Here is a 72,089-nt window from a genome sequence, read left to right as displayed (position 1 = left end):
CAAGCTAACACCCACCTTAGTTTACAATTGTTTTGCAGAATATGCTCCAGGATATAGCTCCAGGATGTGTACTCAGGATAACTCAGAAGATTAGAGGATTGGCCCCCTCTCTCACGTTTAAGGGATACTGATCCCTTCACAGGTTTAAAGGTATTCACCTTTCTCCCGAATTGGGTTTAAACACCCCGCCTGGAGCGCAAGTTATTCAGGGATAGTTCAAGGTGGCGGGACCAGTCCATGTAAAAGTGGCTGACAATTTCGTTACTGTTGGCTATATCCTGAATTCTAAAGGTATATGAGGATTGATCACCCTCTCTCACGAAAGGGTATTTTCATACTCTCTAAGGTTTAAAGGTTTTCACCTTTCTAAGTCTTGGAGTTTATACACTCCCGCCTGTAGCGCATGAAACTCAGGGTTTATCCCCAGTATACTAAGGGTTCATTTCAGGATATCAAGAGTTTTGCCCTGAGGTATGTGGAATTCATTCGAGTCAAGAATATGAATACATTTGTGTTTCTATGTTAAGTACAGGGGACATACGTCATACTATTCTGAAGATGGATTCGAGTTTATAAGTGTGCACTGGGGACAAGCCTATAATGAGGAATTGAAATTGATTCACTAAGAATCTCTGGTATGATCTTTCCTTTTTACTTAGACAATTAATAGGTTGTATTTTGATATCTTTATCAGCATATCTTTCAGGATATCTACCAGGATATATCTGTAATATGTTCCCAAAAATGTTTGAACAAAACAATTTTCACAAGAGAAATTTATAACAATAATAATAAAGTCTAAGGAAGAGTTATATTATTAACATACCAAAAGATGTGCTCTTAGTTTCACCTAATAACAAGGCCCATCCACTAAGAGCACTAATAGTTCATTACCATATTTACCCAACAGTTGAAGGCTTCATCTCAAACCGAGACCCATCCACCTCCAACTGTTGTATTGTTCAAAATAAACCATACTAACTGATGACCAAGGGCATCGTCCTGAAACTCAGGATCCCTCCACCTTTGGCCATCATATTGTCTACGTGCAGGAAATTAAAATTGTTCAATAGACAAGAAAAGTAAATTGTTCAAGACGTCAACCATTAAACCTAAAAAAGTGGGCTCCGGCCTAGGCATCAATATCCATCATCGCCCACTCAGCTGCCCTCACACAGCGGCATCCTCTCCTGCTTTCCCCGGCTTCTCAGCACCGGCATCCTCTCCAGCATCCTGTCCAGCATCCTCACCAGCATCCGCTCCAGCATCCTTTTTGTCTCCAGCCTAATCCGCCACCCCTGCTGACTTGGAAGATTCACTGGCTTCAGATGGGAGTGGCACAGCTTTGCCTCCGAGCTCCTTCAGCTTGGCTACCCAGGATTCAATTGGCCAGGATGGGCAAACAAGACCTGTCTCCTTGGCCTCATAGGCCATCTTGATGCGTGCTTGTAACAGGGAGACAATAGCGGAAGTCTTGATTCCTTCCCGGAAATTGATCATGGCCTGATCGTGATCCATTTGCATGGTGGCCAATTTGAGCTCAGCATCCTGGGTGACCTTTTTCAGCTTATCCTCATAGTGCCGGCTCTTTGCCTCGGCGATGGCACCTTGGTCGGCAACAGTGGTTTCGAGCTGCTTAATCCTGACTTCATGGAGGGCGACAGTACCACATGCATCGTTGTACAAGTGGAGCAAATGCTGGAGGCCCTGTGCATCAATAACAGGTACGAGTTAGAATCTATATATCTATAATGATCAAGATATCCTATCAGGATATCCTGTTAGGATATCCAGGCAGGATATGTGTGCAGGATATATATACAGGGTATGCGTCAGGATATTACCTTGTTAAGGAAGGATGTCATCGGCTCTAAGGAATCGGTAAAGCTGAGCTCGTCATAGGAGAACCCTTCTGAGCTTGGAGCGCTAACTTCAAGGCCTTTCCTCTTTTTCGCCGTGGAAGCACGAGTCCTTGGGTTGGCCTTGGGAGCTGGGAGTGGCTTGGAGCTAGTAGCAGCATGAGCCTCCTTCTTGACTATAGAGGGAGTTGGATAGCTGTCAAGTTCGTCAAGGTCTAGATAGACTGGGACTTTGCTGGAATCTGCACAGGGAGTAAAATTCTAAACCTTTCCTAAAGATATCAAATAAAAAACATGTGTCTACAGGATATCTTGTAGGATCCTTACCAGACATGGTTGCGCTTGAAAGAGGGCTTGGAGTTACTGGAGATGGGTTGAAACTTCTCTCTGCTTCTGGAAGGAGCCTGATGGCGTCTATTCTTTTCTGAGAATCTGCAAGAGGAGGTGCTAGCTTCCTAAAATCAGCTGTACAGGAAAACGACAAAGTCGGTTTAGGATATAAAGCAGGATAACAGGCAGGATCATCTTTAAACCCTAAATCCTACCCTTCTTCAACCAATGCACCGGATAATCCGCTCCACCAGGGATTGAATCTCTTTTTACGAAAAAGAATTTGGATTTCCATTCCTCTTCATTCCTGGTGGCTCGGAGGATTAGTGGGTCACTGGAAGTAGAATAAAACAAGAATCGACAAGAACCGTGGCACCTAAGTCGGTATGCTAAAGGGAGATCATGAACAGAAAGGTCAGGGATATGGTTGTTCTTGATTTGATCAAGAACGGACAAGACTCGCCAAAGCATTGGCATTGTTTGACTGAAGCAAATTTTTGTGACATCAAAAAACTCGGTGATAAATTCAGAAAAAGGAAATTGCAGCCCTAGAGTAAAGGGGAAAGCATTGAAACACAGCCACTCGTCGGAAACCATATCCGATCGGATTTCCCGATCAAATGGCCGGAACACCGTCCCTTTTGGGAGGATGCCGGAGGATTTGAGGGCCAACAAGTGGGCACTGTCGAAGGAGCATATTTCCTTCTCCGGATCTTGGAGAATATTCTGGTGAATGAATGTGGGGGCGGAATCGCCAGAGCTGGATCTTGTCTGCCTTGTCATGTTGCCGGAATATTGAAGAGGGTGAAAAAGGAAGATGAAGTTGAGAGAAAGTGTTTACCTTTTTTCTCTTCGGAGATAGTTAAATGAAGATAAGGATGAAAAAGATATAGGGTGTGATGAGTAATTATAGGCCGGGTGGTTGAAAGCTATCACATCAATGGTCTTATCTCTTCATTGCCTCGTTCTTCGGGAAAAAATATAACCGTTAGTGACCAGGATACTTAACGGTAACATTTTTTGGGGACAATTGTTATGGGTGAAATTCTGAGCCTATATCCTGGAAAATATCTTGATATATATCTTGTTTATTGTATCTGTTTACATCCGGGATGCTGACTCAGGATATTGGTAACCTCCTGAATGGTATCCTCAGGATCACTAACGGATTGAATGCAGGTACGTGGGTTAGAAGCTAGCAACGTTCATGAAGACCTTTTCTACTGAAGACTCGGTCCAAGTCGTTCACAATAAGCCATTGAAGCCGCATTACTCGGTCTACAACGTTCACATTGGAATATTCGGGGCATCCCATGTTTATAGGAATTTTAGTTTGTAATTCGTTACTATAAATAGTGGGTATATCAGATCAACTAGGACATCACAATCACACTCTCTACACTCTCAACACTTGCTCTCTCGCAACTTTCACAAAATTCATTGTAACACTTAGCGATCTGATCTATATCCTGCACTGTATCCTGAAGTTTAAAGCAATAAGAAGAACTAGGCAGCTGCGATTGTCAGCTCCCGAGGTTTTATGCCAGCGATCTAGATTGATCAAGGGCTTTCCTCGTACATCTCGTGTCATTTACTTTACTTTATTGCTCATTGTTTGATCGTAGATACAGCTCAATATCCTGAGCCGTATACTGAACACTGTTTTTCCAACAAACCTAACAAGCATATTTTCAACATACTTTTTAGCACACTACCTCACTCAAATAATTTGATCACTTAATTGCTTCGGTAATTTTTGACCAAAACAAGTAGTACTAGTGTTTAGTACTCTAAGCCTTGTATGTACCTGTTTTATCAATAAATACGACACCAAATAATACCAAACATCCTAGATTACCAAGTTCAACATCCAAACCATCAAGTTAAAATCAAAAGCAAAAATAAAAAGAAGTTAGGGAAAGTAAATTTTTTAACACTCGGCACGCAGGCCGGAAATTGTTCGATAGAAAAGGGGGGTTTAACCTGTGGGATCACCAACCAGCCGCTCCTACTCCTACTCCACCCGCCTAGTCCATGTCATCGTCACTGCCCTCCTCATCACCTCCTCCTCCATTCCCCGCCATGTACTCCCGGATGCTTCCGATGTCATCTTGGATATCGGAGATGTTCCTTTCAATGGCTCCGACCCAGTTGTATGTGTTGTTGGTGAGGTTGTAGGTGTTCCTGGTGCACATAAGGTTTTCATGCAAAAGATCATGCAAACTCTGAAAGTTAGGAAAACCACCTCCTTGTGAGGAGGATGGGCCCGGTTCACTGTGAGGTTGGTACTGGTAATGGGGAGGTGGAGCGTGAAGGACTAGCGCCTCTTGTGGGTTCCATGCATGGCCTTGCATCCTCTGAAAGCTGACCGACCCATCTTCCGCCTCATAGATTAGGTTCATGGAGCGACAGATGTGTACATCGACCCGTCCCGACCATGGGCTCCTTTCGAAAGACCTAGGTATGTTCACGAAGTGCTTGAAGAGGCGGTACACCCATCCCACGAAGAAAATAGGGGTTGGTGCATGAGCTAGCCAGTTCAGATGCATGTTTCAGAGTAGGAGAAACGGAACATCGAGGTGTCTTCGGCTATGAATGCAATGAAGAACCACCAAATCTCTCAACCCAACAACGCCGCTGCTTTCATGCCTTTGACTAAGAGAGTAAGCGAGGAGCCTATGAATGTAGCGGTAAAGCGGATCCCTCAGCTTAGTGCTCTTAGTGCTGCGCGGATTGTAGTACCCTTCACCAATCTGAGCCCATGCGGCTTGGCGTTCGTTTTCATCCAACTCTCGCATTCCTGCGGTGTTCTCTTCATTCCCCGAATCTTCTTCCGCGTACAGCCCTACTATTGCCCCGAATTGTGCCATTGAAATCGAGTACCTTGTTCCACCGCATCGGAATTCCACCCCATTATTGTCGAAAGGGTCGCACCTTGAATTGAAAGTGAAGGTGCTATAGAACTTCATAGTGCACTCATGGACGGAACGAAGTCTAGTGGTTAGGGCGATCCTTAGTGGGCCGGTAACGAGGTTGTTAAACCGGTCAAGTTGGTTCACCATTGCTAAGAGGTCCGTGCATGCTTGTCTTGGGTATTCTTCGGGTCTTGTTTGAAGTATGTCATATCTGGCCCTGGCATCAAGCTTATTTGCATTGAATCTTGTGAACTTCTTCGACATATAAAAGAATACACCAAAAGTTAGCACGAAACAATGAGATTTTCGGAGAAAACTGTAAACAGCAGGCTGGACACGGCCCCGTGCTCAGCGGGCACGACCCCATGTCCAGTCGTCTGTTACTAAAAAAATTCCATTTTTCGACCCGGTCCCGAAAATCTGAAAATTTTTGGCCAAGTAGGTTCGGTTTCCCCCGAACATGAAACCCCAAGTGCCGTTTTCCCAAAATAAACCGTTTACCCTTTCGATTTTATCTTTTTCGGTTAAAAAACAAGGGTTTGGGGTTTTTGTGAGAAATCGGGCAAATCTATCAACAATACAAGTGGGTTTACTTTCCATAACACCAATCTAAACTAATGCTAACAGATTTATGCAAAAATTTGAGGTTTGATCCGGATGAACTTCAAGAACCCTAGATTTTTCCCCAAATTTTTGATGTTTTAACTACATGCAAGTAACTAATCTAACTACTAATGATGATAGAATCATACCCTGATGTTGTTAGAATGAGAGGAGACGTCGAAAATCTGTGGAAAATCGCCTGGACCAGAGCGTTTTTCAGGGAAACGGGGTGTGTGGAATGAGATAACTGTTATGAAAAAGGGGTTTTATCCCGACAGTTGCGCGGACACGGCCCCGTGTCCAACGGACACGGCCCCGTGCCGAGCAAAGTTTTTGAAATTTTTTTTTTCGTGCTCATGTGAGTGCCCTGTTTTCCCAAAAACTTGGTTAGAAGACTTACCTGTTTCGATGTTTATCCGCTTGTTCGTAACTTACCAGGTATGATGTTGATGCCTTTACTCGTCGACCGTTTGAAGCGAGATTTCTTCCTCCTCATCCTCAATGAATCCTTGATAGAGTTTTAGCCGTTGGCCATTGACTTTGAATGGAATACAATTCCGAGATTTAATTTCTACTGCACCGTGAGGAAAAATATGGGTGATGGTAAAAGGTCCTGACCACCCAGATTTTAGTTTACCCGGAAATAATTGAAGTCGTGAATTAAACAATAGAACTTGATCCCCCACTCAAAATTCATTAGGTTTAATGTGTTTGTCGTGTAAATTTTTCATTCTTTCCTTATAAATTTCAGAGTTAGAGTATGCATAATTCCTTAATTCGTCTAATTCATTTAATTGACAATCGATTTTTACCTGCAATTTCTAAATCCAAGTTTACATTTTTTATTGCCCAGTAGGCCTTGTGAGCATTTTCTACTGGCAAGTGACAACTTTTTCCATAGACGAGCTTATATGGGGTTGTGCCTATGGTTGTTTTATAGGCAGTTCAAAAAGCCCATAAAGCATCATCAAATTTATCGGTCCATTCCTTTTTATTTAATCCTACGGTTTTTTCAAGTATTCGTTTTAAACCTCTATTAGTCACTTCGGCTTGTCCGTTTGTTTGAGGGTGATATGCTGCTGAGACCCGGTGATAGACCCCATATCTTGTTAAGATTTTTTCAAGTTGATGATTACAAAAATGGGTACCTCTATCACTTATTAATGCTTTAGGTGTTCCAAAACGAGAGAATAATTTTTTCAGAAATCTTACCATGACTCTTCCATCATTTGTTGGAAGTGCCTCGGCCTCGGCCCATTTAGACAGGTAATCTACTGCCACAAGTATATATTTGTTTCCTTTTGACGGTGGGAAAGGTCCCATAAAGTCGAGTCCCCACACATCAAAAATTTCACAAACGAGGATGCCATTTTGCGGCATTTCGTTTTTGGAAGAAATATTACCTGATCTTTGGCAAGCATCACATGTCTTAACTAGACTTTGCGCATCTTTGTAAATGGTCGGCCAATAAAATCCTGAATCAAATACCTTTCGTGCGGTACTAGCGGCACCATGATGTCCTCCGTATGGACCTTCATGACAATGGCGGAGAATTCTTCTAGCTTCACTACCATGTACGCACCTTCGATGAGTTGGTCGGCACACATTTTGAAAAGATAAGGATCTTCCCAAAAGTAATGCTTCACATTAGCAAAGAATTTTTTTCTTTGGTGATGTGGCCATCCTTTGGTGACTATACCGCTAGCTAAGTAGTTAGCATAGTCGGCATACCATGGTTCTTCCTTGTATTCCACTATTTCTAGGGACTCCGTTGGAAATTTTTCGTTGATTTGCTCGTCCCTAGTTGCCTCCAAAGCTGGGTCTTCTAAGCGCGAAAGATGATCTGCAGCGGTGTTTTCTGCTCATCTTTTGTCTTTGATTTCAATATCAAATTCTTGGAGGAGTAGAATCCACCTGATCAAACGGGGTTTTGCGTCTTGTTTCTTGAAAAGGTATCGAATGGCTGCATGATCTGTATAGACTATTGTTTTAGAAAGAACAAGATAAGAACGAAATTTATCAAAAGCAAATACCACAGCTAGTAATTCTTTTTCAGTTGTTGTGTAATTTTCTTGTGCATCGTTAAGTGTTTTACTAGCATAATAGATTGGGTGAAAATGCTTCTCTTTTCTTTGTCCCAAGACTGATCCAACGGCAAAGTCACTTGCATCACACATGATTTCAAAAGGAAATTTCCAATCAGGCGCTATCATGATAGGTGCATTGACTAGCATTTCCTTGAGGGTTAGAAATGCCTGATTGCAATCCTTGTCAAAGATGAGAGGCACATCTTTTTCAAGTAATTTTGTTAGAGGTCTTGAAATTTTAGAAAAGTCCTTGATAAACCGCCTATAAAATCCGGCATGCCCTAAGAAACTTCTGATTGCTCTAACGGAGGATGGTGGAGGCAATCGAGAAATAGTGTCTATTTTTGCTCAATCAACTTCCATTCCTTCGCTAGAGATCTTGTGACCGAGCACTATTCCCTCTGTTACCATGAAATGGCATTTTTCCCAGTTAAGGGCAAGGTTAGTTTCCTCACATCGGGGTAGCATTCGTTCAAGGTTATCGAGGCATTGGTCGTATAAATCTCCAAAGATAGAAAAGTCGTCCATGAAGACTTCCATTGTCTTTTCTATCATGTCATGGAAGATGGCCACCATGCAACATTGGAATGTTGCGGGGGCATTACATAGACCAAATGGCATGCGTCGATAAGCAAAAGTTCCATAGGGACATGTGAAAGTTGTCTTTTCTTGGTCTTCGGGTGCTATCGGGATTTGAAAGTTACCTGAAAAACCATCCAAGAAACAATAAAATTTATGACCGGATAATCTTTCTAACATTTGATTAATGAAGGGCAAAGGGAAGTGATCTTTCCTTGTTGCTTCATTTAATCATCTATAGTCTATACATACTCTCCATCCTGTGACGGTTCTCGTTGGTAATAATTCATTCTTTTCATTAGTTATTACCGTCATACCTCCTTTCTTTGGAACTACTTGGACGGGACTTACCCAGGGACTATCTGAGATAGGGTAGATAAGTCCAGCGTCAAGTAATTTGATGACTTCGTTTTTAACCACTTCTTGCACATTTGGATTTACTCTACGTTGTGGTTGTATTACCGACTTGTAGTCATCATTCATTAAAATTTTGTGCGTGCACATGGAAGGACTTATTCCTTTAATATCTACAAGCTTCCAAGCAATCGCATTTTTATGTTTTTTCAAAAGTTTAATTAATTTTTCTTTCTCTAAACTACTTAATTTAGATGAAATAATTACAGGTGATTTACCATCTTTGTCTAGAAAAGCATATTCCAAACCTTTTGGAAGTTCTTTGAGCTTAAGGGGTGGGTCTTTAGGAGACTCCTTATTTTGTTGCTCATTTTGATCAAGAACTTTAAAAGTTTGTTCTATGGCGACCTCTCCTTCAACAAAGTGGTCAATCTTTTCACTTGTATCGGGTGGCTCATCTTCATCTTCAATTAGGGGGTCATTGTTGCCAAAAGGATATTTCATTGAGTGCTCAAGATCTATGCTCTTTTTGAATGCCCCTAGTTGAAGAGGTAGATTGTTGAACTTCCGGTTTTTCAAAGCTTCATGAGTTTTTACAAAAGGTCGTCTCAACACTAGAGGAGCGTCATCGAGGATGACAAAGTCGGTTGGGATTACCGTTTGATTTGTTTGAACCAAGACATCCTCAACTACACCGATTGATTTTATTACTTTCCGATCGGATAGAAAAATGGGTATTTGAAGTGGAGAAAAATCACTAATACTTAATTTTTCGAAAATGTAGTTAGGCATTATGTTAACACAAAGATCTTTATCAATGGTGATATTACTAATAAAGGAATTTTGAAAGAAACATGGAACCGGTATAATGTTAATTTCAAAAGGGTCTTCTTTTATTAGCAAAGTTTGATCATTAATTAACTTAACACTTACCATTTCTTCAATTTTAGTGTTAATGTTTAACTCTTTTAAAAACTTAGCATGAGTGGGTACTAAACAATGATTTTCAAAAGAAGGTGACAAGAGATTAATTTCTTCAAAATTAGACCCTTCTTGAATTTTAACACTATTGTCCTCACCTTTTTCGTTGTTTAACTCATGTGTTGGTTTTTCACTTATTTGTTCTTCCATTTTTAACTCTTCAACTATCGTTTTTTTATTTAATTCTTCTCTTGCGCGGGACTCCTCTTCCCTTGCGCGAGATTCTTTTACGTATCGCTCGATATTTTTAAGTTTTTCTATTATCCTATCGGCCACTTCGGTGATAGAGAAAGGATCGGGATCCTCAAAGCTTGAATCTGGTTGTTCGATCCTTGGTTCCTCATAGTACTCATATGAAGTAGATTGTTCATACCATTGTTCCTCATTGTAAGTATATGATGGATAAGGGTCGTAATTTTGTTCTTCATAGTACTCATATGAGGTGGGTTGTTCATGCCATGGTTCCTCATAATAAGTATATGAAGGTGGTGGCTCATATCTTGATTCTTCAAAGTATGAGTTTGAAGGCTCATACCTTGGTTCATCAAAATATGAGTATGAGGGAGAAGGTTCATACCTTTGGTCTTCATAGGATGTGTATGAAGTCGATGGCTCGTACATGGGCTCCTCATAATAGTTGTATGAAGTGGATGGTTGAAATAAGTTACAATATTGTACCGAGTGTGGGTTTCCACAATTAGTGCAATAATCTCCCCTATAATCATCCTCCTCATAGGTGTAGTTGTAGCCTCCTGAGTATTGATCCATAAGAATCACTCAACAGACCACAACAGAGTCTCGGGACCAGAAAATAAAAATAAAGACGGAAACAGAAGCTGGACACGGCCCCGTATTCAGTGGACACGGCCCCATGTTCAGGGTCTGTATCTAGGCGTTTTATTAAAGGTTACTGGTCTTGTTGAGCACGGGGGCGTGTTCAGTGAGCACGACCCCGTGTTCAGACTCTGTATCTGGGTGTTTTATGAAAAATATGCAGCACGGCCCCGTGTTCAGTGAACACGGCCCCGTGTTCAGGCTACTGTAAATGCAAACTAAACTAAAATGCAGAAAAAATGTGTGCACATTTTGAAAAGGTTTTGTAAAACTGATTAGGCCGTCGATTTTAAGCTTTCTTAAAATCCTTGTGTCCCCGACAGCGGCGCCAAAAACTTGATGTGTGTCAGTGTGTATATAATTTAGGTATATATTTTAAGCCATTTTTACACTTTTTAGCCAAGTTTTAAATTTATAAACATGATATTCACTAACACTAAACACACATATGGGCAAGTGCACCCATTAAAGACGTAGTATAGTGTTGGTAAGATACCAAGGTCGTCCAAGGACACAAGAGCTTTTAGTACCGGTTTATCCTCAACGTCTAATCAAATCAAAATGTTATAAAAAGGTTTTTAAACTAGAAAAATAAAACTAACTAAAATGCTGAAAATAAAATAAAAGTAAAAACAGATAGACAAGATGAATCACTTGGATCCGACTCGTGTGTAGTGTAACCTTTGATTATTTTCGCACTTTTACACTTGTTTAAGAGATTATCTTAGTTATTGTAGTAGGCCCCTCTTTTGAAGGTGACGTTACCCTCAACCCAGTAGTTTGAGTAAGCAAAGATACAATCCTAAAGGGTCGGATTATTGAAAGATAATTAATTAAGTTATTAATGTATAATGTGGTAGGCCCCTCTTTTGAAGGCGACGTTACCCTCGGCTAAGTAGTCTGAGTCAGCAGGGATACAGTCCTAAGTAGCCGGGTTAAAGTTTTAATAGTAGTTTAACTTATGAGGGTATCAAAGAGTTTGGACCCCCGCCATCCAATACCGTTGGGCATTGAAGGAGGTCCTACTAAATTTGACTCAGGTCCTTTGCAGGATCTATACACTGAACAATGGCAAGACTCTTACCAAACCGTTCCCTTAACCCCCGACCAGGTAACCAACATACCTCCATATAGACCGTGGAGATATGAATGGTGAAAATCTTTTATTTTATATAGACAGTAAAATAATGCCAAGACACCACGGACAAACGATAGGGAAGAATCACCTTCAACATAAGAAACTAGTAATTAAAGTCATTAATACAAAACCAATTAAAAAGTGCAAAAGATTAAAAATAAAAAGTATTCCACTAAACACTTGTCTTCACCAAGTGATGTAAGAGACTTAGGCAAACATGGCCTTTGATTGTCAAGAACTCTTACGATCAATCTTGGATCCCGAGACGACTCAAACACTCTATGATGGACAATGGATGATGGTGGTGGATGATGGTGTTGTGATGGTGGTGGGTGGTGGGTGAAGTGTGAGAGAGGTGGTGTGCCAAGCGATGAGTTGCAAGAGCTCCAAGTACTCCTGTTTATAGGCTGAACAGAAGCCTGGGCACGACCCCGTGTCCATCCGAGTCTCTCTCTCTTCATTAATTGCAATTCGCAATTTCATTAAATACGTCTGCAACAGTTGACCACGCCCCCCGTGTCCGCTGAGCACGGCCCCGTGGTGGGCAGTAGAAGCTTCTATCACTTTGTCTTTTCTGCTGACACTTGGGCACGCCCCCATGCTCACTGAGCACGGGGCGTGTTCAGTCTTCTGTCTTCTTGTTTTGCTTTGGGAAGATGCTGTCGGGAGGTCGGGCATGCTACGTTTGTTCCTTTTCTTGTATTTATGTTAGATTTAGCTGTATTTTTGCTTCTTTTGTTCATTTGAGCTCATTTAATCCTGAAAATACAAAAGGAAGACAAAAGCACACTTTTTCCAACATTAGTACTAAAAAAAGGGTTAGTTTTATGCCACTATTGATGTAATTTATATGTTGCATTTTGTGCACATCAGTCCCACACCCCTCTATTTATACTTCTGATTGTTCTGAAATTTTTAGGGTTTATGCAGGATTACTTGGGGGTCTCAATTAAGGTTTCTTATTGAACAAAATATAATAATAAATAATAATTTTGATGAAAGTTGTTACATCCTCCCCACCTTAATAAACATCTCGTCCTCGAGATCTACTGGAATAGATGAGGATATTTCCTCTTCATTTCTGATTCTAGTTCCCAAGTGTATTCTGGTCCTCTCTTTGAATCCCACTTGACTTTGACTAGTACTAGTCGCTTGTGCTTGAGAAACTTGACTTTTCTGTCCTCTATCTGTAGTGGTTTCTCTACAAATTTTAGCTTTTCATTTACCTCCACATCTTGAAGAGGTACTACCAGGGATTCGTCAGATAAACATTTCTTAAGGCTGGATACGTGAAACACATCATGTACCCCAGCTAACTCTTCTGGTAATTGTAGGCGATAGGCGACTGGTCCTATTCGCTGGATTACTGGGAATTGTCCGTCTGTTTGAGGATGATATGCAGTGCTTAGTTTTAGTCGGGTTCCCATTGCTTCCTGAAACTTGTCCAAAAATGGGAAGTGAAACGACTATCCCTATCTGATACAATGGAGAGTGGAACTCCTTGTAAAGATACTACTTCATCTACATACAACTTGGCTAACCTTTCCATGCTAAGGGTTTCTTTTATAGGTAGAAAGTGAGCTGATTTGGTTAATCGGTCTACAATTACCCAAATCGCATCATTACCTTTTCTGGTTTTGGGTAACTTAGTAACAAAATCCATTGTTATGAGTTCCCATTTCCATACAGGCATTTCCAATTGTTGTAGTAGACCTGATGGTTTCTGGTGTTCTGCCTTAACTTGTGAACAAGTAAGACATTTAGAAACATATCTAGCTATATCCTTTTTCATTCCTATCCACCAGAAATTATTCCTTAAATCTTGGTACATTTTATTGTTACCAGGATGCATGGTATACCTAGATTTATGGGCTTCTTCTAAAATTTTATTTCTTAATTCTCCTTGTCTAGGTACCCAAATTCTTTTCTTGTGGAATCTCCAAATTCCATCACTTCCTTGTTCTAATTCTTTTATTCTTCCTTTCATTCCTTTAGCATCGTCTTCGATTGTTGTTTCTTGAACTTTCTTTAATTGTTCCATTAAATATAATTGCAGATTTACTCTAAGAGCACGAACTCGTCGTTGCTTTTCATGATACTTACGACTTAAGGCATCTGCGACTACATTTGCTTTTCTTTCGTGATATTGAATATCACAGTCGTAGTCACTTAGGATTTCCATCCATCTTCTTTGCCTCATGTTTAATTCTTTTTGCCCAAATATGTACCTTAAACTTTTATGATCCGTATAGACAGTAAACTTACTTTCATACAGGTAATGTCTCCAAATCTTAAGGGCAAAAATTATGGCTCCTAATTCTAAGTCATGAGTCGTATAGTTTTCCTCGTGCTTTTTCAATTGCCTTGAGGCATACGCAATTACCTTCTTGCGTTGCATTAGTACACATCCTAATCCTAGCTTTGAAGCATCACAATATACTTCAAAATCTTTAGTCCCTTCTGGCAAGGCTAGAATTGGAGCATTTGTTAACTTTTGCTTTAAAATCCTAAAAGCCTCTTCTTGTTTGGGTCCCCATTCAAACTTAACTGCTTTATAGGTTAACTTAGTTAATGGCACGACTATCTTAGAAAAATCCTTAATGAATCTCCTATAATATCCGGCTAACCCTAGAAAACTTCTAACTTCTGTAGCTGATTGCGGGGCCTTCCATTTGGTAATTACTTCTATTTTGGAGGGATCTACGTGAATACCTTCGTGATTTACCATATGCCCCAAAAATTGCACTTCCTGTAGCCAAAATTCACACTTCGAGAATTTGGCGTAAAGCTTTTCCCTTCTTAACAAAGTTACGAGTGCATGCAAGTGCTGACAGTGTTCATCTTGACTTTTAGAATAAATAAGTATATCGTCAATGAAAACAATTGCAAATTTATCCAAATACGGTTTACAGATTCTATTCATCATGTCCATGAATGCCGCAGGTGCATTCGTTAGTCCGAAGGGCATGACTGTAAACTCGTAATGACCATACCTAGTTCTGAAAGCAGTTTTAGGTATGTCTTCTTCTTGTACTTTCAACTGATGGTATCCGGAGCGTAAGTCAATTTTAGAAAAATGCCTAGCTCCCTGGAGTTGATCAAAAAGATCATCAATCCTAGGTAATGGGTATCGATTCTTAATTGTAACCTTATTCAATTCTCTATAATCAATACACATTCTCATTGACTTATCTTTCTTTTTCACAAACAATACTGGAGCTCCCCACGGGGATGAACTAGGTTGTATGAATCTTTTACTTAGCAATTCATCTAACTGCGTTTTTAATTCTAGCATTTCAGTGGGTGCTAACCGGTAAGGTGCTTTAGCTATTGGTGTAGTTCCAGGAATTAGATGAATCCTAAATTCTACTTCCCTGTCGGGTGGTAATCCTGGTAGTTCTTCTGGGAATACATCGGGGTATTCTAAGACTACTGGGATTTCCTTAAGTTCCTTACTTTTCGTGTTAATGATTACTGAAATCATATACACTACTTCTTGTTTTCTTGAATAATTGGCCAATTTCATTACTGAAATGAATTTCAGTGGCTTTCGAGGTTTATCTCCTGTAATTAAAAATTACTTCTCCTGTAGGTGTATGGATTTCTATAGAATTTTTGTCATAGAGAATTCGAGCATGGTTGGCTACTAACCAATCCATTCCTAATACTACATCGAATCCAGCTAAATTCATAGGTAACAAGTTTGCAGAAAATTTATGGCCTAAGAGTTCTATCTCTCCTTCTCGCAAAACCTTATCTATGTTAACAGAATTTCCTTCTGCCGTTTCTACTGTAAAAATCTGCCTAAGGTTGGTTAAGGGTAAATTAAGAGCTTGGCAGAATGAAGTATTTATAAAACTTTGGTTTGCACCAGAGTCAAATAATACTTTTGCATACACGTTGTGCACTAGGAACGTACCAGCTATCACATCTGGAATGAGTTCTGCTTCTTGAGTGGTCAGCTGGAATGCTCTGGCATTCTTCTTAGTAACTCCATCGGCCGTCTTGGCTTTGTTGTCTGCTGGTTTGACCAATTTTGGGCAGTCTGGCATAAGATGTCCAGCCTCTCCATAATTATAGCAGACCATGGCTTTCTTCTTCCTGCAATCTTCTTCTTGATGCCCTGGAATTTTACAGAAATTGCAATACCCCTTGCATCTTCCAAAATGCTTCCTTTTACAGGCATTGCAAAATGGAACAGTGGAAGATTGCCAAGTTCCCTTTTTCCAAAAATTACTACGGTTACCCACACGGAATCCTTGGGTAATCTTTTGGGCTACTTCCTTTTTCCGATTTTCTCCACTTGTGCGTACCAATTCGTCAGTCAGGGTGTTAGCTAATTCTACCGCATAGTCAATAGTGCGAGGTCTCGCAGTTTTTACGATATTACGGATTTCGCCAATCAATCCCCAAATATAGCGGGAAATAAGCACCGGTTCTGGCGAAGCCAGCGTTGGTACCACTCTCGCATACTCGAAGAATTTCGAAGTATATCCTCGACAATCTACCCCCATCATCCGATGGTTCAGGAACTTATTTGCCATTTGTTCCTTTTCATATTCGGGACATAATTTTCTTTCCATTAGCTGCTTAAATTCCTCCCAATTCATGGCATAGGCCATATTTCTTCCTTTGGCTTGAAGTACCGTATTCCACCATTCTAGCGCCCCTTCTTTAAAAAGATGCGATGCATACATAACCTTGTCTTCTTCAGCACATTTATTTATCATAATTACTGCTTCGGTTTTCTCCAACCAACCGCAGTCGCCCCTTCATTGCCTGCAAATTTAGCTGGTTTACAAGCAAGAAATTCTTTGTACGTGCAACCAAGCGTTGCAGCTTTCATTTTCTTAAGGAGTGGGGCCTGCCGTGGATCATTATCGTGATTAGTATGGTTGCCGCCTCCATTTACACTATTACTGAAGTTATCTTCTTAAGTACGTTTACTAGGAATAATTTGTTGAGGTTCAACATGTTTCTGGCCAGCAGCCAGGATTGCTGGAATAGCATTGGCTATCCCTTGAGCAACGATATTTTCAAAATCTTGCTTAGTCATAAATTGACCTTCCTGATTTTGCTCTGATTTGTTAACTTTGTTAACTGGTTCATTACTAGCGTTTGCCATCTGATAATTAATTTATATAAATAATTAGCATAGAATAATTGATAACCAAATATAACAAAACAATTGCACATAATCACACAAATTTTACAACACAAGTATAACCAAAATTGTCGATTTCTCGACTTCCATTTTTATAGATTATATTAGGCATCCGTACACACTGATATTTTACAAAAGTTTTCTTTTTAAGTTATTTTACAGAGTTATATTTTTATTACTATTGTTATTATACAAACACAACCTCCCAACTACACTATCCCTTATCAACTGGTATTTTAGAAGCAACGTTCCTTCTCGTCGTACTTCCAGGAGATTTGTTCTCCCACCTCACGGATCCTATTCCCTGCAGTTACCAGTTCCTCGCCAAAATGGCGGAGTTCAGCTAAGTTTTCATTACTCATTGGCGGGTTTGGTGCAGGTTCTGTGTCAAATTAAGGGAAAAAGGTATAAGGGTTATTAAGAAGGTTTTGAAACTGCCAGTCGTTAGTCCACCACTCGTCCATTTCTCCTAAAGGTTGGGTGTGGATTAGAGGGTCTGGAATAGCTGGTTCCAAATTTATTGGAAGTTGGGTTTCAGCAGGATAAGGGTAGAGGTTATTGTTGATAGGCCTAATGATATCACAACTTACCAGTAGGCGATCTAATTCTTCCTGTAATGGTAATTCTTCAGTTTGCTTAGAACTTTCCCCAATTTCTATTTCTACTTGCCTAGAACTTTCCCCGATCTCGATCCCTTTTCCTTTATCCATAGGGTTCTCTATTTTGGGAACTTTCCTAGTTGCTGGTTTCCTCCTACGTACTCGCCTCCATCCTACAAACCTTCTCCTTTTCTTAGGCTTTGGTTTCTCCGGAGGTGGAGCTTGAAATTCCATTGGTTCCTCTACATCGGCGATGTAACCAGTAAAGTCGCTGGAAAGTTCTACTTTCACAGGATAGAGATTGAGATTCTGAAGGGCTTCAGATAGCTCATTCATGTTGTTTAGCATATATGCAAAATGCACACAAAATGCTAAGTTAAAATTTTATAATAAAATTTCACAGATAAACATTCAAGTATTATTGCATACCGTGGGACTAATTTAATACAAAGGACAACTGAAAATTAAAACATACTAGGGTTTATTGTAAACTTATTTATTTACTGGGTAAAATTTTCTTGAGAGTTTCTGGATTGTAGCTAATATGGGTGCTAATACTGGGTAAGGGTATTGGTAGTTTAAAGGTTAGTATTTATTGCTACAGTGGCTAACATATAGAGATATGCCCATTTTTCATCTAATTCGTCTTCCCATGGTGGATTATTGCCTATTTCCTGGGTTTCCTGATTAACCCTCACTTCTTTTGGTTGTGATTTCTTTCTTTTCTCCTGACTTTTCCTAATAATCAAACTTCTTTTATTAGGAGAAAGTGGCTTCTCAAACTGTGCCTTACGGACAAATATTCCTTCCTCAGTATCTATGGATTGTTTTGAGGATGATGATCCCTTATCTTTTGGTGCACTATCTATTTGACGATAGATGTCTGAAAGTCTTTGCTTACCTATACTGTAAACAAATTTTCAAATAATAAAACATATAATCACAAAAATGGCAATCAGTAAAATTAAGTATTCTCTTCAATACTTAATTGGCTTAAATCAGTGGCTCTGATACCACCTTTTCCTGTCACGTCCCCAGCCCCGGTTTGACCCGGTCAGGAGCCGCGGGACAGGAACCCGTGGTATTTAATTTATGCGACAGCGGAAGATTTTAAAACAGGATCTTTTAAAAACTTGAAATGCCCGATTATTTTATTTCATAATTCAGGATAAACCCCGTAATTTACAATAGAGGAATTTTACTAGGAAATTCCCTGATTTATTAAAACATGTTTATTTATTTTAACTGAGCCACCTCTTCAAGCTGATTAGTGCTCCGTAGCACGTTTTCCTTGATTTACAGAAGGTCGTCTGAAACATGTTTTAAAATATTTTGTCAGCGGGGAAATACTGAGTGAATCATTCATTTTGATGAAATGACACATAGTTATAAATTACAGCATAAGAGCGATTACAATGGCTTCTATCTTATTTTTATCTGGCACTTTTTCACTTGCTGACGATGGTCATACCATTATTGGGTCCTTCCCCAAGTAGTGACGTTTATCACGGTGAGGATTTATTAGCCTAACCAGTGAGAAATTAGTAATGTGCACAATACCCCACTAGCCTGTGATTAAGATAACCACGACTTAATCCCTGTAATTATAACCTTTGAAAATAATTTGAGGTATTGTAAAACAGTTGATAAGAAAAGAGAATGACTCACATTGCAGATTTAAGTGGATAGAGCTTAGCCTACTGATTAGCCTTGTAACTTAATTTAAATAACAATGCACACGAACTAGGTCAGTAACTAATACAGCATTTACGATAATTCACGAGATTAAAACCCTCACAACGAATGACTGATATTCGCTAATTTACACATATTTTAGTCCCCCATTTTACCCCTATTTTATGCGTTTTCGGCCGTAAAACCGTCATTCGGATACTTAATTATCTACATTTTTGTTTACAGGCCTAAAACAGCATACCAGACAAGATGATAGCGAAAACGAGGACTTTCCGGACAAAACGACAAAGCTGCGGACATTCTGTTAAGGATTCTGAACTGGGCCTGTGGAACGACCGTTCCACCTGATGCACGGTCGTGCATCTCCGACAAAGTTGATTAACCCGGCAATGAACGAGAGGTGCGACTGGGCGTTCTAGGAAAACAAGGCGGCTCGGTGAAGAACGGTCGTTCCATATGAAGAACGACCGTGCGTATCCGATGAACCAACAGAGTCTCGGTGATGAACGGTCAGTGCGACTCGGCGTGCAACAACAACCCGGAACTGAACGACCGTTCCATCCGAAGAACGGTCGTGCGATTTCGAATCTGGTCAACGATCTGATGACGTCATGCAGTATGGTGGACCACCACCAATAATTGCTTAAAGTGCACGGCCGTGCCAAACCAAGAACGACCGTGCAACTTCGAAAAAGCATAAAAACAGAACAGAACCATTCTATTAGTAACTCTGGACATTTTGGGAGCTCTGCAGGCGATTTTGAGGCTCCGAAGGCTTCTGCTTTCATTCGGATTCAAGCCACATTGCCCGGTTTTGCTCATTTACTATCCAGATTCTTAATCTTGTGCTTGTTTATGGTTGGGTTTTCTAATCTTTCCATGTTTTTGTTAATCTTTCAAGCATTTAGATTAATATTTATGTATTATTGTAGCCTTTGGGCAAAAACACAACAATCCCTTGCTTGATTATAACCATTAGTATGTTAATCTATGTTTGTAATGAAACTTTGAAGTATTTTCTATGATTATCTTTGATGATTAGTTTGCAACCTTGTTATTGATATTGATTTCTTGATTATAAGTAATTGTGTTGGATTATTGGTGCTTGGTTAGGTAAGATAGTTGCAAAATGAAGCTTATTTAATCATGTATTAGTAAACTTTTAATTTGGTTAACTAGTTTAACTTGGTTAAAATGTGGGCACCATGATACTCTAACGGGTTAGTGGTTTAATAAAATGTAATTATTGTTAATCAAGAAAGCTTGCCTTCACGGAAGGACTCTAACGGGTTAGATGGTGTTGTTATGAATTCTTGCCATGATTTGTTAGCTTAGTTAGTAGTTTCGGCCAAAATTGCTATCTTGGTGAATTTATGTGCAAGATTTGTAAAATGAACTCGGTTTTGATTTAATCTAGTTTATGCTTGTCTCGGTGGTTGCATTGTGTTTATCGGTGTTGCTTTCCTTGATTAAGTGAGGTTAGAAAACTCCTAACGGATGACTAACTTATTTTTAGGAGATTTTTGTAGACATTTATCAATTGCACGTTAAAGAACAATTTTAGGTGGTTAAAGTGTGTTTATCGTTTTAACTTTCCGAATGATTGTCATGTTAGGATTCCCGAAAGGGATACTAATTGTCTCGAAATGGAAAATTGACCGAATGCTTCTAGTGCCAAAACCGACTTAGTTGACATGCTTTGGTTGTGTATTAAGCAAGGCTACTTATATATAATTTACTATGTTTTATAAGTATTTATTTATGCTTACTTTAGATTAATTAAAACCAAAACAAATTATGTTTTTACCGGTAATTTAGTGGCAAAGGTCTAGTATTATTTCTCCGCCCATTTCCGTGGATCGATACTTGGTTCTTACCGATACTTTACTACATATATGACGGGGTACACTTGCCCTTTCGTGTGTGTTTTGAGGTAAAAGTAATAATCACTTTTATAAATTTAAAACCAATTCATGTGTAATTTCATTGTAAAAATATGTGTAGTCACGCACGTACCAAGTTTTTGGCGCCGTTGCCGGGGAAATGGCGAGTTTTAGGAACGACCCGAGTCATTGTGTTATCGGTGTATATACTTGTTAATATTTGTGTATATTTTCATGATTATTTATTTGTTGATTTATTTGTTAATATTTATTGCTTTTAATTTAATTTATTCGTTTTCATGATTCTTTTGTACACTTGTAAATTTTTATTCTATTTATTTGTTCTAATCCGGATTTATTTATTCATTTATTCGTTGAATTTTCGGCTCTTAAAAATCGTTTTTACACTAGCCGATTCGATTATTTTCATTGCTTTAATTTTTATAAAATTTCGGGCCCATTTTCGGATTTTTATAAATTTTTCAGCCCATTTAAAATAATATTCTGTTTCTATTCAGCAAAAAAAAAAAACAGCATTATTATATTAATAAAATATTCATTGTGTCAGTTTCTCGTTTGCAGGTTGATGTCCTCAACTCCCGCGCCCGCTATTGCTGAGCCGACTGACGAACCAGCGCATAATCTTAGAAGAAGTAAGAGGCTGCGCGGAAGATCACTTGTCATTGCACAACGCATAGCAAATGCAATCGACGAGCCGGTGATTATCTTTGAAGACGAAAGCTCAGGGGACGAGGAGAGAGTCGTCATGGCAGACGACGACCGACCGTTGAATGAAACAAATCAGCCCGGAAGGGCAGGCCTGGAGCCGAGTATCCTTCAGCCCACTATAGATGCACCTACTTTTGAAATTAGATCTAGTATTATTAACATGGTGCACAAATTCAGTACAGTTTGACGGACGTGAACATGAGGATCCCGGGAGGCATATCGCTGCTTTTCTTGCTATTTGTTCGACATTTAGGATTACAGGTGTTTCGGAGGATGCGATTCGGTTGTTACCGTTTTCATTACGTGACAAAGCTAGAGCTTGGCTTATGTCACTTCCTGCCGGGTCCATCAGGACCTGGAATCAGTTGGCGGAGCAGTTTATGCAGAAATATTTTCCACCTGAGAAAACGAACAAGCTACGTAACCAGATTGTTTCCTTTCGCCGGGACGAGGACGAGTCGTTGCATGCGGCTTGGGAGAGATTCAAGGATTTGTTGATTGATATGCCACATCACGGCTTCTCCAAGCGACAGCTGGTTTTGACGTTCTATCGGGGGCTCAGCTATAATACGCAAGAGCGATTAGACGTGAACGCGGGAGGCGATCTTGGAACTAAGACGCCGACTGAAGCGTATGATATTATAGAAAAAGCTGTGTTGAAATCCAGCTCGCGTCGGGACGGAGATAGAGGTCGGGCATCATCATCATCATCTCGTTCAGGAGTTCATGCTGTAGACGACTACACAGCCATTACTGCACAAATCTCGGCTCTTGCATCGAGATTCGACAGGTCCCAGATGATTGCGCATGCTGGCTCGGGATGTGACCAGTGCGGAGTGTCACACGAGCCTGGGGCATGTTTTCAGGGAGTCGTATATGAGGGCCACGAAGAAGTAGATTTCGTGAGTAATCAGGTAAGGCCGCAGAACAACCCGTACAGCAACACCTATAATCCCGGTTGGAGAAATCACCCAAATGTTGGGTGGCGAGCGAACGCAGGAAATCAGAACCCATTGGGGTTCACTCAGCGTGCTCCAGCGCCTCAGCAGGGTCAGCAGTACCAGCAATACAACCAACCCTACCAACAGCGTCCATATTCGTACCAGAATCAGGGCACTGGGAGTAGCTCCCAGCAGCAGGCCCCTCAGTCTAGTTCCAAGCTGGAGGATATGATGGCTCAGCTTCTCTCTAGCTCTGAAAAACGATACCAACAAAGCGAAGATCGTTTTCTAGCTAACGAGGGAGAAATGAGGAGTCAAAAGGCCTCGATTCAGAATATCGAGAATCAGGTTGGTCAGCTGGCACATATGATGTCCAAAAGACCCCCAGGCGGTCTTCCGGGTAATACAGAACCAAACCCGGGCGGACACAGGGATGTGAATGCTGTCATGACCAGGAGTTGAAAAACTACCGGACCCGTCATATAGGACTCAGCACCGATCACTGAAGCGGTCCCGACTGACACACCGGACGAGGTGCAAGCCAGGCTACGCCCAGCAAGTACAGCACAAGTCTAGGAGCCGGTCAAAGATTACACTCCTCCAGTACCTTATCCAGGCAGGCTGAAGAATCAGAAGAATGAAGAACAATACGGTAAGTTCCTTGAGTTGTTTAAGCAACTACACATCAATATACCGTTTGTTGAAGCCTTGGCTCAGATGCCAAAGTATGCGAAATTCCTTAAGGATATCCTCTCGAATAAACAGAAGCTCGAGGATATATCATGTGTGGTGATGAATGAAACTTGTTCCGCCGTTCTGCAAAACCGTCTGCCCACGAAAATGGGAGATCCTGGTAGCTTTACGCTCCCGTGTTTGATTGGAAACATGTCTGTTAGCCATGCATTGGCTGACTTGGGAGCGAGTATTAACCTTATGCCGTATAAGGTTTTTACAAAGCTGGATCTGGGTGAGCCGTCACCCACTAGGATGAGCATTCGGTTGGCAGATCGCTCAATAAAGTATCCGCGCGGATTTGTGGAAAACATGCTTGTAAAAATCGATAAATTTGTTTTCCCCGTGGATTTTGTTATCCTTGACATGGACGATGATTCAAGGGTACCTTTGATACTTGGACGTCCTTTCCTCAATACAACGAGGACGATTGTTGATGTGGCAGCTGGCCAAATCACGCCCCGAGTGAATGATGAGCACGTGACATTCGATATCAAAAGATCGATGCAGCATCCGCAATGTCACGATGACATGCTTTACTATGTCGACATTGTCGATGCATGTGTGTGCTCTCATTTTCAAGGTACTATTGACGAGATTGATTCGGACACACGTCTATCGTGTGGGGACCTGATTGGCATTACGCAGGAGGGCCACGATTTCGAGCAGCCAGTCTATCAGATTGGTGACGATGGTTCCCAGAGTCCGGAGAGATTTCTTGAAATTGACCATGTGAAAAAGGAGGAAGCAGAGCCTTCGGTTGAAAATCATGGATATCAAGGGCATCAATCCTTCTTTTTGTACTCACAAGATTCTGATGGAAGACGAGTACAAACCATGTGCACAGCATCAGAGGCGTTTAAATCCAAATATGCAGGACGTGGTGAAGAAGGAGGTGATTAAGTTGTTGGATGCCGGCATGATTTATCCTATTTCGGACTCTGTGTGGGTGAGTCCGGTGCAGGTTGTACCTAAGAAAGGTGGTATGACTGTAGTTTCAAATGATAGGAATGAGCTAATTCCTACCCGTACCGTCACTGGGTGGCAAGTTTGCATTGACTACCGCAAGCTCAATGATGCTACTCGCAAGGATCACTTCCCGCTTCCATTCATCGACCAGATGTTGGAACGTCTGTCGGGGAAGTCGTATTACTGTTTCCTAGACGGATTCTCTGGGTACTTTCAGATTCCTATCGCTCCTGAGGATCAGGAGAAGACTACCTTTACATGCCCCTTCGGCACATTCGCCTACCGGCGGATGCCTTTCGGGTTATGTAATGCACCAGCGACCTTCCAGAGATGCATGGTTGCAATTTTCCATGACATGATCGAGGATTCCATGGAGGTTTTCATGGATGATTTTTCGGTATTTGGGGATTCCTTCGATCATTGCTTGGAAAATTTGAGAAAAATGTTGAAGAGGTGTGAGGATACGAATCTGGTCCTGAACTGGGAGAAATGCCACTTCATGGTGAAGGAGGGCATAGTTCTGGGACATAAGATTTCGCATGCTGGTATGGAGGTCGATCCAGCCAAAGTGGATATCATTTCACGACTTCCGCCCCCCACCTCTGTTAGAGCTATACGGAGCTTTCTTGGTCATGCCGGGTTCTATCGGCGATTCATCAAGGATTTTTCAAAAATCGCCAGACCCATGACCCGTTTGTTGGAGAAAGACGCTCCGTTCATATTCGGAGATGATTGCTTGAGAGCCTTTGACCTTCTCAAGCAAAAGTTGATTAAGGCCCCTATTTTAGTTGCACCGGACTGGAGTTTGCCGTTTGAGATTATGTGCGGCGCGAGTGATTACGCTATAGGGGCCGTTCTTGGCCAAAAGAGAGAAAAACACTTTCACCCGATCTATTATGCGAGCAAAACTCTTCACGATGCTCAGGAGCATTATACCACGACTGAAAAAGAGCTCTTGGCGGTCGTTTTCGCATTTGACAAATTTAGATCGTACTTGGTGCTTTCGAAAACCGTTGTATATACTGATCACGCTGCCATCCGATATCTCTTCAGCAAACAGGACGCTAAGCCACGTCTGATCAGGTGGATCTTGTTGCTGCAAGAGTTCGATATCGAAATTCAAGATAAAAAGGGTGCATTGAATGTAGCGGCTGACCATCTATCTCGGTTAGAGCATGGAGACATCGTGGACGCGCGTTGGGATTCCATAAATGACAACTTCCCACACGAGTCTTTAATGAGTGTTGAGATATGCGATGAGTCGCCATGGTTCGCCGACCTTGCGAACTACCTTGCTTGCGGGATTCTGATTAAAGGGTTGACTCACCAGCAAAAGAGGAAATTCTTTTCGGACGTCAAGCACTACATTTGGGATGACCCTTACTTGTTTTGGGTTGGTGCTGATCAGGTGATCAGGAGATGTGTTTCAGGGAAAGAGGCGACCGATATTCTGCGCCACTGTCACGAGGGACCTACCGGAGGCCACCATGGAGCCAACTTTACCGCCAAGAAAGTGTTGGACTCCGGGTTTTATTGGCCGACTATATTTCGTGATGCGCAGAGTTGGGTTAGAGCGTGCGATGCTTGCCAGAGGGCGACAAATATATCGGCACGTGATGAAATGCCTCAGACCTGGATTCAGGTTTGTGAAGTCTTTGATATCTGGGGGATAGACTTCATGGGACCATTTCCCCCCTCACGAGGTAATAAGTACATCCTGATCGCGGTTGACTATGTATCGAAGTGGGCGGAGGCACAAGCCTTACCCACCAATGATGCCAGGGTGGTCGTGAGATTTTTGAAAAGCTTATTTGCCCGGTTCGGCGCTCCAAAAGCGCTTATCAGTGACAGAGGGACGCATTTTTGCAATACTCAGCTCGAGAGAGCTTTGTCCCGTTACGGTGTGCATCACCGTCTATCCACGCCCTATCATCCACAGACAAGCGGGCAGGTGGAAGTCACGAACCGGGGGCTGAAAAGAATCCTTGAGCGGTCGGTAGGTGCAAACCGCAAGGATTGGTCGGATAAGCTTGATGAAGCGTTGTGGGCCTTCCGTACGGCTTACAAGACGCCTATTGGGACCACTCCCTTTAGGCTTGTTTACGGAAAGGCATGCCATTTACCGGTTGAGTTGGAACATAAAGCGATGTGGGCGCTAAAAACCGCAAATCTGGACCTAAAAGCCGGAGGTGAAGCCCGGTTTCTCCAGATTCATGAGTTGGAAGAGTTGCGACAACGCGCTTATGAGAGCTCCGTGTTGTACAAGGAGCGCACGAAGAGATTGCACGATAAACGCTTGAAGGACCACAAAGAATTCCAAGCGGGCGATCTTGTTCTTCTTTACAACTCGCGGTTGCGCTTATTTCCCGGAAAGCTTCATTCACGTTGGATAGGCCCATACACGGTTAAAGAGGTATTTCCGTATGGGACTGTTGCAATAGAGAACGCGGATGGCGTTATTTTCAAAGTAAATGGGCATCGCTTGAAGTTATACGTTGCCGGGCCGACAGAGTCGGTGATGGAGGTCATTGAGCTCCAAACCCCGCACACATCATAAGTGTGGGGAGGAGAGAGTCTACGCTGCTGACTCGTGGATCAAAAATGCAGCAAGAGCGTATTTTGCGCTTTAGGGGTAGTTTAGTCATTTAGGATTTATTTTCTAGTTTTAGCTTGGAGTCTTGCTATCGACTCGGTCGACAAAAATTTAGCATGAGTCTACGCTACTGACTCGCCGACAAAAATGTAGCAAGAGCGTCTTTGGCGCTATAGGGGCAAAATTGTCCGTTTTTATGTTTTTATAGCTTTAGCGTAATTTAGGTTAGTTAGGTAGTTTCTGTTAGTTTGTACAGTTTCTATTCGTGCCGAGCGAAGGTTCTATGTTGCAATATTGTTAGAACAGTTGGCGTGTTGAAAAAATGGCGAAAAACGGCCAAAACAGTTGCTGGAAATGGCTTCTGCAGAAAATTCTGATCTGCAGCTGATGCACGACCATGCCAGGATCCGCACGACCGTGCGTTTCCGAGCACCTGGCACGGTGGATCGCACCCTCGGTGCATCACCGAGAAAAATGAAAGTCGTCGGATTCGCACGACCGTGCCAAACGGCGAACGACCGTGCGTCAGGCTGAGGGCATTTTTGTCATTTTGCACATTATATATACCCTCATCTGCTGCAAAATCCCTCATTCGCGAACCCTAGCAACTGCAGCCGTTCCAGAGCGGTTTTTACACCAAATCGCACGGTTTTTCGCACGATCTCGCACCCAACTTCGCGCGGTACGTCTCTAGTGTTAGATTTCTTGTTTTCTTGCTTTCTAGGTTAGATTTCTTCCGATTCTTCAAGGAAATTTTTAGGGTTCTCTTCATAAACAAATCGAAACCCTAACCCTTGTTGAATCGAAGTATCGTGAACACCCGATTATGATTCCGACCCCTGTTGGCCCAATACTTGTTGAAATTTGCGAAAGTCAGGCTGTTATTAGATCAGGGGTTCGAAATACTACAGAATCGGTGTTGCACGGTCGTTCCTGTATGGAACGGTCGTGCATTGCTAGGTGTTCACTGCTTCTGATGTTGGTTCGGTGTTGCACGGTCGTGCCGTTGGTCGCACGCCGTGCAGATACGGCATTAGCCGGCCACATCTCCTCGATCTCGGTGATGCACGGCCGTGCGACAGGCCGCACGCCCGTGCCGTTCGCCCAGATCAGTTTGACAGAAGCTTCATAATTTGCTGCTCGGCTGTTTTCAATTCCATTTTCTCCTGTTTCTGTCTTTCTAACAATGTTCCCCATTACAGATGGATCATCCCTTCCTACAGTTTGACCCCAACAACGAGCGTGAAGCTTTATGCATTCCAAAAAGAGACGCATTATGGGCCCGGAGGGGGCAATTCGGAGTCCCTAGATGGCTGGATTGGGAAGTAATGCAAGAACTAAATCAGTATGACCGTTTAGAAAACATGATGAGTCGTCCACTTACAAATCTGGTCGGTTGCAACCGACCTGTTTACTTGGAGCTAACCATAGAGTTCTTTGCATCATATGCTTACGAAAAACCGGTTGCTGCTCGACGACCCAAATTCCGCCACAAAGAGCGGATAGCTTTCAGATTGTGTGGTAGATGGCACCAGTGGTCGGTTGGTCGTTTGGGAAGGAGACTCGGGATTTACACTAGGGAAGACATGGATGATCCCGAAGTCTTCACAGAGCAGTTCACCTTCCCGTCTGATGCAGCACGGGATGAGTTTTGGGCTGCAAATGCCATTGGGGACCCATACAACCCAAGGATGTCAAAGGCCTCACGACTTAAAGACCCTCTGGTGCGAGTGATGCACCATGTGTTTAGCCACACTATATGCGGTCGCATGGACAGTCTTGGTAACTGTCCAACACCAGATTTGATTTTTCTTTACGCATTGGTGGAGAAGGCGCCCATCAACTTAGCGGCGCGAATGGCTGAATACTTTGTGAAGTGCTCAGGGAGGACTTCTAACAGTCAGATACATGGCGGTCAGTATGTGACCGAAATTGCGTACAACGAACACCTTATGACTGAGGAGGTACTTCAGGGTCTCACTCTGATAACCGAGGGGGTTCATGTTGACATCAGGTCACTGAAGGCGATGGGGGTAATTGTTGAGACTGATCACGGGGATAGGTTGAGGGGCCTCAACAACGAGGTCTGGGACCCGCTGCCCCCACTCCCAGAAGAGGAAGAGGAAGAGGATGTAGAGATGCAGGAGCAGCAGCACGGACCGCACACACCACCGCACCACACCCCGCCACACCAGCCGCAGCACCATGAGTACTACCAGCATCAGGATTGGCCTGAATTTTATCAGCAGTTCCGGCAGATGCGTGTCACGCAGGAACATCATGGTACGTACATCGATCAGATTAGGACCAGCCAGGACCAGATCCGGGCTAGTCAGGATCAGCTCAGGGCCACGCAGGATCAGCTGAGGCATAGCCAGGAGAGCTTATACCAGGGGGTGAGTGCCGGATTCTCGTACCTATTCGGGGAGATGCACCATGCATATCCCGACTACTTTCAGCACCCTCCACAGTTCCCATCGTGGAACCCACCTGGTTCTGGCGGTGCGGGCCCATCTTTCACGAGAGACGATGACGGTGATGACGAGTAGGAGTTGGTGGTGATGTTCGTTGGTGGTTTTTATTATTATTTTAGTACTTGTCATTTCGGGTGTTCTTTTTGCTTAGTATGTCGAACACCCTCGGATTGTATTGTATTTTAAAACACTTTACTTTATGTTGTGTCTTTGTTTGGACTAGTAGTATTTATGTACATTATGGTTTATTTGGGTTTATTCTGTTACTGTTCTGTTTTGCTGTGCCATATGACATACTTGCAGATTTTGGCTATCAAGTCTTTGACCGGAGCATATGACAGACGCAGCTTTGGAAGTCTCGATTCATCAGATATCATCTTGAGGGGAGTACTATTATCCTTTTTCTCTATATTTCGGGTTTCGCATTGGGGACAATGCGAAGTTCAAGTGTGGGGAGGGGGTTAACTTTGTTAACTTTGTTTGTCCTCATATCTATGATTAAAAAAAATTAGAAAATCAGAAAAATCATTCAAAAATACCTGTATTTTGTATATATTTTAGTAAATAAACCGGTTGGTTGTGTTTTAGAAAGCTTCGGACTTGATAAAAACTCGACAAGCAAAATATTTTTAAAAAAGGAAACCGGAAAGCGTGACAAACAAAGAAAGACTTACATGATAGTTTTCACACTTTTACCCATTCCATCCGTTACGTGAGCATATTTGAGCCTATTGTTATATATTTGTTCATTTCGGATATAGGAGTGAGCCGGATGTTATGTGTAATATAGAACTTGTCACTAGTATGCTTGTTAAAACCATGAACTTGTGAATTTGTGTAAAAGTGATAGAGGCACTTAGATTACCCCTTTGTTGTACACCTTGTTCTTTGTGTTGTGCTTCCCGTTCACCTTATATTACCCTTTAGGATTAACCATGTCGAGCCTTCCCGTTTACCTTTGTTTACCCACATTATCGCCCACTTAGGCAAATTTAGCCTTTGTATGTTTTAAACCCTTTTTAGTGTTGAAACTCGGTCAAAATAATCGTTTAACTAGCGTTTGTTTCAGTTTATTGTATAGTTTGTTAAAAAAAAACAGAAAATAAAACACTCTAAAATAGGGTGAAGTTGATAAAATCGAGCAATTTTGAACACTTAAATGTTAAAATTTTGTTGATAAGCTCGATTGCGCAATAGTCGCCTTTTTTAAGGCATTTGTATGTATAGTTGTTTACGTTGTTGCTAGTTAAACGCTACTACCGAGTTTTAACCATTTTCGCCACTTTATATGTCTACTTCCATACCCTTCGCCCAAGCCTAACGTTACAACCCGTAAAGACCTCTTGATTTACACTTATTTGCATGTTAGTTGGTGGAGACGAGATCTTATGACAAGCTTATGATATTGCATGTTTCATTGACGAGGCATTGAGTGTTTGCACATACACATTATATGTATGTTTCGTAAATAAAACCGAGTGTGTGGTGAACATTGCGAGTCGCGTGAAGATTAACATGTTGAGTCAATGTGAAGTCACGGCTTTTTGGTTGTCACTTTATAATTGCATATGCTTATTGGGTTTGAGACTTTTGATGTTGTCTTTCGACAAACCGGCTAACCGTTTATAGTAGTTTTCAATAAAATAGTGTGTAAATTATCGTTCTTGTTTGTTTCCGTCTTTTATTGCTTTTTAGTTCAGCTTGCTTGAGGACAAGCAAGGTTCAAGTGTGGGGAGATTTGATATTCGCTAATTTACACATATTTTAGTCCCCCATTTTACCCCTATTTTATGCGTTTTCGGCCGTAAAACCGTCATTCGGATACTTAATTATCTACATTTTTGTTTACAGGCCTAAAACAGCATACCAGACAAGATGATAGCGAAAACGAGGACTTTCCGGACAAAACGACAAAGCTGCGGACATTCTGTTAAGGATTCTGAACTGGGCCTGTGGAACGACCGTTCCACCTGATGCACGGTCGTGCATCTCCGACAAAGTTGATTAACCCGGCAATGAACGAGAGGTGCGACTGGGCGTTCTAGGAAAACAAGGCGGCTCGGTGAAGAACGGTCGTTCCATATGAAGAACGACCGTGCGTATCCGATGAACCAACAGAGTCTCGGTGATGAACGGTCAGTGCGACTCGGCGTGCAACAACAACCCGGAACTGAACGACCGTTCCATTCGAAGAACGGTCGTGCGATTTCGAATCTGGTCAACGATCTGATGACGTCATGCAGTGTGGTGGACCACCACCAATAATTGCTTAAAGTGCACGGCCGTGCCAAACCAAGAACGACCGTGCAACTTCGAAAAAGCATAAAAACAGAACAGAACCATTCTATTAGTAACTCTGGACATTTTGGGAGCTCTGCAGGCGATTTTGAGGCTCCGAAGGCTTCTGCTTTCACTCGGATTCAAGCCACATTGCCCGGTTTTGCTCATTTACTATCCAGATTCTTAATCTTGTGCTTGTTTATGGTTGGGTTTTCTAATCTTTCCATGTTTTTGTTAATCTTTCAAGCATTTAGATTAATATTTATGTATTATTGTAGCCTTTGGGCAAAAACACAACAATCCCTTGCTTGATTATAACCATTAGTATGTTAATCTATGTTTGTAATGAAACTTTGAAGTATTTTCTATGATTATCTTTGATGATTAGTTTGCAACCTTGTTATTGATATTGATTTCTTGATTATAAGTAATTGTGTTGGATGATTGGTGCTTGGTTAGGTAAGATAGTTGCAAAATGAAGCTTATTTAATCATGTATTAGTAAACTTTTAATTTGGTTAACTAGTTTAATTTGGTTAAAATGTGGGCACCATGATACTCTAACGGGTTAGTGGTTTAATAAAATGTAATTATTGTTAATCAAGAAAGCTTGCCTTCACGGAAGGACTCTAACGGGTTAGATGGTGTTGTTATGAATTCTTGCCATGATTTGTTAGCTTAGTTAGTAGTTTCGGCCAAAATTGCTATCTTGGTGAATTTATGTGCAAGATTTGTAAAATGAACTCGGTTGTGATTTAATCTAGTTTATGCTTGTCTCGGTGGTTGCATTGTGTTTATCGGTGTTGCTTTCCTTGATTAAGTGAGGTTAGAAAACTCCTAACGGATGACTAACTTATTTTTAGGAGATTTTTGTAGACATTTATCAATTGCACGTTAAAGAACAATTTTAGGTGGTTAAAGTGTGTTTATCGTTTTAACTTTCCGAATGATTGTCATGTTAGGATTCCCGAAAGGGATACTAATTGTCTCGAAATGGAAAATTGACCGAATGCTTCTAGTGCCAAAACCGACTTAGTTGACATGCTTTGGTTGTGTATTAAGCAAGGCTATTTATATATAATTTACTATGTTTTATAAGTATTTATTTATGCTTACTTAGATTAATTAAAACCAAAACAAATTATGTTTTTACCGGTAATTTAGTGGCAAAGGTCTAGTATTATTTCTCCGCCCATTTCCGTGGATCGATACTTGGTTCTTACCGATACTTTACTACATATATGACGGGGTACACTTGCCCTTTCGTGTGTGTTTTGATGTAAAAGTAATAATCACTTTTATAAATTTAAAACCAATTCGTGTGTAATTTCATTGTAAAAATATGTGTAGTCACGCACGTACCAATGACAAAGTGCGATACTTAAACATCCATCGAGTTCATGATGAATGACAAAGCATAACCCTAATGTGGGCAGCACTTAAACATCCATTGGATAGTTTCAATCGATCAGACATTGAATCGTAGCAGCGATCGAGTTATTACCCTGTTTTGCGGCAGCGTTTCGTGTTGTGTGTGTTTTGTAGTAAACAGACTATAACTCAGTGTATGAATTGAGTTTTAACGTCGTTCCAACGCCAAAATGTAAGTCCCACACCCCTCTATTTATACTGAAAATTTGGCACCCTCGCGTGACGCGAGGGGCCACGTAGGTGCGTCGCGTGACGCGAGGGGTATCACCCTATTATAGGGTAGCCCCGTGTGTTTGTAGCTCAGATGAGTCAGTGGTTTGTCAAAATTCGATTTTGACAGCAAATTATTAGGATAATCGTCAATAGGGAATACCCCCCCCCCCGAGTTTTAGGAGCCCTGATGCTGATTCGGATTGTTCTGAAATTTTTAGGGTTTATGCAGGATTACTTGGGGGTCTCAATTAGGGTTTCCTATTGAACAAAATATAATAATAAATAATAATTTTGATGAAAGTTGTTACAATTATTGATGAACTAAATAAGGTTAAATAAGGTTATGGTGCCTGTTCAATTGGAGAATGATATTATTGCTGAAAACTTGAACTCAGTTGGGACGGATAGCCTGTTGGATGACCAACTCATGTATAAGGGTCAGGATGATGTAATGAATGAAACTTCTCAGTCGGAGAATGTGAAAAACCTGGATACTGAAACTGAGTTAAACCTGAACAGGTCTGCTCAGGAGCAGGATAACAAAATATGACACTTTTAATGGGACGGAGGTAGTATTTTATAGTAGGGAATCGAATCGAATAACGAATTTTTGAATCATTCGAATCAAATTTTTCAAATTTTTATTTTTTACTTGATTTCGTATTCGCTTCGATTAGTATTTGAAACTCGAATTCGAACCGAATTCAAATAAATTCGATTTAATTCAAATTCACTCTAAACAATAAATTATTTTACTTTTGTTTTTTAAAAGTATTACAAACTAATTATATTCAACAAAAAATATAATAAACTGCAAAATTAATTAACTATCAATATGTCAAAACGCCAAAAAATAGGAGATAAGTTGATTATTGGTAGCGATTTAAGTTAGGTAAAAATTTAGAAATAAGAAGTATGGGTTATTTGTCATTAGGTTTGGTAATGTTATGAATAATAAACTTATCACTTATAGAGGTAGTTCATACTTTGGCTAAGTTTAGAAGTTATATGTGTGTATATATGTTTGTGTGTATATACACATTAAAAAATTATATGTAAATTGAATTCGAATTTCGAATCGAATTGAAAACCATAAATTTGTATTCGATTACTGGACTCGAGTACGAAACTCGAATTCGAATTTTTTTAATCGAGTCGAAAATTTCGAATTTTTCGAATTCGAATCGAATTCTGAACACCCCTATTTTACAAAAACATGATTGGTTGAATACTAGTGGGCCCCACCATTACAACCTCTCCCTCAAGTTCCCCGTATGCGGCAAATGTTCACCGCAAAATACCTTCCCCGCGCGGCACATCAGAGACGGCGGCACATCACATCCCCGTGCGGCAAAACCTTTCCCCGCAAGCACTTGCTGCTTCCATCCCGTACACCCTTATGTGATGAGAAAAGTCAATAAGTCACTCCATTGTGACTTTACACTTATTTTGGAGTGTGTTTTATGTCAAACTTAAACATGTGTGTTTTACGTCAAACTTAAAATATAAGTATCAAAGTTTATAGTTTAAAGATAACCAATTTACATACATTTGTATATTTTATAGAAATTTGTAATTTTATACTATTAGCATACTGAAAACTATAATATATTTATGGACTGAACATGTCATATTCAAGAATCATGTGCCTGACTGATTTTCAGGTTCATTTCATGTGCCCGATTCTAGAGTTTACATCAAACTTTGATATTATGATGGGTTGACACGTGAACACACATCGATTAACACCTAGTTAAAACCAGTTTAGTGTATGGTTAACTCTCTTCCATAAGTAAAGTAAAATATTCAGTTTAGTCACATGATTGATTATATGAATTAAAAAATGTTTAATACGTTAAATGACAACCGAAATTTCTAATTCTAAACACACCCTAAACTTTTTTGCAACATTACAACAATCTGATAGTAAGTTATCAATTTACATATTTGTTAACATATTCATCATTAAGAGACAGTTAGATAACTAAAATGGTGTTAATGTATGTAACCACTGCCATCACAAACTATTTGAAGCCCAAGAGTACTGTGCCATACATATGCATAATTGTTGATGCTAAAATTTACATCAATTATGTACCGAAAACGAATAGCTGATGTAGCTTCAAGTGATAACCTAACCACAATATTCTTTTTAAACATTACATGAACCATATTAGCGTACATGATTAATACTATAAAGTATTAGAATCACAGCAATATAATGTCGTTAAAACGTATAAGTGCACCGAAGGCAATGCACATAGAGATGTTTAAATAATTATCAACTAAATGTTCACTCGAAATTGGCTTGAAAAATTTTTTAAACCGAACTACCTCGTTTAAATTCAGGCCAATATGAGCTCAGCACGTTGGATCACTAGAACATTCCGTTTTCACTTAATCATAGTTCATGTTTAATACCTAATCAATCAATGAGCCAAATACCTGATCTTAAGTCCAATACATCTCGAATTCCATAACCAATTCATATTTTCTTTGAAAACTGTGTCAAGTAAAGTCGAGCCAAGTTCTAGCTCAATTAGGCCATGTGTAATGGCTCACACCTCTGGACGTGATCCACCCTCAGGAAGTGTCACATAGGCAGATTTGCCCTCGTTTGTCATTCTCCCTGCGTCTGGGCCCTTCACGTCCCCACCTGCGCGATGTTATCGGCCTTTCACGCCCAGAAAGGGTTGTTTGCCATGTGCCCATGTTTGATGGATCACGCCCAGGAGCGTTGACCATATTACACAGCCTTATATGAATTCAAGGTAAAACTGCCCCAATTCTGTTCTCCACGTGAGTTGTCGATCTCTTAGTTTATGTAAGAAAGAGATGTGTAATTTATACAAGTAATTATCAAACATTTCCATGTATTGATTCATGATCAATGGGATTTAACATTAAAATTCCTACTAAAATGTTTTGTTTTGTGCTTCTTAAGTTTTTACCACATCATGATCCTTGTAAAGCTTTTTACATGTATTAAAAAGACTGTGCATCAATTTCTGTAAAACCTTCTAACTTGAAAAATATTTAAGATCTACATATATTCCAAAAGTAAAATATATGAAAATCACCAAATTTTCATTTGCAACAATAACCAAATAATTAAAGTTATTTTAGACAATCGAAATCAAATAAAACCATCTATTTGTAAATATATTAAATGATGCAGAAAAGATGTAGAAAAGGAGGCTCAGATCTGTTTAGAAAGAAAGAAAGAAAGGGAGCGGGAGCAAGAGGATGATCCGCCATGGCTGCAAAAAGAGAGGTTGCAATGTGCAGAGCACTTCACTCACCCTCCTCTGATTTTGCCATACCAAGCTACAGATCATCTCTAGATCTTGTCTCAGTTTGAAGAAGTTGGATCACAATATTATCTATCATCACAGCCTCTTCAAAGTTGTTAAAGAAAGAATATGAGGGAGTGGAGATGGTTGTGGTGGAATGAGGATTGCGAAGACGAATAATCTGAATAGAGGAGGGTTGTTGATGGTAATCACCGGCCGGAGAGCGGCAACCACCCTCAGAAACCAAGCTCACCAGCCTCATCCAACGTAACCCTAATTTTCTCCCACAATTCCCTTTTTATTTATTGGACTTTACCTTTACTTAAGTAAGGGTTCTTAACAGGGGGTTTAATGGTTAATATCTCTTATTGGTAGCACTTAATGGTTTAGACTGTTTGTTTCTTGAATAAATGTCTGAATAGTTCTTAATGGTTTAGACTGTTTGTTTCTTGAATAAATGTCTGAATAGTTCAGACATTTACCTCTGAATGGTTAACAATTATACAGAGTCTGAAACTTTGAATGGTTAAGACCTCTAATGTGAATTGGTCAGACATTTGCCTCTAAATGGTTAAGGATTATACCGGCTCTTAATGGTTTAGACCTCTTACCGGTTCAGCACTTAATAGTTCAGACCTCTTATTGGTTCAGCATTTAACCATTCAGAAGTTACCAAACAACCCCTAAAACATTTATCACTCGTTTACCACTTAATGGTTCAGACCTCTTATTACATGTCTTATTATTTTCAATAATCCATACTTGTAGCAATAAAATACTATAGTCCCTACCCCAAGTGATAAATGATGAATTCAAAATATCTATGCTATATCTTCTCTATATCTATAAAGGACCAGAAATCCCTTGTTTACGTATCATTAGGAAGTGCATTAACATAAATACGGCAGTAAGAAGCGGCAATACAAAAGTGTGTAAACTAAAAAAAATGAACAATAATAATTCTATTATAATTCTATAGGGTTTAATAAAAATTTAATTCATCTTTTGATAAAATTGCTATGCTTAGTGTGTGACTCGTTGGTTTTTTGAGGGTTAGTATAAAAAAACAGCCCCATAGTATAAAAATATAAACAAATAACTATAGAAGTAATAACCAACTCATCACTTCGTATTATCTGGATCCAAAGAACCAGTCAAGATATGATATATTGTTCATATTGTTGTAGCAACTGAAATCTTTTTTATTAAAAAATAATCATTTAACCATTCAGAAGTTGTCAAACAACCCTTAAAACACTTATCACTCATTTACCATAATAAAATATTTATTATCAATTAATTAATGTGTTTAAATATATTAATAAAGTAATTAGTTAGCTTTTACTTTATAATAATCGTCCTTAAACTCTTGTTATCAGACATCTAGTTTAACGATAAATGGAACATTCACATCCAAGCAAAAAGGTGGTACAAATGTGGGTCGCTAATCACTCCTTAGGGCACGCAGGCTTCAAATTGTTCGGCCTCAAAGTTAAACAATTCAGCTCGGATTAACTCGTAAAAAAGGTTGACTAAGCTCATGACTCGTCAAGTAGCTCGTTTATTTTTGTTTTCAAATTTTATTAAAAAATATCATTACATTTTTATGAACACATTCAAAACAAGTCAAACGGGTGAGCTAACGAGGACATTTTTATGGTGAACTGCTACTTGGGTTATGATTATTAAACGTCAAAGTTTGAGCTTAATTCGAAAACAAGCCAACGAAGGTCGCAACAGCTTGCAAGACAACCCACGTTTCCCAACAGCATTTGATTTTAATTCAATTCATTTTCACATGTTATTTTGTTTACTTTTTTTTTCTTTGTTTTATTTTCAGATTTAAAGCAGTTAGTCATTTTTTTCCATTGCCCTAAATGTACGGTTTAATGTCAATTCTCTCTATTATGGCACAGAATGAAATCAATGAAAGGAGAGTGAATTTACATAAAATTTTATGTTTGTTTCATGAAGGAATAAACAAATTTCCACTGCTAGTTCAATGTATATGGTGTCCGTAGATACTAGATTTGGGTCGATTGTAGCTGGAGTGATGATTTATGTATCTCGATCCCTATCCATTGTTTTGGTTGCGTTTGAATTCCGCTGTTGAAAACTGACCGACCAAACCTGAATCAAGCCAGTATTTGGTCCAATATTTTTCAAATTAACGGTCTGGGTTCATTCTTAGAACAGGACAAAACCGGGCTATGGGGGCGGTGTAGCCAGGCCTGGACGACCCTCGACGGCCTGGTGCCATCACCATAGCCTTACCGTCCATCCTGCACAACTTTTCCAACAAACTTCCACATTTCAAGCTTGGCAATCACTTGCCGCGAATAGATTCTTTTGATCAAATAATAACAGTACTAACCCAAAGATCAATATTGCATTTCAAAAACCAACCATCAAAATATCAAATGTATGCATAAATCATCTCAAATTTACTATCCCTAGCTATATGAGAATATGGAACAAAAACACACTTCAAATCAAATGGCAATTGAATATACGCATTTTATGTTCAAAATATGATGAGGCTCATATATGTAAAAACATTAGCACACAGATAAACAGAGAATTAGACGACTTGCAAGTTTTTAATACTCTCTTATTTACAAGTGTTTGGAAGAAAAACATCATAGTCTGCGACCTATGAATCTTGAACAAAAATCTTAATAGCTAAATAGATCAAAAACTCAATTTTATTGAATAGAATGAGGCTCAGATCTGTAAAAAACAATCGGTACAGATAGGATAAAACCTCCATGGCTGCAAAACTCACGGTGGCATCAAATATACATATACCGCCGGAGAATTGCCCTGCCAAGACTTGGTATATCTCAACCACCGATTCACTCAGAGAATTAGAAACTCATCATCATCGCCCCTTTTATTCCGGTTAAGTACCCTATAGCCTAAAGAAACTCGTCATCATCATCATCGGAAAAGCCAACTCAACTTTATCGATACATCACGAGATCAGAACCCCAACGTAGTTAGCAAAGCATAGCCTTATTCAGGCAGCACCTTAATATCCGTTGCTGGTGCGATCAGGGGTTAAAAAGGTGTGAAATTTGCCGTTCAAAAAAATATATACATATATATAGACAGATACAGATGGAGGATCGATTGTGAATGCTATTAACAAGAACGCAGCTTTAGCAAAGCAAGAGGGCGGTTAAAACAGATGGGGCAAAATCGAAAATCATAAGCAACAGAGGGGGTTCAACCACCCTTGATAAACATCCCTTCCCTCCGTTGCCTCATTTCTTTATCGTCTGAGTGTTGTTGTTTGCCCCAAACCCTAGATCTAGGAAGATGATACGTTTTATATAGTCGGTTTACTGATTTTCCAACTGAATTTCTCATTGGGTTGGGTGTTGCTAAATGTACTCCTTTTCTACTGAATCTTGTAAAGCTTGTTGGAAAACCCTTTGTCGGACTTACTGGCCTTTTGTTGTTCAAAATTTATAGTTTCATTTTTGTAATTTTCTAGTTGTTCCAAAGTCTTATAAGTTGAGTCAATCAAATTCAATTTTTCTCGCTCTCTCTAAGAGTATCCATTCACGCGAAACTCATCTGCTTCTATTTTTATTTTCCGTAATCGAGCCCGGGCTTTTTCCAGCTGTTCGATGGCCCCTTCGCGCAATTCTTCTGAATTTTTAATAGTATTCAAGATTCTCTGTTTTCGATTATCTAATAAATCACTTAATGAAAGTAGATTATCTTTCCATTCATTTCAAAAATTCCATGATCCCTTCCCGAACCAAACATGAATCGAAATTTGGCTCTCACGCTTAATGTAAATTCCCATATTTTTATTATTTATTATTAATGTAATGAGCCTATCCTCTATTCTCTTGTCATATTTCAAAATGAAATCAAAATCTCAAAAGGAATCACTAATCCAAGATCAAAATATTCGGAGGACTCTTCTGACCAAACAAAAAATATAACCCCTCCTTCAACTTTTACATTAATTTAATTCAAACCCTTTTGTTTTTCTTTCATTTTTTGTCTTTACTATTATTATTATTACTTGTATTTGTTTTTAAAACGTTATTTTATTTAAAAAGAAACTTTTTTTGATTATTTGAAAAATAATCGTTTTCTTACGTTTTAAACTAAAGTGAGTCATTTTAATTTTGAAATGGATTTTTTTGTTCATAGCGGCTTGAAGTGGGTATGCGAATTCGGTTTGTATAAACAATCATACACAAAAAAAAAATTAAATGAAGCTTTAAAGCCAGCCAACTTAACTAACATTTTATTTCTTTTTACGTCTTATTACTTTTAATAGATAAAAGTTGTTAATTATATTAAAAAACATTTTAATATAATAATACTAATAAAAATAGAAATAGAAAGATGAGAGAACTAAAATACGAAATAAATAAAAAATATAAAAGCAACTGTTTTTTTTTTAAGTTCTGAAACTTTTTTATTGTATAAAAAATATCTTTTTTATTAATTTTAATTACGTTTTATAGAAATGTAATAAAATACTAGTAAGAGAAAGTGTCTTCAAGTTACAGAAACACAACAGTTTTCAAAAACAATATTTAAATTGCTTAGAGGGGTGAAATTTAACAACTTTTAAAATATATTTTTAGAAAGAGGGGTATGACTAGTAAAAAAGGGGGTGCATTTAGTCAACCCCTTTCCCATTTTGTCACTCTCAAATCTCGACCATAATTTGATTTTCTATGGTGAAAATGTCTCTTTTGCCTTTATCTTTTTAGGGTTATTAGATTTTATCATTATTGGCTATTGGTCGTTCTCAGTCCAACTATCATTTTGACGCTCGTCACTTTCAATTTAACACTTAGTGTGTTCTGTCATCACGTCGTTACCTAATAACTAATTTTTAATCATGTTACTATACTTTTGGGGGTATCATAGAGATATTATGAAGGTTTTAGGGATCTTAAGACACCCCAAAAGTATAGTAACAAGATCAAAAGTTAGTGATAAGTTAACGCCATGGTGACAGAACACACTAAGTGTTAAGTTGGAGGTGACGGATGAAAAGTGATAGTTGGGGGTGGTAGCGGTCATTAGCCAATAGTTAGGGTGATAATTTGCAATAACCCATCTTTTTTTTTTTCACATTTATGATGTATATAACCAATTATAATGTTGTTCACTTGCTTGGATAGTTGGATAAATAGTAGAGAAGACGTGTTTAAATGGGCTCAGGGGATGTTTGTTTTTTCAGAGTAGAGCTTCCAGGCCTTTTATGTGTGCGTCGCGCAAACCACGTACATACGTTTAGGTCTGAAGACTGTTTGTTTTCTTGAAAACCTTTCATTTAAGACCTCTTCGTGTTTTTTTTTTTTTTTTTTTTTTTTTGTGTAGATGTGGGCAATGATCTTCTTACCTCTTCTCCCCTTTCCTTTTAGCCTGATATCACAAAACATAAAAAACCCTAGCACACCACCTTTTCCTCCACCACTCTCCTCCATCCCTCCACACTAGCCGCCGCCGTCAACCGCCCTTCTCCACCACAACCGCCGTCGCCGGCCACCCCCTTGTAACGCCCTGCGTCCCTGAACTTTTATCTTTTGGCAATTCTAGTCCCTATACTATGTGAAACTTTACTCAATGTGAAACTTTGTGATACTTGACTCTTATGGTACTTGGAACTTGGTGAAACTTGAAACTTGGTGAAACTTGAAACTTGATTCTTGATGCTTGATACTTATGAGTCTTTATTCTTGGTAAAACTTGATGCTCGATACTTGATACTAGATACTCGATTTTTGACTCTTGATACTTATGAAACGAGATTCTTGATACTTATTGGACGAGATTCTTGAAACTTTGTTAAACGAAAAACTCTGACACTTTGGTTAAACTTGAAACTTGACACTTACCAGCTAGCTTATGTAGACTTGAAACCTGGAACCTTTTGTGTTAGTTATATAATCTTGTCATGTAATGATATTACATAATAATACGCAATGCAACTCTTAATCTAAATCGCAAAATGAACCAAAGTCGGAAAACTAGCCAAACGGATTGGACTGTCCGAACGGACATCCGATCGGATAGTCGTTCGACCGAATGACCGTCCGATCCAACGAGCACTTGCACCGCCTCTTTCCCTCTACACTATAAATACCACTTGATGTGACAGGCTCGTCCGACCAGTGGCTCTCAGCTCGTTCTAAGGCACATTTCCTTCGATTTCAAGCGATTCTTGTAAGTTTTCCACTTGATTCTTGTACAACCTTCATCATTACACATTATCTCATCATAATCTGCTTCAAGCTTTACATTTTCACCGTGAAATCTCTCGATTTGGACCTTTGAAGGTGACGTCATCAATGTTTGCTTATGTCACCGGTGAGGTGATGTCATCTTATCAAGGATGGTACAGATCTTAGATATTTCTACGCGTTTTTAACATGAATCTTGGTGAATCTAAAATTTTCTTAAGCAAAATTCGGTCTTTTCTAATTTTCTTAACAGTTGTAACGCCCGTCTCAATTTATCAAGATTTTAATAATAAAATACACATTTTAATGCTAAAATGTGACTTAACAAAAACTTGTCATACCAACATTCCCGTATGTTTACAACATTTCAAAAACATATTTATAAGTGTTTACATAATTCACTTATAGCAAAACAAATCAAGATTTGACGCGGAAGCTTCATTTAATGTGTGTTTGGTTCTCGCTCGACGCTTGATCTTCATCCGGGACTCTCGACATTCACCTATGATCAAAACCAACTTAGAAGTCAGTTTTGATAATTAAATAACAAGTACAACAAGGTAATTGGGTCAAATAATCGAAATAAACAAAATTTTCAACATTTTAGGCCGTCGCCGCGCGCGATGGCAAATGGCTTTGGCCGTGGCGCGACGCCACGGTCCCATTTTGACAGAAAGTGTTGATGCTGGTGCTGCATATTCGCCCAGCTAAGTTTTAATCAAAACCAAACTTCAACATGGCATAACTTTTGATCTAGACCTCTGTTTTACACGATTCTTTTTCCTACGCGTTCGTAATTTAATCCTCCATCTCATGGAGTAAAAATCCGACATCTGAATTTAAAAAATTTTAGATTTCAAGCTCTCGGCTTGAAATTCATTTAAGACACTTTTGACCCATTCATGCTTTTACCAGACCTACTTGTTATTTTCCTTCAAAATACCATGGTCATCATATTCTATTCGTTTACTAATCATCAAGATTCAACTTTACGGGTTCCTTAAGAAATTTTATCCCGTTTACATATGCACTCGTTTTGACCCGTTACGAGTATTTTACATCTTTAGACTTAAATCATGCTTCTATTGGTGTACATCTTATCCCCATTTTTATACGAATTCCAAAGACTCAATTTTAACAAGACGTTTATTTCAGAACAACTCTTTAAAAGTTGTTTGTCCTATTTACCCCTCAAGGGCTTTTTGGTCAAAATTTAGCCCTTTATTTGTACAACGAAGGACTTCCACTATTAATTGACCAAAATATCGCATTTAGCTATAATTCTAAACATGTGTACCTGGCCCGGGTCAACTAATAGACCCGATTTATACCTTGCTTTTATTATCACATGTACTATGGCAACGCAATTATCCGAGTTGCTACTCGTTCCTGTTAATATAAGGCTCAACAACCATATTAGTCGATATAGTCAAATGGTATCACCACCATTTGACCCGTTTGGACTATATGCCCAATTTAATCAAAAACATGGTTTTAAATTTCTAATTCTTACATCCATCCCATCCCGGATTTTTCTACCAAATTTTTTTTCTCTTAAATTCCTTTCTTACAAATTTAACCCGTTTCGGCTTACGCCATGGGTATCATTTTAACTTCGATTTACATTAGTCGACATTTGACCAATTTCCAATTTTTCTTCTTTACCCTTTTTCCTCATTATTAGATTACACTACAAGGTAATGTTAATGGAATTCCATATTTTCAATATTATCGTTATCGTTTATAGTGTATAGAATAAACAAGTATTCTACATAAGTGTGTAAATTACACTTACCTCTCATCCGGCTTGCGCTTCTCTTCTCGTACTTGATTTATTTGACCGCTTCTTTCCCAAGCCTCCACCTAGCTCGTTTAAGCGTCAAACTATTGTCAATCATTTACAAGGCGGTTAAATTAGTCATTACCAATCATGACTATTCCACCTCACTTATTTTCTATGTCGAAACTACTATTCGACTTCATGATTAGTTAACTTAGTTTGTCAAAGTTAACTACTTTCAACCACATGGTTTACAACATTAAGTCTAAATCAACATAATATTTAGAACCCTTATCACTTCATATTACGCGAAATTGCCATATCATTCAAACACGCGTTTTCACTCTAATTTCAACACTTTAGTTCTCATCTAGGCATTTTAACAAACACCTAATGTGCATAATTTGTATTCTTCTTTTATCAAGTTCATGGTTATCGTTTTAACCAAGTTTTAACATCAATTAACATGTTCATATCAATTTTTTCGCATCTACAACATCAGAATTTACTTACGAAAATTCAAATTACACTAGAACAACTATCAATTTCTAGTGTTTAACATGTTCATACTAAAACCCACTTATCACCTTCAATGGTGATCATGAATTCACAAGAATTAGGCCTAACTTCATCATATACTTGTCTAGGATTTACTCCTAGACACTACAATGTTCCTATCTCATCATATAACAAGCATGCAATCATATAATTCGAATTCTCTAGGTTTGCTCAGAAATTCAACTAGAGATTTCTAATGAAATTTACATACCTCGTGACTCCTTTTTCATTGAAGATCACTAATTCGTACTCGGATTTTGATTTGGACTTGATTTGGACCTTCAATTTGAGAGATTTGTGAGAGTTAGGGTTTGCTTCTTTCTCCCCTGTCCTCTGGTCGATCCACGCACACACACACTGAGTGTGTGTGTTGTGTTTTATTTTTAATTTTAATAAAACAAGTTTCCCTTCTTGGCCATATTAGCCCCTCTTGTTTCATTTATTATAAAAGAAGCTATATCTCATAGCTTTTCATTTAGTTACCAATTACTAACTAGGTTAACTATTCCTAGTTAACTTGGTGGGTGTGGGGAATTATAACCCATTTTATATTTAAGTCCCGTTAACTCGGGCTTCTAATAAACCGTGTTTCTCAAAGCGTTTATTCTTCTTTTTGATTAATATAGGATTAATTATTTAAATCCTAATATTCACCGGGTTAATTTTACCACTAACGGTATTTTACTCGTCTTTACTATTAACGGGGTTTGATTACCAAACCCATTTTTGGGGTGTTACAAGTCTACCCCCTTAAAGAGGTTTCGTCCCCGAAACCTTTCTCACGTACTTTATCAGCTTAGATCATTCGGACCTTAGTCTTGGTGATCACTTGAGCATTGCTCACACATAATTTTCTTACCAGGGAAGTATGGTAATGTCTTTTTGGTTTCATAGCATATGCATCTTTTACATGTATGGCCTCATAGGCCGATACTTTCATCTTGTATTTCTTAATCTGGTCACTTATTCGACCGAGTTGTCATCTGATCACTCAGTTATATTTAATTTCAACATGCTTACTTCAAGCTAATCTCATATCGACAAGTGCTTTGTATAAGTCGTAACACTAATCTGACTTTGAAATGTTTTATCGGCTAGACTGATTCGTAGCTTTATTCCCCGTCATTCGAGTATATCTTATTGCCAACTTGGCCTTTTGCTTGTTTTCTGATTTTCATATCTCGTAACTCACGTTACGACTTGACTGTATTCTATATCATTCTCTATATTTCTTTTCTTGTCTGTGAGCATGTCACGTCACGTTTAAGTCTAATTCGACTTTTCTTTATCATGCTTCTTCTTTTCGGACGTATCGTCTCGCACCCATTGGTGTTAAGACCCACGTTCTTTGATTTACTCATTTCCGAATTCGTCTCATAGTATTCATACGTGTTAAAACGTTGTTTCTTACCAAAAATTGAATTCTTTAGTTTAACGTTTTCATTTTAGCTCATGTCAATTCCAAGGAATTTACGTCCAAGGACTTATCCCCTTCCATTGTCATTTCGATAATGACTTCACTCACTTTTGTGACGTAGCATAATTTAAATAATTGTGAACTCTTTTGTCATTTTTGCCCGTTTAATGTTTTAGTGAAATTTTTCACTTTTGTCAACCAGACCTTTTACAATCTCTTTGCTTTTAACCCATTTAATTAACTTAGCGAAACCTGTCGCTTTTTATACTACTTTATCTCCCGTTATTATTTTACAGCCAGTTTCCTTGTTTTATACTATTGACCCGTAGGTTCTTTTGCTTAGCCACGTAGGCTATTTCTTTATATTTTCACCTTTTTACCTTATTAAGATGAGACCCTAACAATTCGTTTCTTTCTATTTGGGACTCGAGGGTCTTTTTGGTCCCGTAGACCTTAGCCTCATTTATAATCCCATAGGTTATGATAATCCCGTAGATCATCATTTATTCAAGTCTTTATTCAAAGGTATATACATTTATATATGTATATGGCGTCAAGGTACCCTTTTTATGTTCAAAATCATTTATTTTCGTCTTGGTATTTCCTTTGACCTTGACCGTAGTCTAAGGCTACATTTGTTTTCTTTCGAACAAATTTTCCGACTTTATGATTTCTCACGTCATTTATGCGTCGGTTCATCTTATGCTCACCATTGTCCAATTTACATATATTCGTATTTGATTATGTCCCATTACCGGGCTCATTATTCTTTTGCATTTAACGCTACCATTATTCAGCTTGCGCTTATTGATGCCATCCGGCATTATATTATATTTAAACCGTTTGATTTATTCATGTGAAATTTTTATCATTTGTTCGACCCGTTCAACTTTAAAGTAGTTGAACATGATTTATCAAAATTTCTATTTACGCCATCTTGTCGTCTTTTAGTCATGATTCAAAACCCAAGTCTTTTGACTCTCCGTCCGAGTTCCCGTTTCTCGGTTACGCATGTGTTTAACTCCTTACCCATCAACCGGGTGTTTTACCAAAGTCGTTATTATTGCAACCCTTCCGGTATGCATTAAGACTTCGTTTCATTTTTTATATTCCGACTTTGTCCTCAAGTTTGGCATTTTACAAAAACGGCCCGTTAAGAGACATATTTGCATTCTCTGGGTTCGAGTGTAAGTACACCCCCTCCCAATGCATATCTTAATCATTTTACATGTTTGCATTCTCCGGGTTCGGGTGTAAGAACACCCCCTCCCATTGCATATCTTAATCATTTTACATGTTTGCATTTTCTGGGTTCGAGTGTAAGTACACCCCCTCCTATTGCATATCTTAATCATTTTACATGTTTTCATTTTCTGGGTTCGAGTGTAAGTACACCCCCTCCCATTGCATATCTTAATCATTTTACATTAATCCTTGTCCCTTCACTCGGGCTCATTATCCTAATGTAATACGCTTCCATCACCCGGCTGTTCGTGTGACAACCCTCACAAAACCAGGTACCCGTACGACCTAATTAACTATTAATTATTGCTTAATTACTGTGCTTTACTGTGTTTGCTGATAAACTGCTACTTGATTTTTGATACTTGTACATATCTGCATCATACTTTGATTTCCGTCACTCCATTTTTTTATTTACTGAACCTTAGTGACAAACATGATGCACAAAAGCACAGTAGCATTTGAACGGATAACCTATTGAACATGCTGATATAGCCAGCATCAGGCAAACACTGCCTCTAAAGGCCTGAATGAGCCAGAATTATTTTACTACACCCATAGTGTGTGTAGAGATACAAGGGTTGTATGTTTACGTCTCTAGGGATAAGATACAGAGATTGGATGTGCCTAAAACGTACTCTAAGCACAAAACACAGCACTTTTATCAACACACTAGCTTCTAGCTAATTAATAAAGTGCCAAAATATGAGGAATTATTCCTGACACTTTGCAGAATAAATTGTGTCGCTAAAATATTATTTACGACGCTTAAAGGATTACTTAAGCACTTTAACGGATTACTATCCAACCGAACAACCGGACTATACCCGGAACATAAAAATATTGCCAGAATTATTGTTAGTATTTTTTTGAGCCAGTTAGGGTCCCTGATTACCCTAACACCCGCTCTTTAACACATTAAACAACTAACGGGGTTAATCCCTAAACCTAACCGACTTAACCAAACTAAACTCTAACTGAACAATCGAAAACGAACCGGATACCATTACACTCTAATGGAATCGGCCAAATGGTGGGACCAAGGGAGTACATACTTTAATTATTTTATTTGATAATGCGGATATCTAGACTTAAAGACCGTTGGACGATAACGACAATTTTCTCTATATAAGCACACACCCACATGTGAGTTGTCATCCACCACCAAACCAACACCCAACCCTCTCCCTTGGCCCCTACTCTCGGCCGAGAGCTCCATCCATCCATCCATCCATCCATTGTCGGTTCAAGTCTTGCCATTCCAAGTGCACTCTAGTGTCGGGGATCACGTACAACGAAGCTTGGAGCAAACGGAAGCTAAAGGACCTCGTGCATTTGCTTTTATCCACGCCGTTTTCGACTAGATTCTTCCCTAGCCTTGAGCTAGAGGTATATTGTTTAAAACTCGTTTTTAATCATATCTAAAGTGGTTAAAAGAACTTTTGACGGTTAAAAGTCGGTAACCCATCATTCGAATCTAAAAAGTCTACTAAAACTCGAATAACGTTGGTTAAAAGCATATAACGCGTGTAAATGTCGTAGTATTTGAATATGTTGGTTGTTAAGGCCCGATCTACGATGTGGTGGCTCTTATCATCGTTTAACCCGACTTTGTTAAGATCCCGAATCTTGACATACACTTGTTTCTAACTGTACAAGGGTTAAAAGGTGAAACTCCACCACACGGGAAACATGAACTTGTGTAAAAGTGTTTTAACATGAAAAATAGTATTTAAAACGAGCCGATCTACGTATGTACAAGTGGTATATTCGTAGAACCGGGTGTCGAGAAAATCATGTTTTACAAAAGTGGATAACATGTTAATAAAAGACGATTTCTATAAACTACAAGTGTAAAAAAAAACACTTGTGAAACGAAAGATCCGACAAAATAACAATTTTTATAAAAATTGTCGGAAGTTGTAAAGAGTGATTTGTTCCAAAAACGGGGTTTTTGCAAGACTAAACTATTTTATACATAGATCCACTAAATATAACGAGATCTACATAATAGTTTTAGAAAAAAAACTACAAGTTCATGTAATATTGTGATTTTACATACTAGTCTACGAGTTTAATGTGTTGAAACTAGTTTGAAGTATCGGGAAATGATTTGGTTGATTTGAAGAATTGTTGAAATGATTTTGTAAAAGAAAATGATACGCTTGAAAGCGTGGCCACCTCCAGTTACAGGGGAAACTCTGGCGAAATTTTTCTAAAAATATAACACTTAGAATTATTTACAAGTGTTAGACTACTTTTGACATGTTTTCAAACTATATTTCGCCATGACTTTATTTATTAAATAATCGGAGGTGGGATTTTCACAAAAAAATAAACGTGATAAATATTTATTCGATAAATATATTTTTCACAACACTGTTTATGATTATTTTGTGAAAATGTATAAATATTATTTTTCGAGTAAAGAAATAATATTTACTAACTTTGTCGAACCCAAAATAATACAAACAAGCATAAAAGTTACAACGGTAATTACTATTACCACTTAATCGCCAAAACGTAACTTACGCTTTATTCGAAAATATTCATAAACGCATGTATTGTCAACGTATTATTTTGGAAAGTATTATATGGAGAGAAAATATATTATTTTTGAGAAAAATAATTATATTTTTGGAATGAGAAATAAAATATATTAAGAGAGACTTAATGTTATAAACACGCATGTATTAATTCCCCCATCCTTGGGAAGGAAATTATCTACCAAGTATATACACAAAGCGGTTGTCTAACCGTTTCCTAAAAATGTAAGCTATAAAGCTAAGGCACGGCCATCCGTCTAATAGAATTAGCACATGTAGGTCGTTGCACAGCTTTCGGATATTCGGATTACTTGGTATTGAGACGCACTCACTGTGAGTTCATGTCCCCCTTTTCTCTTAACTGTTTTCAGTTTTATAAACTGCGGGGGTGAAATACATGTTACAATGATTATGATTACTTTACACATGGTATGGTTAGCGTAAGGAGGGTTACTTTTAGATCATGTGAATGGGTAGGCGTACACTTGAGGTCATTAATCCTCAGGGTAGGACCGAGGGGCAGGAGCGGTAGATCTATTTGGGTGTAGCGAGCCCAGTCCCAGGTCCAGCATAACGGACCTTGGGATGACTTTGTTCCCGACGCATAAATTTGCTAGGTTTGAGCCTTCCTACTTGCATTTACACATATCAATGGCCTTGCAAACCATTGGTGATCTCTTTTTCCTTATTTGCTACATACCAGGTTTTTGATAAAGATAAAGGTTTATTTACGCACTTTCGCATGAACTCGCTCAACATTATTGTTGATTTTTCAACTTACATGTATTTCAGGGAATTAACGATCTGGCGCGGTATGGCTTGTTTTCCGCTGCATTAGGCCCAAGGTCATCCAGGGTTCGAGACTTGTGACTCTTTCCTGGACAAGTCACAGTCTCCGAACTGTGTTTATTTTAAGTTTGTGGTTGTAATGTTTAGACAAGTTTATGGTTGTCGGGTGTTTACCCGTTAAGACAATGTTTTACTATTTTACTTTCAATGGATGATCTTGCATATTTTTAATTCATATAGCTTGTTATGATTAAGCTATGGTATTAAGAAGTCACACCAAAATAACCACGCTTCCGCAAAGCCAGGGTGTGACAGCTTGGTATCAGAGCCAGGTTCATAGCGAACTAGGATTCCTTCTCGAGTCTAGACTATGATCACTAGGGCTCTCACGAAAACATTTTCACTACATACCACTTAAGTCCAGATCCAAAACGTTTTTATAAACAAATGTTGAGCATATTTTATTTATTATTTTTAGGCTCAGTCTGGGAGGCTGAGGCTCGGTCTGGGAGACTGAGGCTCGGTCTGGGAGGCCGAGGCTCGATCTAATGGATCGAGGTAGTTGGCTAGTGGGACTAGGGAGTCAGTCTGGGAGGCTGGGAGAGTTGGCTAGTGGGACTAGGGAGTCAGTCTGGGAGGCTGGGAGAGTTTGCTAGTGGGACTAGGGAGTCAGTCTGGGAGGCTGGGAAAATAGGCTAGTGGGACTAGGAAGGACAGTCTGGGAGGCTGGGAGGCTAGTGGGACTAGGTGGATTATGTGATTATTATTTGGTAGCTTATGTGATTACCTGATTTACTGATTATCTGTGCATACTTGTGATTGTGTTACAGACACATGGATACATCAGATACCGGAGACTCGGATACTACTGGACCTCTACCATGGTGTCGGATGTCATTGTGTCATCGGAGCATGAGGTGCATACCTCAGATTATACGAGCACAGATGATGACGACTTCCAGCCGTTCGCTCTACCCGACGGCATTGATGAGCATACTGATGACTCCTTGCCCTTCGCTTTACCCGAGGGTGCCTATGAGCCTATTGATGGCGATCCTGCTGAGTATCTTCCCCTTGTTGTGATTCCAGCTCCGATTCCTCTTGCTTCTTACCCAGCACACGAGCTATTACTAGACGCCGAGGCTGACGGCGACATTGATCTCTACGAGGACGAGCCTTTTGAGGACGAGGTTCCTGATGCAGCCCCTTTACCCGCTGGCGGTCTCTTGATGATCGCTGATGCCCCAGCTGGAGACTCGCCCGTCCATTCGCCAGTCCCAGACTCCTTTGAGTCTGTGGCATCTGTACCGTCTCACGAGGTGAGCACGCAGCATTTTGTACATGACTCGGACCCCGATCAGGCATCTTCTGCCGCACCCATCCCGAGCTTTGTGTTCGAGCACGACGATATTGAGGATTCCGATCCCGTTTTTCCTCCAGGATTTGATCCTGACCGCGATATTGAGTATGTTCCTATGGACCAGCTTGTAGAGGACCCTGTTGATCCTGCTGACCCTATCGGTCCCATTGATCCAGACTTTGATTTTGATATGGCGTTTGACGACCCGGAGCCTGCCGTAGCCCCAGAGCAGGCAGCTGCTTTCGATCCTGTACATGAGCATGGCTTGGTGCATGCTGATGTTCCTGTCGATCCTGTTTTGGCTGACCCGCCAGTTGGCGATCTTCCTGTTGATGACGTCCCTTTATTAGCTGATGATCATGCTGTTGATCCTTTTGTTGACCCACCTTTCATTGCTGACGTCCCTGTTGACCATCATGTCGATCATGTTGATCCTGTCGTTGCTCCTTTTGATCCTGTACCCATTGAGCCTGAGCACGCTCTATTTGCAGAGCATATGGATCCACCTGATGAGGAGGCTCAGCACGGTTGGATACCGGCTGACGAGGATGTTCCACCACTTCCACCACATCACACTGAGGCACATCATACTGATTTTTCATTTCAGATCCCACCGTTTGCACCTCCAGCAGGGCCTGGAGAGGGCTCTTCAGCCCACCCCTTTGGGCACATCCCGATGCCTATGCCCTTCATGCCTCAGGTGACACCTGTTCCATCTTCTGTTCATGTAGCACCATTCGATTCCACCAGCATGCCACTGCTTTGGACATCTTCCTCACCGATGCCACCTACTGATCCATATCATCCATTCCATATGGGACATACCATTGAGGACGTCTTGATGTCCTTTGTCCATCAGCATGATTCCCATACACAGCGACTCCAGGAGCTCGAGAGAGCTCAACTATCTTTTGGTCCATATCTTGGTCAGACATCTTCATCTTTTCAGCCTTTTTCGACCATTACCTCCTGACTTTGCTGCCCGACTTACGACTATGGAGCAGCAGATTGCATCTGTTATTCGCACTCAGCAGGCGATGGAGGAGGATTGGCTTCACTTACGCCGCTTACTCTACACTCACTTTCCCCCTCCTCCACCCCCATCCGCATAGGGCTCATTGGTACCGTAGTGGTAGGCGATGGTGAGACGACCGCGATTGTGACTGCACAGCCTTTTGGAGACCATCTGACGATACTGATTTTTGTTGATATTTGTTGATGTACTGGATGTATGTGACACTGATGTGATATTGTTTTTGACAGGGGTGATGTAGCCCTATTTGATTTGTGATTGTACGATACAGTGACATGCTGACACACTTGCTACACTTTATGGTCTCGATATATAACAATCGCCGTATTCTCACCATATCTGATCCACTTGATTGCTTATTTATGTTTTGTGACATGGATGTTGGGACATGGGATGTTGTATGATATTTGCAACATGGGATGTTGGGACATGGAGTATGTATGATATTTGCAACATGGGATGTTGGGACATGGGATGTTGTATGTATATGATATTTGTAACATGGGATGTTGGGACATGGGATGTTGTGTGTGATATTGATAACATGAGATGTTCTATATTATTATTACTATATACGTATGTTTATTATGGCCTAATCGACGTACGCATCTTTAGAAGATGGCACCAAGACGACAACCTCAGCCGATGCCCACTACTCCTGAAGAACTACAGCAAGTTATTGCTGCCGCCATTGCTCAATATGCTGTCTCGCAAGGAGGACCAAGCGGAAGTAGCTCGAACATCAACGGCAACCAAAATCCTCCCCATGGTAACCCTAAGTCATTAAGACATACCATGGCCTAAATGGATTCCCTTAGCAGATGCTAATACCGTTCCTATGATGTAATGTATGTGCAGGGTGCACCTACAAACAATTCTTGGACTGTAAGCCCATCAACTTCGACGGCACAGGTGGTGCTGTCTCTTTCATCCGCTGGGCAGAGAAGACAGAGTCCGTACTTCGCATGAGCAAGTGCGCTGTGGATCAGCAAGTCACTTACATCTCAGGGCTATTTGTGGATGGAGCCCTATCCTGGTGGAATCTACAGGTCCAGACCCTTGGCGAAGCCGCAGCTTACGCACTAACCTGGACAGAGTTGAAAGAGCTTATGCGCAAGAAGTACTGTTCTCGTGCTGAAATTCAGAGGTTAGAGACCGAATTCTGGCACCTAAAGATGGAAGGTTCCAAGATAGCTGAGTATGTCCAGAGGTTCCACGATTTGTCGCACGTGGTACCCTACATGGTTACACCGGAGTTCAAGAGGATTGAACGCTTCATCTGGGGATTGGCTCCTCAGATAATCAGCATGGTGACTTCTTCCAAACCTGCAACCATCACAGAAGCCATTGATCTGAGTGTGGCTCTCACCGAAGAGGCGATTCGGTTGAACAAGTTCGATGAGATTGAACCCAAGAAAAAGGAGACTCATGTGGAGTCATCTGGTGGTAATAAGCGAAAATTTTCGAGTCTCAAGCAAAGCACCGGGATGGTGGTCAAGAAGGGAGAATCGAATGCGCCAGCTCATGATTCAGCTGGTGGTAGAAAGAAAAGCAAGGGATACATGGGTGCGCAGCCCAAGTGCAATTTATGCCAACGACATCACTCTGGTCGTTGTGGGTTGAAAGTTTGTGAAGCATGTGGAAAGGTTGGCCACCTGAAGGAGACTTGTTGGATCACTGCTGGCCGGGGAGGTCAAGGAGGAAATGGGAATAGGAACAACCGTGGTGGTGCTGGGAACCGCCCACAAGGAAACCTGGGAGGTGATGGAAATCGTGCCAACAATGCTAACCAAGCGGGCACCATGAATCGGAACCAGGGAAACCATCAAGTTGGAAACAATGGTGGAAACGGGCAGAGGCCCGGATGTTTTAATTGTGGAGATCAAGGGCATTTCAAGAGGAATTGCCCAGAATTAACCCAGGCACGCGGAAGAGTGTTTAACATGGAAGCCAGGGAAGCGCGCCAGGATCCCAACGTTGTCACTGGTACGTTCCCTGTAAACCAACGCTATGCATCCGTTTTGTTTGATACTGGTGCCGATTATAGCTTCGTATCGCTAGAATTTAGAAACATGCTTGGTTTAGCCGCTAGTAAGTTAGATATTCCTTACTCGATCGAATTAGCGAATGGGAAGTTAGTAGAAGCTAACGAGGTGATTCGAGGTTGCGTAATCGAATTGGGAGAGCGTGAGTTTGCTCTCGATCTATTACCAGTCCAGTTGGGAAGCTTCGACGTGGTAGTAGGGATGGATTGGTTATCGAGTAACAAGGCAGAGATAGTTTGTCACGAGAAGATTATTCGTATCCCGACCGATGATGGTGAGACCATTGTTGTTCATGGGGAGAAGCGTGAGACGCCGTTGAGGATGATTAGCTGCCTGAAAGCGAGAAAGTGTTTGCAGAAAGGATGTGTTGCTTTTCTAGCACACATTGTAGATAAGAAGGCTGCTGAGCCAAAGATCGAAGACATCCCTGTCGTGAGGGAATACCCAGAAGTCTTTCCAGAAGACTTGCCTGGCTTGCCACCTCAAAGGCAAGTGGAGTTTCGCATCGACTTAGTTCCAGGCGCTGCGCCTGTGGCTAAGGCACCTTACCGACTCGCTCCGTCTGAGATGCAAGAACTGTCGACACAACTTCAAGAGTTGTTAGACAAGGGGTTTATCCGACCAAGCTTCTCGCCTTGGGGAGCTCCAGTTTTGTTTGTGAAGAAGAAAGACGGCAGTTTCCGTATGTGCATTGACTACAGAGAGTTGAACAAGCTGACAATCAAGAATAGGTATCCCCTGCCAAGAATCGATGATCTGTTCGACCAGCTTCAAGGTTCAAGCTTTTACTCCAAGATCGATCTTCGATCTGGATACCATCAGCTACGGATACAAGAGGAGAGTATTCCGAAGACAGCCTTCAGAACTCGTTATGGACACTACGAGTTTCTCGTTATGCCGTTTGGTTTGACAAACGCACCTGCAGTGTTCATGGATTTGATGAACCGAGTTTGTAAGCCGTACTTGGATAAGTTCGTGATCGTGTTCATTGATGACATTCTAATTTATTCAAGGACGAAGGCTGAGCACGAGCAGCATCTTAGAGCCATTCTGGAGCTACTAAAGAAAGAACAGCTGTACGCCAAGTTCTCTAAGTGTGAGTTTTGGCTAAGAGAAGTGCAGTTCCTTGGGCACGTGGTGAATGGAGATGGAATCCACGTGGATCCCACCAAAATCGAGGCGATCAAAGATTGGGAAACGCCAAAGACACCAACCGAGATTCGGCAATTCTTGGGTTTGGCTGGCTATTATCGAAGGTTCATCGAGAACTTTTCAAAGATCGCTCAACCGTTGACACTCCTCACGCAGAAGGATAAAAAGTTTGATTAGGGAATCAAACAGGATGAAGCATTTCAAGTGTTGAAGGATAAGCTTTGTAACGCGCCAATCTTGGCTCTACCGGAAGGTACCGACGATTTTGTGGTATATTGCGACGCATCGCGTCAAGGATTGGGTTGTGTGTTGATGCAACGTCAAAAGGTTATTGCCTACGCATCACGCCAACTGAAGGTGCATGAAAAGAACTATACCACACATGACTTGGAGCTAGGCGCAGTGGTTTTTGCCTTGAAGATCTGGAGACACTACCTTTACGGTACAAAGTGTACAATCTTTACAGATCACAAGAGCCTCCAGCATATATTCAACCAGAAGGAGTTGAATATGAGGCAAAGGCGATGGGTCGAGTTGTTGAACGATTACGACTGCGAGATCAAGTATCATCCAGGGAAGGCGAATGTGGTCGCCGATGCCCTAAGTCGTAAAGAGAGAATCAAGCCCATAAGGGTTAGGGCTATGGAAATGATTATTCAAACCGATCTTTCCTCGCGCGTTCGTGCAGCACAGAAGGAAGCTCTCAAGGAGGGAAACCTTGAGGCAGAATATCTCCGTGGGATGGAGAAGATGTTGGTGCCAAACAGGGAAGGAACATTGTGTTTTGGGAAAAGGATTTGGGTTCCTCTGTTTGGTGGTTTAAGAGAGGTTATCTTTGAAGAAGCTCACAAGTCACGGTACTCTATCCACCCTGGAGCGGATAAGATGTACCAGGATCTTAAGGATTATTATTGGTGGCCTAGGATGAAAGGCGAAGTTGCTATTTATGTGAGCAAATGTTTAACTTGCGCCAAAGTTAAGGCGGAATACCAGAAGCCTTCGGGACTTCTGCAGCAACCGAAAATTCCCCAGTGGAAGTGGGAAGAAATCTCCATGGATTTTATTACGAAGTTGCCAAGAACGCCAAAGGGCCATGACACTATCTGGGTGATAGTAGATCGATTGACGAAATCAGCACACTTCTTGCCTATCCGCGAGAAGGATAATACAAGCAAATTGGCTGAAATTTACATGAGAGAGATTGTTACACGCCATGGAGTACCTCTCTCGATTATTTCTGATAGAGATGGGAGGTTCGTATCAAGGATATGGCAATCCTTCCAGGAAGCTTTTGGCTCAAAGCTGAATCTGAGCACAGCTTTTCACCCGCAGACCGACGGCCAAAGTGAGCGGACAATTCAGACGTTGGAGGACATGCTGAGAGCATGTGTGATGGATTTAGGCGGTAGCTGGGATAAGCATTTACCCCTGGTTGAGTTTTCGTACAACAACAGCTACCACACCAGTATTGGTGCCGCGCCATTCGAAGCGTTATATGGGCGCAAGTGCAGGTCGCCGCTCTGTTGGTCTGACGCAGGTGATAGACAATTGGTAGGTCCCGATGTAGTTCAGGAAACTACAGATAAGATCGCGCAAATCCGAGATCGCATTAGTGCGGCTCGTGACCGTCAGAAGACCTACGCAGATCTGAAAAGGAAACCTCAGGAGTTTGAGGTTGGAGATATGGTTTTGTTGAAGGTATCACCCTGGAAGGGTGTAGCACGATTTGGGAAACGTGGGAAGTTGAATCCACGCTACATTGGTCCTTTCAAGGTTTTGGAAAGGATTGGAACCGTAGCATACAAGTTGGAACTACCTGCCGAGCTGAATAATGTTCACGATACATTTCATGTATCCAATCTGAAGAAAAGTCCAACTCAAGTTAACGTTGCTATTCCTACCGACGAAATTCATATAGACGACACGCTCCACTTTGTTGAGGAACCTGTCGAGGTCACAGATTGGAAAATAAACAAGACCCGCCGGAGCAGTGTCAAGCTCGTCAAAGTTCGCTGGAATGCTAGACACGGTCCTGAATTCACCTGGGAGCGTGAGGACCGAATGAAGGAGAAATACCCTCACTTATTTCCTGAGAACCCTGCTTCTACAAGCAGAATTTAAAATTTCGGGACGAAATTTATTTAACGGGGGGAGAATGTGACAACCCTCACAAAACCAGGTACCCGTACGACCTAATTAACTATTAATTATTGCTTAATTACTGTGCTTTACTGTGTTTGCTGATAAACTGCTACTTGATTTTTGATACTTGTACATATCTGCATCATACTTTGATTTCCGTCACTCCATTTTTTTATTTACTGAACCTTAGTGACAAACATGATGCACAAAAGCACAGTAGCATTTGAACGGATAACCTATTGAACATGCTGATATAGCCAGCATCAGGCAAACACTGCCTCTAAAGGCCTGAATGAGCCAGAATTATTTTACTACACCCATAGTATGTGTAGAGATACAAGGGTTGTATGTTTACGTCTCTAGGGATAAGATACAGAGATTGGATGTGCCTAAAACGTACTCTAAGCACAAAACACAGCACTTTTATCAACACACTAGCTTCTAGCTAATTAATAAAGTGCCAAAATATGAGGAATTATTCCTGACACTTTGCAGAATAAATTGTGTCGCTAAAAATATTATTTACGACGCTTAAAGGATTACTTAAGCACTTTAACGGATTACTATCCAACCGAACAACCGGACTATACCCGGAACATAAAAATATTGCCAGAATTATTGTTAGTATTTTTCTGAGCCAGTTAGGGTCCCTGATTACCCTAACACCCGCTCTTTAACACATTAAACAACTAACGGGGTTAATCCCTAAACCTAACCGACTTAACCAAACTAAACTCTAACTGAACAATCGAAAACGAACCGGATACCATTACACTCTAATGGAATCGGCCAAATGGTGGGACCAAGGGAGTACATACTTTAATTATTTTATTTGATAATGCGGATATCTAGACTTAAAGACCGTTGGACGATAACGACAATTTTCTCTATATAAGCACACACCCACATGTGAGTTGTCATCCACCACCAAACCAACACCCAACCCTCTCCCTTGACCCCTACTCTCGGCCGAGAGCTCCATCCATCCATCCATCCATTGTCGGTTCAAGTCTTGCCATTCCAAGTGCACTCTAGTGTCGGGGATCACGTACAACGAAGCTTGGAGCAAACGGAAGCTAAAGGACCTCGTGCATTTGCTTTTATCCACGCCGTTTTCGACTAGATTCTTCCCTAGCCTTGAGCTAGAGGTATATTGTTTAAAACTCGTTTTTAATCATATCTAAAGTGGTTAAAAGAACTTTTGACAGTTAAAAGTCGGTAACCCATCATTCGAATCTAAAAAGTCTACTAAAACTCGAATAACGTTGGTTAAAAGCATATAACGCGTGTAAATGTCGTAGTATTTGAATATGTTGGTTGTTAAGGCCCGATCTACGATGTGGTGGCTCTTATCATCGTTTAACCCGACTTTGTTAAGATCCCGAATCTTGACATACACTTGTTTCTAACTGTACAAGGGTTAAAAGGTGAAACTCCACCACACGGGAAACATGAACTTGTGTAAAAGTGTTTTAACATGAAAAATAGTATTTAAAACGAGCCGATCTACGTATGTACAAGTGGTATATTCGTAGAACCGGGTGTCGAGAAAATCATGTTTTACAAAAGTGGATAACATGTTAATAAAAGACGATTTCTATAAACTACAAGTGTAAAAAAAAACACTTGTGAAACGAAAGATCCGACAAAATAACAATTTTTATAAAAATTGTCGGAAGTTGTAAAGAGTGATTTGTTCCAGAAACTGGGTTTTTGCAAGACTAAACTATTTTATACATAGATCCACTAAATATAACGAGATCTACATAATAGTTTTAGAAAAAAACTACAAGTTCATGTAATATTGTGATTTTACATACTAGTCTACGAGTTTAATGTGTTGAAACTAGTTTGAAGTATCGGGAAATGATTTGGTTGATTTGAAGAATTGTTGAAATGATTTTGTAAAAGAAAATGATACGCTTGAAAGCGTGGCCACCTCCAGTTACAGGGGAAACTCTGGCGAAATTTTTCTAAAAATATAACACTTAGAATTATTTACAAGTGTTAGACTACTTTTGACATGTTTTCAAACTATATTTCGCCATGACTTTATTTATTAAATAATCGGAGGTGGGATTTTCACAAAAAAATAAACGTGATAAATATTTATTCGATAAATATATTTTTCACAACACTGTTTATGATTATTTTGTGAAAATGTATAAATATTATTTTTCGAGTAAAGAAATAATATTTACTAACTTTGTCGAACCCAAAATAATACAAACAAGCATAAAAGTTACAACGGTAATTACTATTACCACTTAATCGCCAAAACGTAACTTACGCTTTATTCGAAAATATTCATAAACGCATGTATTGTCAACGTATTATTTTGGAAAGTATTATATGGAGAGAAAATATATTATTTTTGAGAAAAATAATTATATTTTTGGAATGAGAAATAAAATATATTAAGAGAGACTTAATGTTATAAACACGCATGTATTAATTCCCCCATCCTTGGGAAGGAAATTATCTACCAAGTATATACACAAAGCGGTTGTCTAACCGTTTCCTAAAAATGTAAGCTATAAAGCTAAGGCACGGCCATCCGTCTAATAGAATTAGCACATGTAGGCCGTTGCACAGCTTTCGGATATTCGGATTACTTGGTATTGAGACGCACTCACTGTGAGTTCATGTCCCCCTTTTCTCTTAACTGTTTTCAGTTTTATAAACTGCGGGGGTGAAATACATGTTACAATGATTATGATTACTTTACACATGGTATGGTTAGCGTAAGGAGGGTTACTTTTAGATCATGTGAATGGGTAGGCGTACACTTGAGGTCATTAATCCTCAGGGTAGGACCGAGGGGCAGGAGCGGTAGATCTATTTGGGTGTAGCGAGCCCAGTCCCAGGTCCAGCATAACGGACCTTGGGATGACTTTGTTCCCGACGCATAAATTTGCTAGGTTTGAGCCTTCCTACTTGCATTTACACATATCAATGGCCTTGCAAACCATTGGTGATCTCTTTTTCCTTATTTGCTACATACCAGGTTTTTGATAAAGATAAAGGTTTATTTACGCACTTTCGCATGAACTCGCTCAACATTATTGTTGATTTTTCAACTTACATGTATTTCAGGGAATTAACGATCTGGCGCGGTATGGCTTGTTTTCCGCTGCATTAGGCCCAAGGTCATCCAGGGTTCGAGACTTGTGACTCTTTCCTGGACAAGTCACAGTCTCCGAACTGTGTTTATTTTAAGTTTGTGGTTGTAATGTTTAGACAAGTTTATGGTTGTCGGGTGTTTACCCGTTAAGACAATGTTTTACTATTTTACTTTCAATGGATGATCTTGCATATTTTTAATTCATATAGCTTGTTATGATTAAGCTATGGTATTAAGAAGTCACACCAAAATAACCACGCTTCCGCAAAGCCAGGGTGTGACAGTTCGTTTACATTATTATCAATTATTTTGCTCATTTGATTCATTTGGGTACTTTTTAATTTGTCCCACTCACCCCGTTCTTACTACATCAGATGTAAGCATGTCCATCATAAAAAGTTCATGGTACCACGTGCTCACCACTTACTTGGCCAGAGTAAGCGATCAATACCTGGTATACATGACCTTTTTATAATTTTCACATTACACCCCATGTAAGTAATGCCTCTATTTGTTTCTCTTGGAAACAATATCCCGGATAGATTTTCTATTCGGGTTTTTCCAAGTTTTTAATCTACATATGCAACTTTCAATCTCTACGTATTTGTTGCATATTACTATTTGTGCAATTAAATTTAAAATGTGCACCTGGTAATGCTTGCCCTAACGGGCTTCTCTTGCCATTAGCCTTGTTCGTGATCGCTACGCGATTTAGGTCCTTGATGAGCATACTCTTTGGACCGTTCCTCTATCAAATCCGCGATTTGTTAAACTCTCGCTATCTTCATATGCGAGTATCCTTCAACTAAAACATTTACAACAGTTAGTAATTTCGACATTAATGGATGCCCGTATTACAATACAAGGCTTTTCTACTATACGCATCAACGCATGTAATTTCGTTGACTATATCTACTCTATATTGTTTTTATTGGTGTAACGTGTATTACACGATAACCATATGTGTTGTTCTCAACACTTTAATCATACTAAACCATTGATATACATGTACTTACCGGATTTGCAATCAAGCCTCGAACCGAACACTTTATTCTTTTAACCTTGAGCTCTGATTACCAACTTGTAACGCCCATCTCAATTTATCAAGATTTTAATAATAAAATACACATTTTAATGCTAAAATGTGACTTAACAAAAACTTGCCATACCAACATTCCCGTATGTTTACCACATTTCAAAAACATATTTATAAGTGTTTACATAATTCACTTATAGCAAAACAAATCAAGACTTGACGCGGAAGCTTCATTTAATGTGTGTTCGGTTCTAGCTCGACGCTTGATCTTCATCCGGGACTCTCGACATTCACCTATGATCAAAACCAACTTAGAAGTCAGTTTTGATAGTTAAATAACAAATACAACAAGGTAATTGGGTCAAATAATCGAAATAAACAAAATAAACAAAATTTTCAACATATTAGGCCGTCGCCGCGTGCGACGGCAAAAGGCTTTGGCCGTGGCGCGACGCCACGGTCCCATTTTGACAGAAAGTGTTGATGCTGGTGCTGCATATTCGCCCAGCTAAGTTTTAATCAAAACCAAACTTCAACATGGCATAACTTTTGATCTAGACCTCCGTTTTATGCGATTCTTTTTCCTACGCGTTCGTAATTTAATCCTCCATCTCATGGAGTAAAAATCCGACATCTGAATTTACAAAATTTTAGATTTCAAGCTCTCGGCTTGAAATTCATTTAAGACACTTTTGACCCATTCATGCTTTTACCAGACTAACTTGTTATTTTTCTTCAAAATACCATGGTCATCATATTCTATTCGTTTACTAATCATCAAGATTCAAATTTACGGGTTCCTTAAGAAATTTTAACCCGTTTTGCATATGCACTCGTTTTGACCCGTTACGAGTATTTTACATCTTTAGACTTAAATCATGCTTCTATTGGTTTACATCTTATCCCCATTTTTATACGAATTCCAAAGACTCAATTTAAACAAGACGTTTATTTCAGAACAACTCTTTAAAAGTTGTTTGTCCTATTTACCCCTCAAGGGCTTTTTGGTCAAAATTTAGCCCTTCACAACGAAGGACTTCCGCTATTAATTGACCAAAACATTGCCTTTAGCTATAATTCTAAACATGCGTACCTGGCCCGGGTCAACTAATAGACCCGATTTATACCTTGCTTTTATTATCACATGTACTATGGCAACGCAATTATCCGAGTTGCTACTCATTCCTGTTAACATAAGGCTCAACAACCATATTAGTCGATATAGTCAAATGGCGTTATCACCACCATTTGTCCCGTTTGGACTATATGCCCAATGTTATCTATTTAATCAAATTTAACCCGTTTCGGCTTACGCCATGGGTATCATTTTAACTTTGATTTACATTGGTCGACATTTGACCAATTTCTGTAGGATCGGTTTGCCGACCAAACGAGTCGTTCAGAAGAGTTTATGATCAAAGGCGGAAACAGACGTAATGAATTCAATTCAGCTAGATATCACTTTAAACTGTCTTTTGATTGATTTGACAAAGAATTACAGCGAGTGGACACTTTGGTAGCAGTTCGGTATTTGAGCTGGAAAGTTACAAATGAAATCAAGGCATGGGTATATATAGGCTGAGTAATTTCGTACGGAATTAACCCAAACGAAATTACCACTCACACAGAATTAAGTTCCGTGCGGAATTAACTAATTTCGTGCGGAATTACCCTAAGGTAATTTCGTGCGGAATTAGCTTCAAGCCCATTTCTGACATGTTCTCGTACAACGTGCCCTTATCTATCTATTCTAATACAAGACTCGATACAAGACGAAGTCGACAGAAGGATGCACCAACAGACTCCCCCTCGGATGTTGACGAAGTCTTTAGTGTGTCGAGTCTTCAATCTTCAATCTTTATCAGTCTTCTCGAACTCTTTTGAGGTATCTAACAATGTAAAGCATCCTCAAATCTCTCTCTCTTCTTTTCTCTATCAACACCAACAGATAACCTCCCCTCGGATGTTGATCCAATCTTCAATCTTCTCTTTAATTCTCTTGATCAGATCTCTTGATTCCTTAAGTTCATCAGCATCATCAGCTTGCGTGAACTTTAGCTCCAGGATAGTTACTTGGCTCTTGCTTAAATCACAGAGTCTTCAAGAATTGGAACCTGGCTTTCAATCACTCAGAATCAGGATCTGAAATCTGGCTCTATACATCTACAAACTTCCCCTATCAATCAGCTGGGATCATGACCTGGCTCACCTCCTGCTCAGGATCGTAACCTGGCTTCCTCTAATTTCATATCTGCACATTCTCTACCTCACAATAAATTTTACAAATTTATGCTTTCTGTCTACCACTTGTAGAAGACAAATCAGAGAATGATTTAACAAATTTAAATTCTGATGAACCATTTGTAGATATAGAATGATTTAACATTTAAAAACTTCTGATGATCACTTGTAGGCCAAACATACACACACTCCCCTCACAAAATGTCCATCAAGTTTAGCACTTGGAATTTTGAAAATCAGCTTTTCAATAACAGTTTGTCGAAAATCTTTTTGAATTTTTCAAAATTTATGCTAAAACACACTAAACATCCTTTTGGGTTTTTGACTTTAATGAAATGCAGTAATATTTTCAAACAATATTTTTGTGAGTTTGTGTAAGAGGATCATATCAGTTTTTGAGACAAATCACTAACACCGTTAAGCTTTATACATTTTAAGTTCTAAACAATTCACTTAGATTGTCAGTATACTGATCCACTTAAATTTTCACACAAATTTCAACTGGTTCGAGATACGAGATTAATGTCTTAAGCACTTAAACTTATTCGCGTGTCCCGCCTCAGAATATACTCCCGTATCCGGATCCCAATATTCAGTCTTACAGGTGAGTATACCTAGATGATATCTGTAAAGGGTTAAATGCGAAACCGTGAGAGCTCAGGTCAGAACTTCTGTTCAGCAGAGAGATAACGGTTCGACTTTAGGTGTGTTCCCTTTAGAGAATCTTTTCTTCAACAGCACATGATTAGTATTTTGCAATGTTTCATCATTTTTTATGCTGAGGGTGATGCTTTTATTTCAATCAAGCGTAAAGTATTATACGGGGACTAGGCCATTGCTTCCACAAAATCAGAAGTCCCGGGATAATACCCCAGATATCACTGAGTATAAAGACCTAGTATCTCAAAAAGAGGGACCTTTCAAACAAGATTTCGGGGGTTACCCATATATCTGAGAGATGTTCCCCACGATATAAGTAAGTATGTTTTTTATGTTTATATCCCGAAAACAATCTACTAAATGTGTAAAAACCTACTGGCATATCCTCAGTGAGATCGTTTATCACATTTTTGACTTTCCAATTCTTTAGCGTGTTGTGATAGTCCACTGATGTACTATCATTTCCTCTTTTCTCAACAAAACTCATTTTTGAATTTTATCATGTTTTTGGATTTTTCAAATTTTCTAATGTTTTTGGATTTTTCTGAAATTTCATATTCCCCCTAAAATTCAAAAACATTTAAAGAAATTTTGAAAACAAACTATACAAGTAAAGTGACAACTGTTGAATTGCTTCAATTCGCCATCCACTCGGCATAAACAATCAGAACTCCCCCTTACAACAAACTATTTTCCCATTATGATTTCAAAACACTTAAGTTTGTTTTAATCAAAATGGTTTTTCTGAAAAATAAGTTTTGTTGATTTTTCCACTTGTAGGTTGGGGTTATGATCATCACTTTGTTTTTCTCAACCACTTGGAAACATTTAACAATTTAAAGATTTTAATCCACACAACCACTTGTAGAAAATCAAGTACAACTTAATGTCCCTGATTTACCACTTGCAAATCGTAATATCACAGTTACCAACCTGTGAATTTCTCAAGAAAGATGCCGATTCCTACTCCCCAATTACCAACCTGGGAGTTCCGGCAAGTCAGGTTATTTCAATCAAAGACTATATCCACCCAAGCCTGACCAGCCTTGGGTGATTCCGAGTTACCAACACTCAGTTTCTTACCATTCATCTTCTTCTCATAAAATTCCTTAACCCCTTTTGCCTTTCCATCAATCATTTTGCCGAAAATGTGCTTCACTTTGGGGTTAAAGGCTTTTTCAACATCAAATTCCTTCTTTTCAGAAAAGAATTGATTTGAAATCTCAACTTTACCAACCTTGTGTTTAAAATTTTCAGCCCTCAATGGTGGAAAATTTGCATCATCCATTGCAGGAACTGAGTTTTCACCTTTTAATTCAACCTGTGGCTCTTCTGACTTTGTGGAATCAGATTCATCGCCAGAAGATAGCTCCTCTGATTTGGATGTATCAGAATCAATGCTAGAACTATCATCAGATTTCTTAACAACCCATTTTTTATTGTCAAGATTAGCTCTCCTCTTGTAAAACCTTTTTGAACACCCACCAACCTCAAATTTTGAATTTTTGAAAACAACAAATGGTTTGGTTGGTGGTTCATTTTCAACAATCTTTTCTTTCAGTTTTTCAAAGACTCCCTGTTTCGATTGTATTGCCTTTGGACAGTTCTTGGCAATATGACCACTTGTTTTGCATTGAAAACAGGTTCTCGTCTCCTTCTTCATTTCTTCTTGCTTCTTCGCAAGAAATTCTCTGTTTGATTGCTTCCAGAATGAGCTTTTCTCCTCTTCTTCTGAGCTTGCTCCTGAAACAAATACGGTTTTTGGTTTATAAGTTTTCTCATTTTTATGATTTTCAGAACTTTCTGGTGGAATAAAACCAAGACCTTTCTTTTTGAAATTACCGTTATGGTTTGGTTTCTTTCGATAACCTGAACCAGAACTGTAACCCTTTTTCTTGTTTTCTCTTTGTTGAACTCTTGAGGTGTATTTTTTTAGGTTTATCAGTAAGATTTACATCTTTTATTTCAGAAATATTAATTTCTGTTAATTTGAAAACCTTTTTAATCATTTCTGGTTTAACACCTCTTATTGGAAATTCCTCATCAGAATATAATTTGTCAGAATCATTCAAAGTATATGCAACTTTGAACACTTCATCACTCAAATTAGATTTTGATAACAGGAATTCTTTATTGTAAACTCTTTTGCCCTGTTTGACGGTTTGACTCGGAGTGCTGGACGCAGACTTTGACTCTGACATAGACTCCGACTTTGACTCCTCTGTTTCATCGTTATCTAACACATGATCCACCACTTTCTTCATTAATTGAGATTGTTGATCAGTGTCAGACTATGTGAACGTGACATCAATATTTTCAAGCGGGGGTGGACACTTGTTGTAACCGACACCTTAAATTGGTTGCCTTTTCGACTCTTTCTGAATTTGGATTTCGTGGCGAATATCCATTTTCAAGCGGGGATGGACACTTGTTGTAACTGACACCTTGTTTCTTACCAGAATTCTTCACTTTAGTACTCTTTTTCTTCTCAGAGTTCTTTTTCTCAGATGTCTTTTTTTCTATGTCTATCTTTTTCTCTTCAGATGTGTCTTCTTCAAAAGCCTTCATTCCTTCCACAGTTGGATAAATCCTGTCAATGACATAAGAAGTACATGAGTAACTTTTTAACAAACGATTAACTCTTTCTGTTTCAATTCTTTGAGTTTCCAATTTCTGTTCCAGAACATCACACTTCTCGATATAATTGTTGACACCTTTCTGCTTTGTCATGAAAGCTCCTTGAAGTGTCTTCATAGCTGTTGCTTTTTCACTGCTCGATTCGTTGTATTAATTCATGGCTTTGTTCAGAACATCGTATGATTCTTTCAACCTGTTCATGTTGTTAATCAATTCGTTGTTTTTCTTTTTTATGACCTCACAGGTTTCACAGTTCACTGGAATCTTTCTAGCATCCGCTTCTTCATCAATTTTGAAAGCTGGAACTTCTTTTACTTTCCTCTTAATCACAGGAACTTCTTCATCATCACTGCTGACTGGTGTTTTGATTTTCTTCTTTTTCTTTTTAGCTTTTTCATCATCACTATCACTTTCTTCCAACATTCTCAAATGCTTTTCCATCTTCTTTGCATAATAATCATTATCATTATCACTATCTTCTTCAATTCGAGCAACAAAAGCTTTGTGATTTAAAGTTTTGTTCGGGTCATAATCATCCCAATTGAAATTTTCCCAGCTAAACCCTTCTGGTAACTTTTCATCATCTTGATCTATCAAACATGCTTTACCATCAGCTGAAATATTTTTGTCCCAACTGAATCCATTTGATGATTTTTTATCATCTTGGTTTACCAAGCATGCTCTTTTTGAAGATTCCTCGATCACCTTTTTGCCATGTGCCATTTGTGGTTCTTGTTGATGTGATTGTTGAGCAACTTGATGGTAGATCGCTTTCCGATAGTAATCATTATTGTTGAACAGATTTTGAGCTACACTTGCTTCGCGATTTGTGCACTCCCTCTTGAAGTGTCCTTTTTCCCTGCAACGAAAACAAGTAACTTTAGATTTATCAAAACCTAAAGTAGAAACACATGCATCACGGAAGTCATCTCTTCCTGTGAGCTGTTTGAATTTCTCAGCTCTTCTTAACACGCTCGCCAAACACCACTTAATATCCATTAATTCCATTTCTTCAGCATCTATCTGATCGTAATCCTTTTTTGTCAACATTGGATTCCCGATCCTTCCTGCAATAAAAATCCCATACGACTCCAACACGGTTCCCAACAAAGACATGTGACTCTTTGCAACTTCTTCTGAATAATCTTGATCATCTTCAAGATTCAATATAATGTTGCATTGTAACTTCTTGCCTTTCTTGGTTGTTGACGAATTTGGATCAAATGATGGATATGATAAGAAACTTGTTTTGCTGTTTGAGCCTTTAGAAGAACCTCCCAATGAACTCTTTGCATTGAATGCCGTTTCAACCTTTGGTGACATGTTGGTTTTATCACCGATACCTCCTTTGTAATACAAACCGATATCTTGTTCACCATCGAAATCTTTCATTCTTGAGATTTTCCGTTGTTCCATCTCTTGAGCCTCAATCTTTTCAATAAACTTGCTCAAAGTTAGATTGTTAAATCCTTTCTTATTTCTTAACATCATCAAGTATGTGCCCCAAGTTTCATGTGGCAACGCATCAGCCAGTTTCTCAATCAACTCTTCATTATCCTTTGTGATGCTCACCCTCTTCATGCTTACTAACAAATTGCAGTATCTTTCTATTATCTGCTTTGTGCTTTCAGTTTTCAAACCACGAAATAGATCAAACTCTTTTTTCAGAAGCGATTTTTTGTTCTTAATCATTTATTGACTTCCAACAAACTTAGATCTTAACGCTTTCCAAATCGAATATGCACTCCCACTGTGTTGCAATAAGACCAAGATATCTTCTTTCACAGCTTGTTGTAATAAACTGATCATCATTTTCTCGTTTTTTGTATTTCTTTTTCTCATCAGCACTTAAGTCTTTAATTGCAATTTCCTCTTCGTCATCATTCGTCGGTCTAACATATTTCGTCTCAACACATTCCCAAGCATCCAAGTAGTTTGCTTGCACCCAATTCTCAAAACGTTCTTCTCATCCTTTATATTCCTCTATGTTCATGAGCTTAGGCGGTTTTTGCATAGTCCCCGTTTCGTTTTCCAACATTTCCTGCTGAGTAATGGTAATAGGAGTAGCAAAGGCGTTATAAAATTCCTCTTCCATGTTTCGGATTTCAAAATATCACAAACAGTTTGTTTCAAGCGAAATTAACTTCCAAACGAAATCCCTAGTGCGAAATTACAACTTTCAAACGAAATACCAGTCCAAACGAAATTAGCTTTGGAGCGAAATTACCCTAATTTTGTTCAAAGTGACACACTTTCAAACGGAATAGTAATTCCGTGTGAAATTATCAAACGAAATTATCTCTTGAAACGAAATTACTAATTTCGCGTGGAACAACTTCAAACGGAATTACAACTTTGGTGCGGAATTACTAATTTCGCTTGAACTTTTCAAACGAAATTACTATCTGGTGCGAAATTAACCTCTAATTCCGTGCGGAATTATGCAGATGTCATCATCTCGAGCTGAATTTTGTCAAATTAATCAAGTTTTAGGCCGATTTTAGTTCTGAAACTTTCTAGGTTTGTTATAACACTAATGCGCACATGATATGTGAAATTCAAGACATTTTGACCGTGAAATCAAGCTTAATTTGAAAAAGAAGGTGTAGAAAACAGAATTTGCAGCTGAATTGGTATGAACTCTTCCTCCTGGGCTCTTATACCACTTGTAGGATTGGTTTACCGACCAAACGAGTCGTTCAGAAGAGTTTATGCTCAAAACGAAAGGCGGAAACAGACGTAATGAATTCAATTCAGCTAGATATCACTTTAAACTGTCTTTTGATTGATTTGACAAAGAATTACAGCGAGTAGACACTTCGGCAGCAGTTCGGTACTTGAGCCGGAAAGTTACAAATGAAATCAAGGCATGGGTATATATAGGCTGAGTAATTCCGTACGGAATTAACCCAAACGAAATTACCACTCACACGGAATTAAGTTCCGTGCAGAATTAACTAATTCCGTGCAGAATTACCCTAAGGTAATTTCATGCGGAATTAGCTCCAAGCCCATTTCTGACATGTTCTCGTACAACGTGCCCTGATCTATCTATTCTAATACAAGGCTCGATACAAGACGAAGTCAACAGACGGATGCACCAACAATTTCCAATTTTTCTTCTTTACCCTTTTTCCTCATTATTAGATTACACTACAAGGTAATCTTAACGGAATTCCATATTTTCAATATTATCGTTATCGTTTCTAGCATATACAATAAACAAGTATTCTACATAAGTGTGTAAATTACACTTACCTCTCATCCGGCTTGCGCTTCTCTTCTCGTACTTGATTTATTTGACCGCTTCTTTTCCAAGCCTCCACCTAGCTCATTTAAGCGTCAAACTATTGTCAATCATTTACAAGGTGGTTAAATTAGTCATTAACAATCATGACTATTCCACCTCACTTATTTTCTATGTCGAA

At 39.6% G+C, this 72,089-nt stretch overlaps 1 long non-coding RNA gene across 1 annotated transcript; it reads right to left on the bottom strand.

Annotated features, from left to right (window-relative positions):
* Positions 1 to 43,239: 43,239 nt before the first annotated feature.
* LOC110939093 lies at positions 43,240 to 45,578 on the bottom strand. The gene is made up of 3 exons (XR_002591958.1): positions 45,449 to 45,578; positions 44,695 to 44,783; positions 43,240 to 43,401 (listed from the first exon to the last, which is right to left on the bottom strand). It is a non-coding gene; the product is annotated as an uncharacterized LOC110939093 (long non-coding RNA).
* Positions 45,579 to 72,089: the final 26,511 nt, after the last annotated feature.

The sequence above is a fragment of the Helianthus annuus genome, chromosome 5 (genome assembly GCF_002127325.2).
Source record: "Helianthus annuus cultivar XRQ/B chromosome 5, HanXRQr2.0-SUNRISE, whole genome shotgun sequence".
Taxonomy (NCBI): Eukaryota; Viridiplantae; Streptophyta; class Magnoliopsida; order Asterales; family Asteraceae; genus Helianthus; species Helianthus annuus.
Note: the sequence above shows the minus strand (reverse complement) of the source record. Positions and strands in the feature narration are given on the sequence as shown.